The sequence below is a fragment of the Giraffa tippelskirchi genome, chromosome 1 (genome assembly GCF_054371585.1).
Source record: "Giraffa tippelskirchi isolate mGirTip1 chromosome 1, T2T-mGirTip1v1.2.pri, whole genome shotgun sequence".
In the NCBI taxonomy this organism is placed as follows: domain Eukaryota; kingdom Metazoa; phylum Chordata; class Mammalia; order Artiodactyla; family Giraffidae; genus Giraffa; species Giraffa tippelskirchi.
The window spans coordinates 105272750-105344838 of record NC_137275.1 but is presented as its reverse complement, the minus strand read 5'-3'; the positions used below and the strand labels follow the sequence as shown (position 1 = coordinate 105344838).

Sequence of the window (72089 nt, the reverse complement as noted above, 5' to 3'; positions counted from 1 at the left end):
GTCAGTGATGCCGTCCAACCATCTCATCCTCTGTCGTTCCCTTCTCCTCCTGCCCCCAATCCTTCCCAGCATTAGGGCCTTTTCCAATGAGTCAACTCTTCGCATGTGTTTGCCAAAGTCTTGCAGTTTCAGCTTCAACATCAATCCTTCCAATGAACACCAAGGACTGATCTCCTTTAGCATGGATTGATTGGATCTCTTTGCAGTCCAAGGGACTGTCAAGAGTCTTCTCCAACACCACAGTACAAAAGCATCAAATCTGCGGCGCTCAGCTTTCTTCACCGTCCAACTCTCACATCCATACATGACCACTGGAAAAACCATAGCCTTGACTAGATGGACCTTTGTTGGCAAAGTAATGTCTCTGCTTTTAAATATGCTATCTAGGTTGGCCATAACCTTCCTTCTAAGGAGTAAGCGTCTTTTAATTTCAGGGCTGCAATCACCATCAGCAGTGATTTTGGAGCCCAGAAAAATAAAGTCTGACACTGTTTCCACTGTTTCCCCATCTATTTCCCATGAAGTGATGGGACCAGATGCCATGATCTTAGTTTTCTGAACGTTGAGCTTTAAGCCTACTTTTTCACTCTCCTCTTTCACTTTCATCAAGAGGCTCTTTAGTTCTTCTTCACATTCTGTCATAAGGGTGGTGTCATCTGCATATCTGAGGTTACTGATATTTCTCCCAGCAATCTTGATTCCAGCTTGTGTTTCTTCCAGCCCAGCGTTTCTCATGATGTACTCTGCATATAAGTTAAATAAGCAGGGTGACAATATACAGCCTTGACGGACTCCTTTTCCTATTTGGAACCAGTCTGTTGTTTCATGTCCAGTTCTAACTATTGCTTCCTGACCCGCATACAGGTTTCTCAAGAGACAGGTCAGATGGTCTGCTATTCCCATCTCTTTCAGAATTTTCCACAGTTTATTGTGATCCACACAGTCAAAGGCTTTGGCATAGTCAATAAAGCAGAAATAGATGTTTTTCTGGAACTCTCTTGCTTTTTCAAAGATCCAGCGGACATTGGCAATTTGATCTCTGGTTCCTCTGCCTTTTCTAAAACCAGCTTGAACATCTGGAAATTCATGGTTTACGTACTGCTGAAGCCTGACTTGGAGAATTTTGAGCATTACTTTACTAGCATGTGAGATGAGTGCAATTGTGCGGTAGTTTGAGCATTCTTTGGCATTGCCTTTCTTTGGGATTGGGATGAAAACTGACCTTTTCCAGTCCTGTGGCCACTGCTGAGTTTTTCAAATTTGCTGGCATATTGAGTGCAGAACTTTCACAGCATCATCTTTTACGATTTGAAATAGCTCAACTGGAATTCCATCACCTCCACTAGCTTTGTCCGTAGTGATGCCCCCTAAGGCCCACTTGACTTCCCATTCCAGGATGTGTGGCTCTAGGTGAGTGATCACACCATCGTGATTATCTGGGTCATGAAGATCTTTTTTGTACAGTTCTTCTGTGTATTCTTGCCACCTCTTCTTAATATCTTCTGCTTCTGTTAGGTCCATACCATTTCTGTCCTTTATCAAGCCCATCTTTGCATGAAATGTTCCCTTGGTATCTCTAATTTTCTTGAAAAGATCTCTAGTCTTTCCCAATCTGTTGTTTTCCTCTATTTCTTTGCATTGATCGCTGAGGAAGGCTTTCTTATCTCTCCTTGCTATTCTTTGGAACTCTGCATTCAGATGGGAATATCTTTCCCTTTCTCTTTTGCTTTTCGCTTCTCTTCTCTTCCCAGCTATCTGTAAGCCCTCCTCAGACAGCCATTTTGTTTTTTGCATTTCTTTTCCATGGAGATGGTCTTGATCCCTGTCTCCTGTACAATATCACGAACCTCTGTCCATAGTTCATCAGGTACTCTATCTATCAGGTCTAGTCCCTTAAATCTATTTGTCACTTCCACTGTGTAATCATAATGGATTTGATTTAGGTCATACCTGAATGGTCTAGTGGTTTTCCCTACTTTCTTCAATTTAAGTTTGAATTTGGCAATAAGGAGTTCATGATCAGAGCCACAGTCTGCTCCTGGTCTTGTTTTTGCTGACTGTATAGAGCTTCTCCATCTTTGGCTGCAAAGAATATAATCAATCTAATTTCAATGTTGACCATCCAGTGATGTCCATGTGTAGAACCTTCTCTTGTGTTGTTGGAAGAGGGTGTTTGCTATGACCAGTTCCTTGTCTTGGCAAAAATCTATTAGCCTTTGCCCTGCTTCATTCTGTACTCCAAGGCCAAATTTCCCTGTTAGCCAGGTGTTTCCTGACTTCCTACTTTTGCATTCCAGTCCCCTATAATGAAAAGGACATCTCTTTTGGGTGTTAGTTCTAAATGGTCTTGTAGGTCTTCATAGAACTGTTCAAGTTCAGCTTCTTCAGCGTTACTGGTCGGGGCATAGATTTGGATTACCGTGACATTGAATGGTTTGCCTTGGAAACGAACAGAGATCATTCTGTTGTTTTTGAGATTGCATCCAAGTACTGCATTTTGGACTCTTTTGTTGATCATGATGGTTACTCCATTTCTTCTAAGGGATTCCTGCCCACAGTAGTAGATATAATGGTCATCTGAGTTAAATTCACCCATTCCAATCCATCTTAGTTCGCTGATTCCTAGAATGTCGACATTCACTCTTGTCATCTCCTGTTTGACCACTTCCAATCTGCCTTGATTCATGGACCTAACATTCCAGGTTCCTATGCAATATTGCTTTTAACAGCATCGGACTTTGCTTCTATCACCAGTCACATCCACAGCTGGGTATAGTTTTTCCTTTGGCTCCATCACATCATTCTTTCTGGAGTTATTTCTCCACTGATCTCCAGTAGCATATTGGGCACCTTCCAACCTGGGGAGTTCATCATTCAGTGTCCTGTATTTTTGCCTTTTCATACTGTTCATGGGGTTCTCAAGGCAAGAATACTGAAGTGGTTTGCCATGCCCTTCTCCAGTGGTCTGTCAGACCTCTCCACCATGACCCATCTGTCTTGGGTGGTCCCACACGGCATGGCTTAGTTTCATTGAGATAGACAAGGCTGTGGTCCATGTGATCAGATTAGCTAGTGTTCTGTAGTTATAGTTTCAGTGTGCCTGCCCTCTGATGCCCTCTCACAACACCTACCATTTTACTTGGGTTTCTCTTACCTCGGACGTGGGGTATCTATTCACGGCTTCTCCAGCAAAGTGCAGCCCATTCCTCCTTACCTTGGACAAGGGGTATCTACTCACAACGGCCCCTCCTGACCTTGGATGTGGAGTAAATCCTCTCGGCCCTCCTGTTCCCACGCAGCCACCGCTCCTTGGACCTGGGTAACTGCTCATGGCCGCCGGCCCTAGCCTCGAGCGTGGGACAGCTCCTGTCGGCCGTCGGCCCGGGCCTATGGCCCCAACAACAACCCCAACTCTAACCATAACTCTATAGCTAACTCAGCACTAAACCCAACACTAACCCTAAACTTAACCATAGCCCTAACTCTAACTCAACCCCAACCCTAACCCTAACCCCAGCCCCAAAACTAACCCTAACCCTAACCTTAAAACAAACACTAACCCTAACGCCCATGCTAACCCCAACCCCAACCCTAACCCTAACTCAACCCTAACCCGAACTCCAACACTAACCCTAACCCTACCCTAACCCGAACCCTATCTCAAACCTAACACCAACCCTAACCCTAACCCTAACCCTAACCCAGACCACAACCCCTTCCCTAGACCTAACACTAACCCTGACCCTAACTCAACTCAAATCTCAAACCCAAACCCAACCCTGAACCTAACCCTAACCCTAACTCAAACGTAATCCTAAACGTAACCCTAACCCTAACCCTAAAACTAACCCTAAATTTAACACTAAACCTAACCTCTAGCCTTAACCCTAATCCTGACTCTAACAATAACCTTAACCGTAACCCCAACACTAACCCTAACCCTCACCCTAACCTAAAACTAACACTAAATCTAACACTAACCCTAACCCCTAACCCTAACCCTAACCCAACCCTAACCCTAACACTAACCCTAAAACTAACCCTAACCCTAACCCTGACCCTAACCATAACCATAACCTTAACCTTAACCCTAACCTAAAACTAACCCTAATCCTAAGCCTAACCCTAAATCTACCCTTACCCCAACCTTAAACCTAAACCTTACTCTAAACCTAAATCTAAACCTAACCCTAAGCTTAACCTTAACCCTGACCCCAAGCTCATCCCCAAACCTAACACTAACCCTGACGCTAACACAACTCTAATCCCAATCCCAACCCAAACCCCAACCCTAACCCTAACTCTGACTCAACCCTAACCCTAACGCTAACCTTAACCCCAAATCCAAACCCATACCTAAACCTAAACCTAACCCTAACCCTAACTCAAACCTAACCCTAAAAGTAACCCTAACCCTAATCCTAAAACTAACCCTAAGTTTAACACTAACCATAATCCCTAACTCTAAAAATAATCTTAACCCTAACCCTAACCTAAAACTAATTCTTACCCTAACCCTAATCCTAATCCTAACACTAAAACTAACCCTAAACCTAACATTAACTGTAAACCCTAAACCTAACCCTAAGCCTAAATCTAACCCCAACTTCAATCCCAACACTAACTCTAACCGTAACCTAGCCCTAACCCTAACCTAACTCTAACCCTAATCCTACACCTAACCCTACCTCTAACACTAACCCTAACCCTTATCCTAATGTCAAACATAGCACTAACCCTAACCCCAAGCCCAAACCCATCACCAACCAGAAACCTAAAACTAACCCTAAACCTAACTCTAACACCTAACACTAATCCTAACCATAAACCTAACCCTAAAACTAACCCTTATCCTAACTGTATACCATAAACCTAACCCTGAACCTGACTCTATCCCCAACACTAACCATAGCCCTAACCTTATCACTAACCCAAACACTAAATTTAACCCTAACCTTAATCCAATCCTAAAACTAACAATTACTCTAAACCTAACCAAACCCTAAACCTAACCCTAACAATAACCCAACCTGAACCCAACCCGAACCATAACCCAACGCTAAACCAACCTAACCCTAACCCTAACCCAACCCTAACCCAAACCTAAGCCTAATCCTAACTCCTTACCCTAACACTAACTATGAACCCGAACCCCTAACCCTAATCCTAACCCCTTACACTAACCCAAACCCTAACCCTAACCCCTAACCCCAACCCTAACCCTAATATTAACCCTAACCGCTAACTCTAACCATAACCCTATCCATAATCCCTAAACCTAACTTTAAACGTTACACTAACCCCAACACTAGCTATAGCACTACCCCTAACACTAACCCCAACAATAACCACAACCGTAACACTATCCCAAACATAAAACTTACTCTTACTCTGAAACTAACCAAACCCTAAAGGTAAACCTAACCCTAACCCAAACCAAATCCAACCATAAACATAACACAACAATAATCTAAACTAATCCTAACCAAAACCCTGACACTAACCCTAACCCTAACCCTAACCCGACACCAGACACCCTAACCCTAACCCTAACATGACACCCAAACACTAAACCTTACGCTAAACCTATCCCTAACCCTAACTTGACACTCTAACCCTAAACCTAACCCTAAACCAAAACCTATCGCTATCACTAACCCTAACCCTAACTCGACACCATAACCCTAAACAGACACCCTAAACCTAACTCTACCCCTAATGCAACACCCTAACCCTAAACCTAACCCTCAAACTAAGCCTTACACGAAACCCTAAGCCTAACCCGACACCAGACACCCTAACCCTAACCCTAACATGACACCCAAACACTAAACCTTACGCTAAACCTATCCCTAACCCTAACTTGACACTCTAACCCTAAACCTAACCCTAAACCAAAACCTATCGCTATCACTAACCCTAACCCTAACTCGACACCATAACCCTAAACAGACACCCTAAACCTAACTCTACCCCTAATGCAACACCCTAACCCTAAACCTAACCCTCAAACTAAGCCTTACACGAAACCCTAAGCCTAACCCGACACGCTAACCCGACACCCGAACCCAACAACCTAACCCAACACCCTAACCCTAGTCCTAACCCTAAACCTAACACGAAACCCTAACCCTAACCCTATCTCGACACCCTAACCTTAACCCAACACTCTCACCCTAACCCTAACCTGACACACTAACCCTAACTCTAACCCGACACCATACACACTAACCCTAACCCTAACAAGACACCCAAACCCTAACCCTAACCCTAACACGACACCCTAACACGACACCCTAACTTTAAACCTAACCCGACACCCTAAGCCTAACCCTAACCCTAACACGACACCCTAACCCTAACTCAAGCCCTAACCTGACACCAGAACCCAACACCCTAACCCGAACCCTGACCCTTACCAGACACTGTAACATGACACCCTAACTCTAAACCTATCCGTAACTCTAACCCTATCCATAACCCTAACCCTAACCCTAATCCCTAACCCTAACCCTAACCCGATCCCTATTCGTAACCCTAACCCTATCCCTAACCCTAACAGTAACCCTAACCCTAACCCTAACCCTATCCCTATTTGTAACCCTAACTCTAACACTAACCCTAACACTAACCGGACACCCTAACTAACCCTGACCCTAATCCGACACCCTAATCTGACACCCTAACCTTAACCCGACACCCTAAGCCTAACCGTAACCCGACACCCTAATCTGACACCCTAACACCAATCCGAGACACTAACCTGACACCCTAACCCTATTCCAAGCCCTAACCCGCCACCCTAACCCTAACCCGAACCCTAACCCTAATCTAACACTAACTGAACACTCTAACCCTAACCCCTACACGACATGAGACACTCTAACCCTAACATGACACCCAAACCCTAACCCTATCCCTATTTGTAACCCTAACCGTAAACTTAACCCCAACCCTAACCCTAACCCTAACCCTAACACTAACCGGACACCCTAACCCTAACCCTGACCCTAATCCGACACCCTAACGCTAACCCGACACCCTAACCAGACACACTAAGCCTAACCGTAACCCAACACCCTAACCCCAATCTGACACCCTAACCCGTCACCTTAATGAAAATCCAAGCCCTAACCCGCCACCCTAACCCCAACCCGAACCCTAACCCTAACCTAACAATAATCGGACACCCTAATCCTAACCCCAACACGACACGAGACACCCTAGCCCTCACACGACACCCAAACCCTAACCCTATACCTAACCTGAACCCTAACCCTAAACCTAACCCTATCCCTAATCCTAACCCTAACCCTCTCCCTATACCTAACCCTAACCCGAACACTACACCATAACCCTAACCCTAACCCAACACCAGACACCCCAATCCTAGCCCTAACCCGACACCCAAACCCTAACCCAAACCCTAACTCTTACCCTAACCCTAACCCAACACCAGACACCCTAACCCTAACCTGACACCCAAAACCTAACCTTAACCCTAACCCTATCCCTAAACCTAACTTGACACCCTAACCCTATACCCACACCCTAACCCTAACATGACACCTAACCTAACCCTAACATGACACCAGACACCCTAACCCGACACCCAAATCCTAACCTTAACCCTCTCCCTAAGCCTTACACGACACCCTAACCTGACAACCTAACCCGACACCCTAACCCTAACCCAAGCCCTAACACGCTACCCTAACCCTAACTCGAAACCTAACCCTAACCCTAACCCGAAACCAGACACCCTAACCCTAACCCGACACCCAAACCCGACAAACTGACCCGACACCCTATCCCTAACCCAAGCCCTAAACCGACACCCTAACCCTAAAACGAACCCTAACCCTAACCCTAACCGAAACCCCAAAACTAACCGTAACCCTATCTCTATCCGGAACACTAACCCTAACCCTTACCCTAACCCTAACGTGACACACTAACCCTAACCCTATCCAGACACCAGACACCGTAAACCTAACCCTAACCCTAACCCTATCCCAATTTGTAACACTAACCCTAAACTTAACCCTAACCCTAACACTAACCTTAACACTAACCGGACACCCTACCCCTAACCCTGGCCCTAATCCGACACCCTAATCTGACACCCTAACCCTAACCCCAACACGACATGAGACACCCTAACCCTAAAATGACACCTAAACCCTAACCCTATACCTAACCTTAACCCTAACCCTAAACCTAACCCTAACACTAACCCTATCCCTATCCCTAACCCTAACCCTATCCCGAACCCTAACTCGACACCCTAACCCTATACCGACACCCTAACCCTAACGCGAGACCTAACATTAACAATAACATGGCACCAGACACCCTAACCCTAACCCGAACCCTGACACCCTAAACCTAACCCTAACCCTAACATGACAACCTAACCCTAACCCAAGCCCTAACCTGACACCCTATCCCTAACCGTAACCCTAACCCTAAAACGACATCCTAACACTAACCCAAAACCAGACACCCTAACCTTAACCCTAACCCTAACTCTAACTCTAACCCGATATCCTAACCTTAACCCTAACCCTAACCATAAGCCTAACCCAAACCCTATCCCTAACGTGATACCCTAACCCTAACACGACACCCTAACGCTAACCCAAGCCCTAACCCGACACCTTAACCCGACAGCCTAAACCTAACCCTGACCCTTACCTGACACCCTGACCTGACACCCAAACCCTAACCTTAACCCTAACCCTAACCCAACCGTAACCCAAACCCTAGACGTAACCGTAACTTGACACCCTAACACTCATGCGACACCCTACCCCTAACCCGACACCATAACCTGACACCCTAAACCTAACCCAAACCCGACACCAGTCAACCTAACCCTAATCCTTACTCGACACCCAAATCCTAACCCAGCCCTCACCCTAAGCCTTACCTGTCACCCTAACCTTAACACGACACGCTATCCCGACACCCTAACCCGAATCCCTAAGGCTGACAAAAGCCCTATCCCACCACCCTAACCCTAACCCTAACTGTAACACTCACCCTAGCCCTAAAACCAACCCTAACCCTATCCCTAACACTAACCCTTCCCTAACCCTAACCCTAACCCTAAACCTAACCCTAACCTAACCGTAACCCTTACCCTAACCCTATCCCGAACCCTAACCCTAACCCTAACCCTATCCCGAACCCTAACCCTAACTCGACACCCTAACCCTAACGCGAGACCTAACATTAACAATAACATGGCACCAGACACCCTAACCCTAACCCGAACCCTAACCCTAACTCTAACCGTAACCCTAACACTAACCCTAACCCTATCTCTATCCGTAACACTAACCCTAACCGTAACCCTAAACCTAACACGACACCCTAACCCTAATGCGACACCCACCAGGCTCCGCTGTCCCTGGGATTTTCCAGGCAAGAGTACTGGAGTGGGTTGCCATTGCATTCTCCAAAGTTTTATCTTATTTATACTTAATATATTATCTTATTTTAATAATTTTAAAATAGAAATATATGGGCTTAGGCAAAATTCTGAGAAAGAATACTAATAAGGGACTGCTAGACTCTTCACAACTACTGCACAATTGCACTCATCTCACATGCTAGTAAAGTAATGCTCAAAATTCTCCAAGCCAGGCTTCAGCAATACTTGAACTGTGAACTGCCAGATATTCAAGCTGGTTTTACAAAGGCAGAGGAACCAGAGATCAAATTGCCAACATCTGCTGGGTCATCAAAAAAGCAAGAGAGTTCCAGAAAAATATCTATTTCTGCTTTATTGACTATGCCAAAGCCTTTGACTACGTGGATCACAATAAACTGGAAAATTCTGAAAGAGATGAGAATACCAGACCATCTGACCTGTCTCTTGAGAAACCTGTATGCAGGTCAGGAAGCAACAGTTAGAACTGGACATGGAACAACAGACTCGTTCCAAATAGGAAAAGGAGTATGTCAAGGCTGTATATTGTCGCCCTACTTATTTAACGTATATACATCATGAGAAACACTGGGCTGGAAGAAGCACAAGCTGGAATCAAGATTGCCAGGAGAAATATCAATAACCTCAGAAATGCAGATGATACCACCCTTATGGCAGAAAGTGAAGAAGAACTAAAGAATCTCTTGATGAAAGTGAAAGAGGAGAGTGAAAAAGTTGGCTTAAAGCTCAACATTCAGAAAACTAAGATCATGGCATCTGGTCCCATCACTTCCTAGGAAATAGATGGGGAAACAGTGGAAACAATGTCAGACTTTATTTTTCTGGGCTCCAAAATCACTGCAGATGGTGATTCCAGCCACGAAATTATAAGACACTTACTCCTTGGAAGGAAAGTTATGACCAAACTAGATAGCATATTAAAAAGCAGAGACATTACTTTGCCAACAAAGGTCCATCTAGTCCAGGCTATGGTTTTTCCAGTAGTCATGTATGGATATGAGAGTTGGACTGTGAAGAAAGCTGAGCACTGAAGAATTGATGCTTTTGAACTGTGATGTTGTAGAAGTCTTGGACTGCAAGGAGATCCAACCAGTCTATCCTAAACTGATGTTGAAGCTGAAACTCCAATACTTTGGCCACCTCCTGTGAAAAGTTGACTCATTGGAAGAGACCCCTGATGCTGGGAAGGATTGGGGGCAGGAGGAGAGGGGGACGACAGAGGATGAGATGGCTGGATGGCATCACTGACTCAATGGACATGAGTTTGGATAAACTCCTGGTGTTAGTAATGGACAGGGATGACTGGCGTGCTGCGATTCATGGGGTCGCAGAGTCAGACATGACTGAGCGCCTGAACTGAACTGAGACTCTTCACATGTCAAAATATCTTAGATATCATACCAATTATGTGTCAATGCACACATGAATAAAGAGATCAGTGAAAAAGATTAGAGTTTTGAATTAGACCCAAGTACATTTGGAGGTAAAAATACAATAGTCAGAATTTCAAATCATTGGCAAAAAGATAAATAAGTGAATATTTTTAAAAAATTCTAAAATTTACAAAACAAATAAAATCAACCCCTCTTGAAAATCCTAAATAATTCAAAATGAATCAAATGCTTTAATATAAGATGTAATATATGCTTTAAGGATGTAAAAAATGCTTTAAAATTAAATGCAAAAAAAAATGAAGTTTTGGCACAAGTGAAATGAGAAAATTCTTCCTAAGCAGGATACGTTTTTGTTTTTTAATTTAATATAAAATACAAAAAAAAAATACATGCAGAAATAATTCTACATGGGATAAAAAATTTAAAATATATATCCAGAAATTATTAACCATATATACAATGTAAAAGATATCATTTCTTTTGTTTCAAATTCTCTCTTAAAAATCAAAAATTGAATGAATCATATTAAAGACATATATATAAAATCCATAAACAAATACAAATCAAATCATACATATGGGAAGATGTTCAAACTTAATTATATCAAAAGGGTTTCAGTTAATGTAAAAAATAACTTTAATTAGATGTGATAAATATTTATCAGATACTGGTCGTTGAGAATGTGGACAAAAAATTCAAATGGACTATGAACAGGACAGAAACTGTTATTAGGGCTTCCTTGATGGCTCAGCAAGTAAAGGAGACACAGGAGATGCAGGTTCGATTCCTGAGTCAGAAAGAGCCCCCGAGGGAGGAAATGGCAATCCATTCCAGTATTTTTGCCTGAGAAATCCCAAGAACAGAGAAGCCTGGCAGGTTACAGTCCATGGGGTCACAAAGAGTGAGACACAACTGAGCAGCTAAGCACAGACATAGTAGCTGTTAGTACAACCTCAAGGGCAATAGTTTGGAGTGAAGTAAGTCAGAAAGAGAAAAACAAATATAGTATATTAACTATCTATATGGAATCTAGAAAAATGAACCTATTTGCAGGAAAGAAATGGAGATGTAGATATAGAGACAGGACTCGTGGACGCAGTAGGGGAAGGAAAGTGTGGGACAAACAGAGAAAGTAGCATCGACATATATACACTATCTTGTATAAAACAGATAACTGTGAGAAGTTGCTATATAACACAGGGAGCCCAGCTTGGCACTCTGTGGTGACCTACAGGGGTGGAGTCGGGGAAGCAGAGGGAGGCTCAAGATGGAGTGGTGCTGGTTTAGTCACTAAGTCGTGTTCGACTCTTGTGACCCACGGACTGTAGCCTGTCAGGCTCCTCTATCCATGGGACTCTCCAGGCAAGAATCCTGAAGTGGGTTGTCATTTCCTGCTCCAGGGGATCTTATCGACCCAGGAATCAAACTCGGGTCTCCTGCATTCCAGGCAAATTCTTTACCCACTGAGCTAGGAGGTAAGGTGACAGGTGCATAATTATGACTGATTTGGGCTGTTGTATGGCAGAAACCAACACGACATTGTAAAGCAATTTTTGCCAAATTGAGAAATAAATTAAAAAAAAAAAGAGAATGATATTTTGGCAATAAATATCAGTATCAGCATTTTAAATGCATGTAGTACTTGACCATTAAACCAAATGTAATATCAACAATTCTACACCTAGAAACTTATATGTGCACATATTCAAAAACATATATTTACTGGAAATATAACTGTCATAGAAAAGGCTGGGAATCTCATGAAAGGAATGGATATTAATTTAGATATAAATTTATAAAGAGTGTTGTGCAAAATGAGAAAATTTAAGAAATATATATGGACTGGTATGGAAATATCTTTAAGATACTGCATAGCAAAAGCAAGTGATACATATTTAGAAAGAAACAAATATATAGAGAGAGAATATACTTGCATCTGCAAAGATTATTACTAGATGAAAATTAAGAAACAAATTTAGGTTCAACCTCTGAGAATGAGGACTAGAAGAAGCTGAGAGAAAAACAGAAAATTCATTTTAAATTTCACCTCATACTATTTGGATCTCCTTGTGGATCATACAGTAAAGAAACTGCCTGCAATGCGGGACACCCAGGTTCCATCCCTGGGTTGGGAAGATCTCCTGGAAAAGGGAATGGCAATCCACTCAAGTATTCTTGCCTATAGAATTCTGTGCAGAGAGGAGCCTGGTGTACTACAGTCCATTGGGTTGCAGAGTCGCACTCTACTGAGAGAATACAGTTTCCTAGCATTCAGTTTTTGCTTATGCTATTTATTATTATCTATTTTACTTCAGTTTCATTGTAAACACTGAAAGTATAAAAGTAAAAATGTTGTCTATAATGTGAATGAAATACAGTAAAGGCAAGTCATACAGAATTATGTATTTTAAACTGTATAAGTAAAAATGTTAATTTAAATGACAAGATGCTAAGTAAAGATTACACTGCCTCTGAAAAAGAATAAAAAATATAAATGCATAAGTTGATGAAAAATCAGAATAACTGTATAATAATTTACTCGTTAATTCATTACATATTAATCTCTTGCTATATAGGCATTACACCATTCTAGGTACACTGATAAGTTAATTATAGACTTCATATTCTAGTACGTAGGTAAACTGTTATTATACCCTGGTTGTATAATTATAATTACCATAAACTCTTTGAAGAAAAAGAAATCAGAATCAAATTTTAAAATGACTTCTGCATTCTAAGGATATGCAACCTGATGTCAAATTACTCCCTTCATGGTGGATGATGCACTTATTTAATATGAGATATGATGTTTCTTCTCCAGGGCATCTTCATAGCATAAATTAGCTCAGAACTTCTTAAACTGTAGATTAATGGGTTCAGAATGAGGGTTATGACTGTGAAAAACACGCTCAATAATTTGTCAAGGGGAAACGTCTTAGCAGGTCTTACATACGTGAAAATACAGGGAACAAAAAAGCAGACAACCACAGTGATGTGGAAACCACAGGTGTGGAGGGCATTCTGCCTCCCTTTCTGAGTCAGATTCTTCAGAGATTGCAGGATGACTCCATAGGAGATGAGTAAGAGCAGAAACACAATAGTGCAGATCAGTCCTCCATTGGCCATAACAAAGATTCCAATGAGATAGGTGTCAGTAGAGACGAATTTCAATAAGGGGTACATGTCACACATAAAGTGATCGATGACATTGGGGCCACAGAATGGGACCCCATAAATAGTGCTAAGTTGAATTACTGAGTGCAGAAAACCTCCAAACCAGGACACCGCCAGAACCACAACACATATCCTCTGCCTAATGATCACCAAATAATGCAAGAGCTTACAGATGGCCACATAGCGGTCATAGGCCATCACCAGCAGAATGAAGACCTCTGATCCAGCAAAAAAGTGTTCTGTAAGCAGCTGGGTCATACAAGATTCAAAGGATATGTGTTTTTCCTCGAATAACAACTCTGAAATCAATCTGGGGGTGATAGAATTGGAGTAAGTGACATCCATACATGATAAGCTAGCAAGAAAAAAGTACATTGGTGAGTACAGGTTCTTACTGACAGCTATAGTCACTATAATAAAAAGGTTGCCTACCAGAGTCAAAAGGTAGATGAACAGGAACAAAAGACAAAGGACTTTCTGCTCCTTTGGATTCTGTGTGAGACCCAGAAGGACAAAGTAGGTTACATCATTTCTTGATTCCATCTAATCTGAACAGGAGCTGACTTCACATATTAAAGCAGTTTACCTAAAAAAAAGGGGGGGGTATAACACTTAAAGGGGAAAAACGCTAAAAATTTATAGAAATAACGTTTTATTTATCCATTCATTGGAAGAATGTCAGTAGAACATGCAATTGTGTCTAATGTGTCATAGACATTTTGATTACCAATTTGAATAGGCATAGCTTGTGTTTTTGTTTTTGTTTTTTTAACCTCAGTGATATGACACAGAACAAAGGAAACAAGCAATTCCAGACACATGTATGAAGTTCCATTAAATCCACACAGCACTGAGGAGTCAGAATATAAGAGTATATCAAGTAAGTATCACAGAAGACCTTCAAGAGGAAGTAATGCTTCAGCTGAGTGTAAAAAATAATTCAAAGTATAAAGAAATAGAAAGAGAAAGTCATGAAAAGGTGCAGCATTTATAAAGACACAAAGTATAATACATGAAACACACTCAAGGTAATACACATAGTCAGTGGGTAGATGAATGTATGAACACAAGTTCCTTGTCTTGAATTGTCTCAAAGCTCCCTGACACTTTTTCAGTCTTTAGGTAGATATTTCCCTTTTCTGACCAATAAACTATACTGCAACAGTCTAATTTTGTATTTCTAATCCTTATCTTTCCCCTAAATTTCAAATGTTTATTTACAACATATCTAATTTTGAAATCCAATTGAATAGCAATTTACTATTGTAAAACATAACTTCTAAATTTTCCACAATAAACATGAGCATTTTCTAAGCAAAATTTAAAGAGGCATTCCTTATTTGTCTCATTAAATACTATAATTTTCATGTTAATATTCAGAAACAAAATTTCAGTACTCTTAACTCATTTTTTACTCTCATGAGAATTAATAAATCCTACTAACTCTATTTTCAAAATGCATCACAAATGTGATCATCCCCTACTTAATTTCCTCCTGGTCCACTCTAATAGCCTCCTACTAAGTCTCTCCACATTTATATTGGCCTCAAAAGTCAATTCTCCTTAAGCAGATCAAATTGTACTTTTTAATCTTATTCTGATAACATCACTCTACTTCTCCAAACTCCTACAGTATATTCCAATCACACACTCATAGTTTAATGTAACACATTTAATATTTACAGTAGCAAGAACTGTAATCCTTATTTCATAAGTGAAAAAATTAAGGCTCAGAATATCTAATTCATTTTCTCATGTACACATTTTTAAGTGATATACCTAGAATTGAATCTGTTTGATTGATTTCAAAGAAATTAACTTTCTTATATAATAAAGAAAGTCACATCTGTGAGTCTGGTTCCCACTATTTAATGTTAGTATTACCTTCTGGAGGCTTGTTCAGAACCTGAAAAATAACTTGAAGTTATTCATAAACACTTGGAATTGTTTTTCATCCAGTTTGACAACAGAGGAAAAAAGGCTGCCTTATTACTTGAGTGTATAGTTTATTTGACTTTCTGTCCATTTACGTCATGGAACCTTCTAATTACTCAGGTCATTTTTATGCGAAGTGTAAATTATTTGAAAGTAATTCCATGGTACACACACTGAAAAACAAGTTCATTACATTAGGAAATATATCAAAATGACCAGTAAATCCTACATATACATAGAAGAAATCAGCTAGCTATTTGGCAGGGAAATTATTCACAAGTAAGTTATTTCCTACTAACTTCAAAAAGAAAAATAGCATTTGACTGGTCAGTTATTTTCACTCTGTCATATAAACATGACCAGATTAGTTGACTGAGATTTTGAAAGACATTCCCATGATTCTTTTTAAGTCATGTTATAAGTCTAAGAAAGGACCTCCTGAATGTTTTATGCCAGTTACTAAGCAAATAGCATCTTCTTCCTATTAGAGGTGAAGATCGTGGGATATTTCATCCCTTCCAGCTTCAATTATCACTGAGTCTTGGAATGTATTCAAGGCTGATTCTTGTTTAATTAATTCACTGGGATTTTCCACAGAGGTTTTAAAGAACATCTATAGGGGCTTTCCTGGTGGCTCAGTAATGAAGAATTCACTTGCCAATGCATAAGATGCAGGTTTGTCCCCTGGTTTTAGGAAGATCCTCTGGAGAAGGAAATACCAACCCATTTCAGTATCCTTGCCTGGAAAATCTCATGGATAGAGGAGCCTGGAAGGCTACAGTCTGTAGGGTGGCAAAAGAATCAGGCATGACCTAGGTACTAAATAACAACAAAAAATATGTGAAGATATTACTAGAGCAAAGCATGTAATTAATGTCAGAAAGGTACAACATGCAAAAAAAAAAAAAAGTAGCTTTAGAATCACTATGAGGCTGCTGCCAATAAGGATAAAATATAGACCCACTCATTTTGATCTAGTGGAATTATTAATATATTCTCCCCTGCCATGGAAAGAATATCTTTCCTTTTATTTAATACTAGATTCAATCACCTTAAAATTTGGTTAAATAAATAACAGTTATACTAAAAATAAAATTAAATGTTTTAAGGTTTTAGATGTAATAACTAATAATTTATCCAATTATTAGTTGTTTATAAAAGTCAGGGCACGCCTCTTATGCCATCATCTGTGCTATGAGTTAGGACACAGTACTTAATAAAAGCAGCGGAAAAATCACGTAAAAAATATTTTCCTGCATGGATATTATAATAGTCAGACAATAAAAAAGGAGACATTTAATAAAGTAGCTATAGTCTTATTCAGGGCTCATAATGTAAGAAATAGAATAACGTGACAGAAAAGAAGAGATAGAATTCTACCATGGATAATATAATCAGAGGAGACCCTTCTTAAAAGGTTATGTTTAAGCTGTGATTGAAAGGTAGAAAGCTGCTGTCATTAGAAGTGTTACAGAGAATAATACTAAATAAAAATTAATAAAATTATCTCCTGTCATCAGAGATGACAGGATCTATACTCAGAAAAATATAAACTTTTCACAGGAATTTTTATGGCAGTACTATGTTATAAAAGGACTTGTGAGAGTGTGCCCTCTTGTCTTATTCTAGATTTTAATGAGGAAGATTTCAACCTTTCTATATTGAGGATGATGTTAGCTGTATATCTGTAATATATGGAGTTTCTTATGTCAAGGTACATCTTTTGCTAATTACTTGAGAGTTTTTTCTTTTATGAAATGATGTTTCATTTCTATGTGATAATGAGCAACTCAAGGAAAAATTAAGAAAATAATTCCACGTATAAAAGTATCAAAAAATAAAATATTTAAGTAAACTTAATCAAAGAGACAAGTCCTGTAAACTGAAAACTACAAAAGGTTACTGAGAAATATTATGGAACACACACAAATATGAAAAGACATTTATGATCTGGGACATTTAAAAGTATTAAGTTGTTAATACTACCTCAAGTAATATACAGATCAAAATAGCAATATTGATTTTGCAGAAACAGAAAAATCCATGCTAAAATTCATATGGAATCTCAAGGACTCCAAATTGCCGAAACAATTTTGAAAAGAAGAAAGCTGGGGGTCTCATATTTCCTGACTCTAAAAGATATTATACAAAGCAATGGTAATCATAGCACCAGTATTCGAATGAAGATGGATGGTGGACTAATGGAATAAAATAGAAAGTCCAGAAATAAACCTGTGCTGCAATTCATGGGGTCACAAAGAGTCGGACACGACTGAGCGACTGAACTGAACTGATATGCCTTTAGATAATTTTCAACAAGGGTCCCAAGAGTATTTAAAGGGGAAAAGATATTATAAAAAGTTATAAGAAGGCAATCACATAAAAGCAATTATCATATAATTTGACTTACATGAAGAACTTAGACAATCAAACTCATAAACAGATAGTAGAATGGTGGTTGCCTGGGGCTTCATGAGCTTAAATGTAGAGTTTTGTTTAATGACTGAAATTTCAGTTTGGGAAGTTGGAAAAGTTTAAGAGTTGGATAGTGGTAATGTTTCTATAACAAGTCTGTGTCACTTTAAAATGATTAAAATTGTAAATTTTGTTATGTATGTTGTTGTTCGGTCGCTAAGTTATGTCCAACTCTTTGTTGACATCATGGACTGTAACACGCCAGGCTTCCCTGTCCTTTTTTAATCTCCTGGAGTCTGCTCAAAGTCATGCTTATTGATTTTGTGATCCTATCTAACTATCATCCTCTGTCATCCCCTTCTCCTGCCTTCAACCTTTCCCAGAATCAGGGTCTTTTCTATTGAGTTTGCTCTTTGTATCAGGTGGCCAAAATATTGGAGCTTCAGCTTTAGCATCAGTCCTTCCAAAAAATGTACAGGATTGGTTTCCTTTAGATTTGGCTGCTTTGATCTCTTTTCTGTCCAAGGATCACTCAAGAGTCTCCTCCAGCAACACAATTCTAAAGCATCAATTCTTTGACACTCAACCTTCCCTATGTATATAGGAGCACAATTTTCAAAATAAATGTAAGAACTAATGGACTTCTCTAGTGGTGCAGTGGATGGGAATCAGCCTGCCAGTGGAGGGGACATAGGTTCAATCCCTGGTCTGGGAAGATTCCACATGCTGCAGAGCAATTAAACTCATGCACCACAACCACTGAGCACATGCTCTAGAGCCTGAGAGGCATGACTAGACAGCCTGCATGCCACAACTACTGAGGTCTGAATACACCAGGGTCCTGTAGCCACAACTAATTAGCTCCAGTGCTGCAATTACTGAAGCCCAGGCACCCTAAGGACAGTAAGTCACAACTACTGAGCCCTCAGGCTGCAAGAATTGAAGCCCATGCACCTAGAGCCTGTGCTCCTCAACAAGAGAAGCCACAGAAATGAGAAGCCCATGAACCACAACTAGAGAGTAGCTCCCACTCTCTGAAAATATAGAAATCCCACATGCAGCAAGGAAGACTCAGTGCAAGCAATAAATAAATAAAACAGTATATGTGTTAGTTGCTCAGTCATGTCCAACTCTTTGCAACCCCATGGACTGTAGCCCACCAGGCTCCTCTGTCCATGGGATTCCCCAGGCAAGAATACTGGAGTGGGTTCTGTTCCATGTCAAAAAAAAAAAAAAAAAAAATGAAGTCAGTTTCGTAAAAGAAAAAAAAAAAAAACTAAGGTGACTTCATTAATTGGTTTATGATGGAAACATAAAATATAGCTTGATAACATAAAGCATATGCAAATATCATGGCTTCAGATAAACTTGAGTAACTTGTTTAAGAGTTAAATATGTCAATCTAATGGCAAAACCATTGAATAAAATCCTCTATTTTTTTTAAATTTTTATTATATATTATAGTACAGTTGACCAACAATATGTTAGTGTCAGGTCTAAATCAAAGGGACTGAGTTATACATGTATATATATCTATTTTATAAAATTCTTTTTTCAATTTAGGTTATTACAAAATATTGAGTAGAGTTCTCTGTGTTATAGAGTAGGCCCTTGTTGATTATCTATTTTAAATATACTGTTTATATGTCCGGAAAAGGCAATGGCAACCCACTCCAGTATTCTTGCCTGGAAAATCCCATGGAAGGAGGATCCTGGTAGGCTGCAGTCCGCGGGGTCGCTAAGAGTCAGACACAACTGAGCGACTTCACTTTCACTTTTCACTTTCATGCATTGGAGAAGGAAATGGCAACCCACTCCAGTGTTCTTGCCTGGAGAACCCCAGGGACGGCGGAGCCTAGTGGGCTGCCGTCTATGAGGTCGCACAGAGTCGGACACAACTGAAGTGACTTAGCAACAGCAGCAGCAGCAGCAGCAGCAGTGTGTATGTCAATATCCAAGTATTATGTAATCAACTTGAGCAGCCTGCCAGGCTCCTCTGTCCATGGAAGTTTTCAGGCAAGAATACTGGAGTGGGTTGCCACTGTCTGCTCCAGGGAATCTTCCCAATCCAGGGAGCAAACCCAAGTCTCTGGCATCTCTTGCATTGGCAGGTGGATTCCTTACCACTAGTGCCACCTGGGGTTGTAATAAGTCATAATAAAAGAAACATGTTAGCATTTCAGAAAAAAAATCTCTAAAACTGTATCCTAACACATTTTTTGTTTTAGGTTTTTCTTTCTTTTGTGTGTGTGTGTGTGTGTGTGTGTGTGTGTGTGTGTGACTATATTTTTCTGGCAAAGTCCATGGACAGAGAATCCTGGCAGGCCACGGTCCATACAGTTGCAAAGAGTCATACAGGACTGAATCAACTTATCACAGTACATGGCAAGAAGATCTCAGCAGCACAAGATGCTTAGCAGTGATTTACGTCCTGAATTTCTTTGAAAGAGATGATTTTTTTTCCTAAAGCAAGTGTCACGTAGCATTTTAGACGTCATAGCTAAAGAACAACAGCTATCTGCAAGGGATTAGAAACACGGGCAGGAACTACAAGTTCCACCCAATGTTACAATAGGTGACTTGTTAACCGAAGACACCAATTCTTATCTAGATAACAGGTTTTTTTTTTAATATATATACTCTAAACGTATAAACTCTTCTTAATGTGAATCTTAATGAAAATAATAGTTTTGAATATATTTTAAATTTATTTTAACAATTTTAAGCTAATTTTATTTTAAACATTTTTATCTTATTTATACTTAATTTATTATTTAATTTTTACTAATTTTGAAATAGAAATATACAGGCTTAGGCAAAATTCTGTAAAAGACACATGATACAGGGTGCTCAGGGCTGGTGCACTGGGATGACCCGGAGGGATGGGATGGGGAGGGAGGTGGGAGGCGGGTTCTGGAAAGGGAACACATGTACACCCATGGTGGATTCATGTCAGTGTATGGCACAACAAATACAATATTGTAAAGTTAAAAAAAAAAGATAAATAAACTAATTTAAAATAACAAAAACAACAATAACAAAATGCTAATAAGGGACTTCTCGGAGAAGGCAATGGCACCCCACTCCAGTACTCTTGCCTGGAAAATCCCATGGACGGAGGAGCCTGGTAGGCTACAGTCCATGGGGTCGCTAAGAGTCGGACACGACTGAGCGACTTGACTTTCACTTTTCCCTTTCATGCACTGGAGAAGGAAATGGCAACCCACTCCAGTATTCTTGCCTGGAGAATCCCAGGGATGGCGGAGCCTGGTGGGCTGCCGTCTATGGGGTCGCACAGAGTCGGACACGACTGAAGCGACTTAGCAGTAGCAGCAGTAGCAGTAATAAGGGACTTCTAGATTCTTCACATGTCAAAATATCTTAGATATCATAGCAATTATGTGCCAAGGTGCACATGAATAAAGAGATCAGTTAAAAAGATTAAAGTTTTGAATTGGACCCAGATACATTGGGAGTTCAAAATACAATAGTCAGAATTTCAAATCAATGGCAAAATGATAAATAGGTGAATATTTTTAAAACATTCTAAAATTTACAGAACAAATAAATCAAACCCTATTCAAACTCCTAAATAAATTCAAGATGAATCAAATGTTATAAGATGTAAGATATGAAAAATGCTTGAAAAATTAAATGCAAAAGAAAAAAATAATTGAAGAACTTTTGGCACAACTGAAATGAGAAAATTCTTCCTAAGCAAGATAGATTTTTTTTAAATTTAATATAAACTACAAAAAATTTTACATGAAAAAATAACTCTACATAGGATAAAAAGTTTAAAACATTTAACCAGAAAATATTAACTATATATACAATGTAAAATAGACAATTTATTTGGCTTAAAATTCTCTCATAAAAATCAAAAATTGAATGAATAAGATTAAAGACATATATATAAAATCCAAAAACAAATACAAATCAAATTAAACATGTGGGAAGATGCTCAAACTCAATTATATCAAAAAGTTTGCAGTTAAAGTAAAAAATAACTTTAATCACATGTGATAAATATATTTATCAGATACTGGTTCTTGAGAATGTGGTCAAAAAAATTCACATGGACTATGGACAGGACAGTAGCTGTTAGTGGGGCTTCCTCAATGGCTCAGTGAGTAAAGGAGACACAGGAGACACAGATTTGATTCCTAAGTCAGGAAGATCCCCTGGAGGAAAAAATGCAACCCATCCCAGTATTCTTGCCTGAAAAATCCCAAGAACAGAGAAGAGTAGGACACAGTTGAATAACTAGCTGTTAGTAAAACCTCAAGAACAACAGTTTGGAGTGAAGTAAGTCAGAAATGCAGTACTTGAATGCAATCTCAAAAATGACAGAATGATCTCTGTTCCTTTCCAAGGCAAACCATTCAATATCACAGTAATCCAAGTCTATGCCCCAACCAGTAATGCTGAAGATGCTGAAGTTAAACGGTTCTATGAAGACCTACAGGACCTTTTAGAACTAACACCCAAAAAAGATGTCCTTTTCATTATAGGGGACTGGAATGCAAAAGTAGGACTTCAGGAAAAACCTGGAGTAACAGGCAAATTTGACATTGGAGTACAGAATGAAGCAGGACAAAGGCTAATAGAGTTTTGCCAAGAGAACGCACTGGTCAGAGCAAACACCCTCTTCCAACAACACAAGAGAAGACTCTACACATGGACATCAACAGATGGTCAACACTGAAATCAGATTGATTATATTCTTTGCAGCCAAGGATGGAGAAGCTCTATACAGTCAGCAAAAACAAGACCAGGAGTGGACTGTGGCTCAGATCATGAACACCTTATTGACAAATTCAGACTTAAATTGAAGAAACTAGGGAAAACCACTAGACCATTCAGGTATGACCTAAATCAAATCCCTTAGGATTATACAGTGGAAGTGACAAATAGATTTAAGAGACTAGATCTGATAGACAGAGTGCCTCATGAACTATGAATGGAGGTTCGTGACATTGTGTAGGAGACAGGGATCAAGACCATCCCCATGGAAAAGAAATGTAAAAAAGCAAAATGAATGTCTGAGGAGGCCTTATAAATAGCTTTGAAAGAAAAGAAGTGAAAAGCAAAGGAGAAAAGGAAAGATATTCCCATCTGAATGTAGAGTTCCAAAGAATAGCAAGGAGAGATAAGAAAGCCTTCCTCAGTGATCAATGCAAAGAATTAGAGGAAAACAACAGAATGGGAAAAACTAGAGATCTCTTCAAGAAAATTAGAGATACCAAGGGAACATTTCATGCAAAGATGGGCTCGATAAAGGACAGAAATGGTAAGGAACTAAGAGAAGCAGAAGATATTAAGAAGAAGTGGCAAGAATACACAGACCAACTGTACAAAAAAGATCTTCAAGACCCAGATGATCACGATGGTGTGATCACTGACACTCACCTAGAGCCAGACATCCTGGAATGTGATGTCAAGTGGGCCTAGGAAGCATCATTATGAACAAAGCTAGTGGAGGTGATAGAATTCCAGTTGAGATATTTCAAATCCTAAAAGATGATGCTGTGAAAGTGCTGCACTCGATATGCCAGCAAATTTGGAAAACTCAGCAGTGGCCACAGGACTGGAAAAGGTCAGTTTTCATTCCAATCCCAAAGAAAGGCAATGCCAAAGAATGCTCAAACTACTGCACAATTGCACTCATCTCACACGCTAATAAAGTAATGTTCAAAATTCTCCAAGCCAGTCTTCAGCAGTAACTGAACCGTGAACTTCCAGATGTTCAAGCTGGTTTTAGAAAAGGCAGAGGAACCAGAGATCAAATTATCCAACATCCTCTGGATCATCAAAAAAGCAAGAGAGTTCCAGAAAAAAACATCATTTTCTGCTTTATTGACTATGCCAAAGCCTTTGACTGTGTGGATCACAATAAACTGTGGAAAATTCTTAAAGAGATGGGAATACCAGACCATCTGACCTGCCTCTTGAGAAACCTGTATGCAGGTCAGGAAGCAACAGTTAGAACTGGACATGGAACAACAGACTGGTTTGAAATAGAAAAAAGGAGTACGTCAAGGCTGTACATTGTCACCCTGCCTATTTAACTTATATGCAGAGTACAGCATGAGAAACGCTGAGCTGGAAGAAACACAAGCTGGAATCAAGATTGCTGGGAGAAATATGAATAACCTCAGATATGCAGATGACAACCCCCTTATGGCAGAAAGTGAAGAAGAACTAAAGAGCCTCTTGATGAAATTGAAAGAGGAGAGTGAAAAAGTTGTCTTAAAGCTCAACATTCAGAAAGCTAAGATCATGGCATCTGGTCCTATCACTTCATGGCGGATAGATGGGGAAACAGTGGAAACAGTGGGTGACTATTTTTTGGGGCTCCAAAATCACTGCTGATGGTGATTGCAGCCATGAAATTAAAAGACACTTACTCCTTGGAAGGAAAGTTATGACCAACCCAGATAGCATATTTAAAAGCGGAGACATTATTTTGCCAACAAAGGTCTGTCTAGTCAAAGCTATGGTTTTCCCAGTAGTCATGTATGGATGTGAGAGTTGGACGATGAAGAAAGCTGAGTGCTGAAGAATTGATGCTTTTGAACTGTGGTGTTGGAGAAGACTCTTGAGAGTCCCTTGGACTGCAAGAAGATCCAACCAGTTCATCCTAGGGGAGATCAGTCCTGGGTGTTCATTGGAAGGACTGATGTTGAAGCTGAAACTCCAATACTTCGGCCACCTCATGCGAAGAATTGACTCATTGGAAAAGAGCCTAATGCTGGAAGTACTGGGGGCAGTAGGAGAAGGGGATGACAGAGGATGAAATGGCTCGATGCCATCTCTGACTCGATGGACATGGGTTTGGGTAGACTCCTGGAGTTGGTGATGGACAGGGAGGCCTGGCGTGCTGCAATTCATGGGGTCACAAAGAGTCGGACACAACTGAGCGACTGAAATGAACAGAACTGAAGTCAGAAAGATAAAAAAACAAATATAAAATTTATCGTATCTGTATGGAATCTAGAGAAATGGTTTTGATGAACTTATTTGCAGGAAAGAAATGAAGACGCAGATATAAAGATGGAACTCGTGGATGCAGTAGGGGAAGGAAAGAGTGGGACAAACAGAAAAAGTAGCATTGACATATATACACTACCTTGTATAAAACAGATAATGGTGAGAAGTTGTTATATAACACAGGGAGCCCAGGTTGGCGCTCTGTGGTGACCTACAGGGGTGGAGTCCGGGGAGAAGAGGGAGGTTCAAGATGGAGATGGTGCTGGTTTAGTCACTAAGTCGTGTCCGACTCTTGCGACCCCATGGTCTGGAGCCCGTCAGGCTCCTCTATTCATGAGACTCTCCAGGCAAGAATCCTGGAGTGGGTTGCCATTTCCTTTTCCAGGGGATCTTCTCGACCCAGGAGTCTCCTGCATTGCAGGCAGATTCTTTATCAACTGAGGTATGAGGCAAGGTGACATTATGTATGATTATGACTGATTTGGGCTGTCGTATGGCGGAAACCAACACAATATTGCAAAGCAATTTTCCTTCAATTAAAAAAATAGATTTTAAAAAAAGGGAATGATATTTTGGCAATAAATAACAGTATCAACATTTTAAATGTATATACTACCTGAACATTGAATCAAATGTAATATCAACAATTCTACATCTAGGAACTCATATATACACATAATAATAAAAACAACAAAACATACATTTATTGGAAATATAACTGTCACAGAAAAGCTTGGGAATCTCATAAAAGGAATGGACATATTAATTTTGATATAAATTTATAAAGAGTGTTTTGAGAAAATTTAAGAAATATATATGGACTGGTATGGAAATGTCTTTAAGATATTGCATAGCAAAAGCAAGTGATAGATATATAGAAATAAACAAATACATATACATATAGAGAATACCCTTGCATCTACAGAGATTATTACTAGATGAAAATTAAGAAACAAATTTAGGGTCAACCTCTGAGAATGAGGACTGGAAGAAACTGATAGAAAAATAGAAAATCCATTTCATATTTCATCTTGTATTGTTTGGATTTCCTTGTGGCTCAGATGGTAAAGACAATGCCGGCAATGCGGGAGACCCAGGTTCCATCCCTGGGTTGGAAAGATCCCCTGAAAAAGGGAATGGCAATCCACTCCAGTATTCTTGCCTAGAGAATTCCATGGAGAGAGGAGTTTGGTGGACTACAGTCCATGGGGTCGCAAACAGTCAGACTCCACTGAGCGACTACAGTTTCCTAGCATTCAGGTTTCACTTATGCTATTTATTACTATCTATTTCACTTCAGTTTCATGGTAAACACTAAAAGTATAAAAGTAACAATGCTGTGCATAATGCGAATGAAATACAGTATAGGTAAGCCATACAAAATTATGTATTTTAAGCTATATAAGTAAAAATGCTAACTTAAATGACAAGATGCTAAATAAAAATTACACTGTCTTTGAAAAAGAATAAAAAATATAAATGTGTAAGTTGGTGAAAAATCAGTATAACTATATAACAATTTACTCGCTAATTCATTGCATATTAATTCCTTGCTATATAGGCATTACACCATTCTGCTGCTGCTAAGTCGCTTTAGTCGTGCCCGACTCTGTGCGACCCCATAGACGGCAGCCCACCAGGCTCCTCTGTCCCCAGGATTCTCCAGGCAAGAACACTGGAGTGGGTTGCCATTTCCTTCTCCAGTGCATGAAAGGGAAAAGTGAAAGTCAAGTCGCTCAGTCGTGTCCGACTCTTAGCGACCCCATGGACTGCAGCCTACCAGGCTCCTCCGTCACTGGAGTGGGGTGCCATTGCCTTCTCCGGACCAACTTACAGGTCTTCATTTTTTAATCAATTTAACAATCTCCGTGGCCAAAAGCTGGGCCACACCATTCCATTCCGCTGGCGTTCACTGTATGACAACTAATGAGCCAGCCCAGGGAGACAAGGAAGAGAGATAAAAGGTCACAGGCTCACACCCTCCTTCATTTATGAACATGCAGCATCACACCATGATGGTGTTTTGGCAAATCACACTGTCCGCAACCCCACAGGTGACGGGAAGCACAGTTCCACAGGCAGCAGAAAGATGCGCAGCCCCTCCCACATTTGCTGGGGCTGACACCCCCGTCCCGACAGCTGTCCCTGAGTGGCCAGATAGCTGGTGACCAAGTTGGACTCCACCCCGTGCCAGAAATGAACCTCACATGGAGGCAGGCCCTAAACCTACTCAGTCCCTCCTTCTGGAGCCCCCATGTGACAGCAGAGCCACAGTGCAGACACCTATGGGGACAGCTCTTCTGTTCATGTTGCCTCACCACCCAACCTCCTCACGTCCACCTGAGGTCTACTACACAAGATCAGGGATCACCTCCTTGCTCAGGGAGGCTGCCATGCCTTTTGCCACTGATGCTTTAGGAAACACTCCATATGAACACACGCTACACACACAACTGTCAACATACACATTTAATGCCGTCCAAGCTGGGTTCCTATTGCAAAAGGAGACTCATGCAGCAGCATGACCTTTGCAGGAGTCACATGGGGTTAGAGTAGCTGGAGCCGCTTCCCAGCCATCCATTAATAGCCACTGAGATAGCAGACAGGCACTTGGAGCAAGATGCCAACCTCACCAAGTTCTCCCAACCCCTGTGCTCACTGCCACCTAAAGACAGCCTGCCCTGAACCATCTACACAGAACAGAGGACTGTGTAAATGCTGCACTGAAACGCCTAGTGACAAGGTGGAAAGAGAAGAGAAGAGGAGATGGACACAGAGAAAGGAGGCTTGTTATCTATGTGTGGGTTATCATCACTACTCCAGTTTGGGGGTACGAGTTAGGTCACAGGAATTTCACCCACATTTCAGTTTTCTTTAGATGTAGATAGAGCTATTGCCACACAAAAAAGAAAGTCCTGTAATAAAATCCTATTGGAAAATTACTGTACTGAACTCATTCCATTGCTTTTAGAAGCTACTGCGTCACAGCCCAAAGGCCATAACGTGATTCTCACTCAGTCCCTCACTCACGCATCTGTCCACCAGTCTGTTCAGAACACAGAGATGAAACTGCAGGCTCTGGAGTCATCTATGTGAGACCGCACCCCAGCCCCATCCCTTCCTCAGCAGTACAGGTTTTCTCTGCCCTACCTCCCTCGCTTGTGAAACGGGAGTATCAGTAAGGCGTCCATCCTATTGTTGCAAAGGTTAAAGGAGACAAGATACATAAAATCCTTAGAACCCAAAGTATGTGCTCCCTCTGGGTGTCTATATTCATGTAACAAACATTTCAATCCAGCTCGCTACAAACCACAAGGGCAGAAAATCTGTCTTCAAGGAATTATTCCAGTAAGAAGACAAGCTGTTAAGGAACTTCAGCAGCAAGACAACCACGACTGTTGTCAGACAGGAAATACAGACCAGGTGCGTGGAGAGAAGACTCCCTCCAGCTAAGCAGGTCACAGAGGATTCTGAAGAGATTTCCCATGAGAAGGGCCATCAAAGATGAACAGGGTCTGGACAACTGGTACTGCGCATCTGTGGTGAAACACTCCAGTTTACAGATAAACCATGAGGGCGTCCAGTAAAATCCATCAAGCAGATGAGCAGAAGCACTTGGGGCTGGGTTCTGGAAGACCTCGGAAGCCTGACCAAGGAGCTGTGCCTTTGGCTGTTTGCAAAAGAAAGCCATCAGAGGCTCAGCAGGATCAGAATTATCCTCTTTATTTACCTAAGTTATGTTTCTGATAGATACGTCATTCAGGCAGAACTTGGAACTACTCCCTAGGACATCAACTATTGTAACTAAAGAAAACTGCATGTGACTTAAAAACTGTCAGACCAGAAGGCTTCATCTGACAACAGAGTTTAGAGTATATTTAACTTGTTCAGTCTTGGAAGCAAAACTGTTGCCTAATTATCACTTTGAGAGGCAACCAAAGCTTTAATGGGCCATCTTGAGAATAGAATGGAAAAGGAAAACAAATGCGAAGAAAATTAAGAAATCTTCCCCCACTCAAACCCCAGAGCCCCAAATGAGGTCTCCTTAAGACTTCCACCTTATTGATTTACTACCAAAACATCACAGTGTGATTGCTATGTCAGTGAAAAGCATCTTTTCCTCGTCTAACCTAATTCACAGCGATCAAATTCTCACGTGTATGAGACACTGTCCACACAAAGTTGTAGCTGCACTAAGAGAAGAGACAGTGTCCAAAAAGGTGGATGGATGGACATGGGTGCTGAGAAGAAGGAAAATGGGCAAAGATAACATCCAAGAATAAAGAAAAATCAACCCAAAAAAACTTCAGGTTAAAGTGTTCAGTCATTTTTAAGCTTTGCAGAGGCATACACCATTAAGGAATAGATAAAAACTAGGAAGTTATTCTTGTTGCTTTTAAAACTCAGATTAAATATCTGTTAAAAGTACTGATTCTGTAATTCTGATGAGTACCACCCAGGCAGCTCTGCATTATGACATAAATAATAGCCTTTGCTCAGAACAAACATGGCAGAAGTATCACTCACATGGTCTGTTGTCAACGCAGCACACAGGTGAAAATGGTCACAGGAAATGTCATGATTGCTCACTGAACATATGTACTTGTCTAAGTCATCGTATCTCTCTTCATACAGCGCTGGAAGTGAAGAGCAAGAATTTCCCAATGAATGGACACACAAGGATGGGATAACTTGAAAGGAAGACACAAAATTCCTATGAATGTGTCAAACCTACCAAGTCTCACTTTATATGACTGCTTCATCAGCAAGTAGTTCTTGTGGGAACTGGCACGGGAGTTGGCATTTCTTTTAGAAGCAATACTTCATTCAATCATACTGTCTGCTTGTTTCCAGTACCGTTTTACAGATTGTAGCCACCTTAAAAATTTTAATTATGTATTACTTATGCAGAACATGGAACCACTTCCTGAAATGTCAAGTACTTCAAAATACAGAAAATGTTATGTGCCTTAAAACTTGTACATAAATGAATAGGCCCTGGAGCCAGATGACCTAAGGTTGAATTCCAGCCTCCTTAACCTGGGCTGAGACTCTTGGTTGAATCACAAAATCTCTCTGTGCCTCGTTTTTCATATTTAAAAGGAAATAATAATAGCAGTCAGAAAATCTATCTAACAGCAGCAATTAAAATAATAAATCATAAGCGTTGTTGGCCATCTAAGACACATCAACATATGCAAAGTACTTAGAAAGGCACTTGGCAAATCAGAGTCTTTGCTATAATTGTTGTTAGTGGGCAAAGATCTAGCACAATGGAAAAATGATACGGGGCTTTCAACTAATAAGGCTCCCCTATCTTTCCAAACATCTGTAAACTGGGACAACATAAGAAGTCTCAAGGTCCATGGCAGACTGTGTCATTATGTGTGTGTGTTAGTTGCTCAATCAAAGTGTCTGACTCTTTGCGACCCCACAGACTGTAGTGCCGGAAGCCAGCTCACGAGATCCCACCCATGACAGAGTCATGAGGAGAAGACCTGATGAGCAGAGTAACTCAGGCCTCAGGGATTCTCGCAAGGAAGGCTGTCTCAGCGCTCACCTTAAAGATGATATCTCTCTCTCTGATGCTTGCTATAATAAACCTCTTCTTATTTTCTGTGACTTAGGGAAAAGGCCTTTCCTGATCTCTTCCTAAATAGATCAATCTGGAACCCTGATCCATACGGCCCCCGAACGGTGGCGCCCTGTTAGATTATCTAGGATATAGAGTATTTTAATCTAAACTTCCCTTGCTAGCATTTTAGTCTGTTTAACAAGAGTGCCTGTGCCTTTGGAACTAATGTGCATGACTGCTCCTTAACAATAAAACAGCATTGAGAGCCTCTGCACAGAAAGCCCCAATGGGCACAGAACCCTTCGTAGGAAAGAAGGCTTATTAGGAAATATAAGAAATATTGCTTTATGAAACTGTTACTTAATCTATATTTACTCACTATGTTTTTGCTCTTAACATATTTAGCCTATATAATGAAAGCATAATAGTTAAGAGATAAAAGTTTAGCTTTAATACAAATAATAAGACAATTGTTAATTTAGCTGGTGATTTTTGCTAAGAACTGACCTTTGCGCTACATTGTTTCAACTTGCTGTACCATGACCTTATGGGACCACATTCTTTTCCCTCGGGCTCGGGCGTGGGATGGATTACTGAAGACAGGTTTTGCCTTGAGGCTTTCTGTTGATGAATTCTTTCCTGCTGTGCCGGATGCAGGAGTGTTCTGGCTGGTCGACCCCTGTCAATGGAGAGTCACGGGGTGTTGGCAGGCACCCGGGCCAGAAGATGATGTAAACATAATGAAACTTTTTGTAACTAAGAGATGCAAACGGTTTCAATAATGGTCAAAACTGCCGACCCATTAAGCTGATTTGGTATGACTCTATACTTTACATTTGTTTCTATGTATCACTAAAAATATAAAAGCTGTCTTGAAAACAATAAAGTCGGGAGACACTTGGAGACGCTAAGATTCGCTGTGTCTTCTCATTTCGCATCACCGACGCCATCCTTCCTGAAGGAACCCCTGGACCCACTGGAGCTGGACTCCGGCACTCTAGCCCACCAGGTTCCTCTCCATGGGATTCTCCAGGCAAGAATACTGGAGTGGGTAGCCTATCCTTTCTCCAGGGAATCTTCCTGACCCAGGGATGGAAACTGGGTCTCCTGCATTGCAGACAGATTCTTTACTGTCTGAGCCACCAGGGAGCCATGATACTATTTTAATTCTATTTCTTTGCAGAAGGACAAAGAAAAAGAAAAATAAATCAATCACTTCTGGTGAGCCTTTCTTGAGATACGGGGGAAATTTCCTACTCAACTGCAGATCCAGCTGGGGGAACCCTTGGTTTTTTTCCTTTACAGAGTGTGGCCTTGCTCAGCACCTGCCAGGAGGAGTGAGTGTATTCCCTGAATATTCAGAGATAAGGTAAGAGATTCATCAGGTGGTTATGGAACTTTCCAGAACACATATAGAAAAGATGACATTCAAACATTCAAAACAGATAAGTATTCTATCTAGACTGAAGCTCAGGCCTACTCAGTCAGATGCTCCGGGTTGCTGATGGTAGCGGAAAGAGCCAGGAAGGGGCAGTGGATAATGATGAGATGCTCCCAGATTTCTGCTCCAGTTTCCCCACCAAGACAGTGGACCTATTAAAGACAAAAATGCTCCATTAAAACTGAGCAGGAGGTCTGAAAGATGTCTTTCCAAAGCAAACAAACAGATGGCCAATAGTTACTTGAAAAGATGCTCAACTTTACCCATCATTGAGAAATGAAAATCAAAACCACATGAGGTATCACTCACACCTGTCAGAACAGCCACCACCAAAAAGAACACACATAAAATGTGTTGGCTGGAGGCTTCCCTGATGGCTCAGTGGTAAAGATTCTACCTGCCAATCCAGAAGACACAGGTTCAATCCCTGATCCAGGAAGATCCCACAAGCCAAGGTACAACTAAGCCTGCACACCGCAACAATTAAGCCTGTGCTCTAGAGACCAGGAGCTGCAACTACTGAGCCCATGTGCCACAAATGAAGCCCTCATGCCCCAGAGCCCATGCTCCACATCAAGAGAAGCCACTGCATTGAGAAGCCAGTGCACCACAACTAGAGAGAAACCTCCACTCGCCTCAGCTAGAGACGAGCCCATGCAGCAGTGAAGACCCAGCACAGCCAAAAAATAAAAATATAAAATAAACAAAAATATTTTAAAAAGCAATCTGAATGTCCATTGCTCAGAGACTAAGTAAACACATTTAAAAAAATATTGTTGGCGAGGGTATGGAGAAACAGGAACTCTTGTACACTTTTAGAGGGAATGTGAGATGGTTACAGCCATTCAGAATAGTACCAGAGGCTCCTCAATAAACTAAAAATAGAACTGCCATATTCTGCAATTATATTCAGCAATTCCACTTCTGGGTGTCTATCCAAAGAAAACAAAAGGATATATGCATCCCCCATGTTTATTGCAGCACTATGTATAACAGCCAAGATAGGAAGCCACCTAAGTGTTCACTGAAGGATGGATGTATGGATAAAGAAACTGTAGTATGTATACATAGAATGGAATATTATTTAACTACAAAAAAGAATGACATCTTCCCATCTGTGATCATGGAAGGACGTCAAGGGCATTATGCTAAGTGAAATAAATCAATAAGTCAGACATAAAAATGATTTCACATGTGAAATCTTAAAACACACACACACAAACAAGCTCAAATATATAGAGAACACGCATGTAGTTACAAGAAGTGGGTGTGGGAGAAATTGGTGAATGGCTTTTATTTGTTGTTTTAGTTTAAACAAATTAAATAGCTTTCCAGTTGATTTAAAAATAGCAGATGCAAATAAGACCTGGAAGCTTGACTCATCATCATACATCGTTTCATATTGGCCAACCATGCCAAGTTTACATAAACACTGACAAATTCAGCCAACACAAAATCCTGACACACACTTTCTTTTAATTCCCATAACCAATCCATCAATAATTCCTCTGTATCTTACTTTCCAAAATATCTTTCAAATCTAAGCATTTTCTCCACGTTCATGGCCCCCAGGTCATCTACAATATCCTCCTGGCTGACCTCCCAGCTCCCCTGGGCCCACCCCTGCACTCTTCACATCATAGCCAATAGACACGTCTCGAGGATGAACTCAATCAGGCCACGTCCCCAATTACATTTTCTCAATATCTTCCCACTACATGTGGAACAAAATACAGACTCCCGAACAGGGCGAACATTGTGTTGGGGGTTCCCACCCTCACCAGCCACTCTCCAGCCGCATTCCAGCCTCTCTCCCTTCGTGCACTCACTTCTCTCCAGACACACCGGACTTCGCTTTGTCACCTGAACACAAATTTCCTACCCCAGAGCTTCCACATACACTGTTCCCTCTGCTTAGAATGCTCTTACCCCCTTTTGGACTTGTAGAGTTCGGTTTAGTGTCACCCACTGGAAGACTCTTCCCACCAGCACTGCAGAGCTGTCCTCAGGCTGCACCTATCCCCCAGCTGGCCATCATCACAGTCAGACAGGCTGCCCCTTCTCATCACCATATGCAGGGAAGTGGGCTGCCACAGTCACACGTATGCTCAGCTGTCTGATCCCTTTTGCCCAGTGATTCTGTGGCTCACACCTGGGCATTCCCACACCCACAGTGCCTGGCATTGTGGAGACACTGCTTCTATGCCGAATGCATGAACGTCCTTTGACCCGATAAAGCAAATGGAACTAGATTTAGGGAAGATTCTCAAAAGTGGTGTCAACTTATAAAATATAAGTTTTCCTCTAATTTTGCCCTCCAAATGTGAATTTCTGATCCCCGAGAGTGCCCAGGAACAGCAATACCTGCTATCTGGCAGCCATGGAGCTGCCACCACTCCCTATGGTGAGCAAGGAAATAAGGATGTGAATAATCACATCACAGGACACGGTTTTAGTTAAAAACTAAACATGGTGAGAGTTATGTTTCATTTGGTGGGAATTTTTAGGGCATCAAGCCCGGGAGACAGCCTCTCAAGTGACCCTGAGAGAACTGCTCTGAGGAGACAGGGAGAGGAGGGGAGGGTGGGAAGTCAGGTAATGTAGAAGCTTGCAACAAGGGGCAGGTAGTCTGAAAATCAAAAGATTATTGCTAATCAGGGAACACGTGCTGTAGTCCATGCGGTTGCAAAGAGTCAGACATGACTGAATGACTGAACCGAACTGAACTGAGGGAAGACGAGATATCTCATTAAGGAATTGCACTTTTCTGTGTATGGGAAGATGCAAGAGTCTGGGCTCACTGAAATCATCCCTTTCATATGCATCTCAGCTATCTGGGGCCACTGCCCTGTGATGTGATTATTCACATCCTTAGTTCCTTGTTCACCATAGGGAGTGGTGGCAGCTCCATGGCTGCCAGATAGCACGCATTGTTCTTCCTGGCCACCCTCGGGGCTCAGAAATTCACATTTGGAGGGCCAAAACAGCTGAAGGCTGTGACATCCTTGTCTATGATATGGCAGGAAATACTTCATCTCACACTGGTTTCCTTTAAACAGATTACACTGACACTTGGCAATCAACTGGAAATGACTCACTATCACAGTTATTAGATAATTTTTTACAATTCCCTTGCCCATTTGGTTTGGTGGCTCAGATGGTAAAGAACCTGCCTACAGTGTAGGAGGCACAAGAGACCTGAGTTCGATCCCAGAGTCAGGAAGATCCCCTGGAAAAGGGAATGGCTACTGACTCCAGTTTTCTTGCCTAGAGAATTCTATTTATTATTGATTTCCCAGGTGGCGCAGTGGTGAAGAATCCACCTGCCAATACAGGAGGCACAAGAGACAGGGGTTTGATCCCTGGACTGGGAAGATCCCCTGGAGGAGGGCGTGGCAACCCACTCCAGTATTCTTGCCTGGGAAATCACATGGGCAGAGGAACCTGGCGGGCTACAGTCTATGGAGTTGCAAACAGTCGGACATGACTGAGGGACTGACCACACACAGTCAGATAACACAGCTGAATGGTGGCCTTACAGTCTGTGCACATGGCACTCTTCCCTGACTCTGCCAGAAGAACCATCAGTCTCCAAAGACCTCCAGCTTTACCCTTACAGAAGCTGGGGAAGCTGAGGTCCCCCATGTCACTCCATTTCAGAGCTTGGAGACAAGAGTACAGTTCAAGGCCCTGGAGTGCAAAGACAAAGCTGTTGGATGTTTTCCAAATGTGAATATTCAAGGCCTTCAAGATGCAGTGTATACAGATTGAGCAGAAATAAACACAAGAAGTCAGCTTCAAACAAATCAAAAATACAGCCTGCTTGGTGGCTCCTAGTTCACACAGGAAAAGTTAAGCGAAACACAGGCTTATCATCATTTCCCCTTCAAGCTGAAAGCCCCTTAGAGCGGAAGAATTCTTCTATAATGCTGTAAGCCTCTCTGAATAAATACTCTCACTCTGCTGTAAAAACGTTCTCAGTACCCTTCATTTGCCCTATAAATGTCTATTTTCCAACCTGCTCTCTCTGCCCTGGGAAACTGAGCCACAGAGGCTACTTCAAAAGGGTTCTGGGGTTCTCTGGGTCCATCGGATTTGGCTGAATGAGAGCCTGGGCAAGAGACCTGAGGGGAATGAGGATGAGGTCTTAGTGCCACCAGCTCCCTTCCTGGAGGGTTGCCCTGAGCCAACTGTGCCCCCCTGCCTGCCTCCCCCCGCCCCCGCCACCCTCACTAAGGCAGCTGCCCTCCCCAAGCGGCCAGCACGCATAGAACCTCCCTGTGGGCCTCAAGGACTGCATCTTTGCCTTGTCCCCTTAGGCCAAGGGGTGGGCTCCTTGCCTGGCATTACTGCACTAACCCCTCAGTGCCCCCTCCCGACTATACACACACCTTTGGAAAATGCTCTTCTTGAATTGTTCTGAGTATGTCATTGGTTTCCTGCTGGGACCACAAGTGAAAAGATAACTTATGTAACTGACATCCTTGTTAGAGGCCCAATTCTCTGCTTTAGGGATCAAAGATTGTATTTTGGAATCTCTGCCCAGGAAAACCTATGTCCTGGTGGTTAGTTCGGCTCCCCTGAAACTGGGGTCACCACAGACAGCTCCTCTGCCATCCAGAGGCCCGCAGACACAGATACCCGGTCCTGAGCCAGATCAGGAAAACGGAGCCTAAAGACAGACTGGTGTGGTTCACGGAGAAGCCGGTGTCCCCTGCCACCCAACAGAAACTCCACACAGACGACGAAGCCCTGAAGCAGCAAACATCTTCAGTGTAGCGCTGATGCAACCAGGAAATCAGCCCAGAGAAACAACCTCAAGCCTACCTCATCAATATGACGTATCTGATCCTTTTCACCCACACCTGGTGGTACAGAGCCAGCAGCAGAATTTCAAAGCAGGCAGGCACTGTGATGAGCACCCACAAACAAGAACACTTTGAGCGCTTGCCACATACCGATGTGTTTCTAAGAATATAAAAGTGAAAGTGAAAGTGAAATTGAAGTCACTCAGTCGTGTCTGACTCTTAGCTACCCCATGGGCTATAGCCTACCAGGCTCCTCCGTCCATGGGTTTTCCAGGCAAGAATACTGGAGTGGGGTGCCATTGCCTTCTCCAAAGAATATAAAAGAGAGAGTTAAAACTCCTAAATGGAGCTGCTAATAGCTAGAATACGATACTGCTTCAGAGAACATTTCACTACAGCTGCAATGTATTTTTCTGAATACTGTGAAACTGCAATTTTTGTAGGTCTAAATGGTAAAATATCAGCTTTGAAGTTTAAATTCTTATTTATGAGCAATCAAGGTACTAACAATAGAAGGAGTCAATTGTCACAAATTTACTTCTTCAAAATCTGACCCTGAGGTTCAGTTTAGGTTGAAAAACATTTATTAAAACTTAACAATGATGGGGTAACTTCTCTGGTGGTCTAGTGGTTAAGACTTCACCTTCCAACGCAGGGGATGTGAGTTCGATCCCTGGTGGGGGAGCTAAGATCCCACACGCCTCACGGCCAAAAAACCAAAACATAAAACAGAAGCAATATTGTAACAAATTCAATAAAGACTTTAAAAATGGTCTACATCAAAAAAAAAAAATCTAAAAAAAGAAATTAACAATGATGGAAGTTGGGACAGGATGTTTGTTTAGCTTTAACCGTTTTCTGTGAGTTCAGTAAAAAGGAAAACTGTTAAGTCCATCCATAAAGTTAACATTTGAAACCATGACGAGCATCCTTCTCATCGAGAAAGATAAAGAAACAGTTACTCTGAATGGAAATCGGAGCTTTTACTTTTTATAACATGGGGTTTTTCAGATCATTTTCAATCCACTTATAAACCAGATGATGCTTTTTGTAAACTCAAGAATATTACTTGTACAAGACGCTGGGGAGGTACCGCACTTCTACTGAGAGAGACTCTTGAGTGCTACCGTGTACGCTGGCAACCAATGCATTAGTTAGCATGCATCCTACCTGAGAGTTCAGGGCATCGTGGCAATAGTCCCAGGTGAAAACACCACACAGACTTTCCCCATTTGGCACATTTTTGTTAAAACGATTTCCAATGGTCGCTGCCACTTAATTGACAAGGGCCTGATTGTCAAGGAAAGAGATCCACTTATCACGTGGCAGATTTGAAGAATTGTTGTTTTTGAACTGTGGTGTTGGAGAAGACTCTTGAGACTCCCTTGGACTGCAAGGAGATCAAACCAGTCAATCCTAAAGGAAGTCAACCCTGAATATTCATTGGAAGGACTGATGCTGAAGCTGAAACTCCAATCCTTTGACCATCTGATGGGAAGAACTGACTCATGGGAAAAGACCCCGATGCTGGGAAAGATTGAAGACAGGAGGAGAAGGGGACAACAGAGAATGAAATGGTTGGATATCACCGACTGAATGGACATGAGTTTGAGCAAGCTCCAGGAGTTGGTGATGGACAGGGAAGCCTGACGTGCTGTAGTCCATGAGGTCGCAAAGAGTCGGACACGACTGAGAGACTGAACTGAATCATGTGACAGAGCACTGGTAAAACCTCAGAGAACAACAGGCCCTGTCTGGAAACACGTGCTGCTGGGGGCGGGGGCAGGGGGTTCATCACCTCCTTCTCCTCCCATCTGCCCTCATACACTGACCCACAGGCTGTCTACCAGCTGGGTGACTATGCCTAAACCTTGGTCATAGCCTCCACCTAAAGTAAAATGGGAAAAACAGCTTCATCAGAGGGAAACACAGGAAGAGTTGCCACACGAGAAACAAACAGCTGATCCCTGGGCGATCAAGGCTTAGAGAGAAGCCATGAGTCTGTGTAGGAGAATGGCCGAGGTGGGCAGTGGGGTGGACATGTGGTCCTCATATTTAGAGGTGGCCTCCAGAACTCTATCTGTGAGGGTACAGGTGATCCTCACCCCAGACCAGGCAGGTGGCGGCCAGCTGAGTATGTGCAAACCCACACACATCTCTCTACTTCATACTTTGTGCCCCTAGAAAGTTTCACCTAGATTAAAATATAAACTTGAAAACATTAGCATAAAGATACTAGAAAGTGAACAATTTCACATATTTTCATATATGTGAGCACACACATGGCAAAGCTAAATGGAAATACTGATAAATCTGACTACACAAATATTAACAAAATACCATTAATATAAGCACAATATAGTAAAAAGACAAAATGACAAAGGTACATTGGTTATAATTTGGAGAAAAAAAGAAATATACTTATTAAATACAGTTCTGGCCAATCAATAAAAAAGGGAATTCCCCTTCACTAAAAGGAAAAGAAAATGGCCAGATTTCATGAACAAGTAGCTCACGAAGAAAGAAATATTCTGCCCAGAAATCATATGGGAAGACTTTCCAGTCAGTAATCACAGAAATACAGATTTAATATGAGATGGAAATTTTTTATCAGCATGGAAATAAAATTTTTTAATGATAGGAATGTTGTTAAAAAATAAGAGAATATATACTTCCATACACTGCCAGAGGGAATAAAAATAGATTTAAACTTTTAGAAGAGTCATTTGGCTTCTAAACTTTTGGGTTCTAAAACTTCTAGAAAAGGAATATGTACTGTGTTGAACTGCCAATTCCACTTCCAGTAAGCTTAATTTTTCTTGATGTATTTTTTATTCATTTCTTACTATGAACACTTACTGCTTTCACAAGTGTGAAAAATGGAAAAGCTATGATAAAAACTAAAGTGCTAATTTCATTTAAACATGTTGATCAATCTGGTTCTGAGTCTGACCCTAAGTCACTCAACGCTACATTTTCCTAAAAACATCAATAAAATGGAGTGAGATCTCATTTTAATCTGTAGAATCAAAGTTATGTCAACTAAATCTGCCTTTCTTAAGAATAATCACATTGAAAACAAGGGGTTGTAAATGAGGATATGCAAACTTATACTTCGTGGAAATCAAACTTTCGTCTAAATACCAAAGATCATACTTTGTCATTAAGTTTGACTTTAGGTGGTTCTAGCCATAAAACAAATATGGCAAAACCACTGGGTGTGAGGAACAGGCCAGGAACTGGCGCCCGAAAGCAGACTGGATATGCCCCATGGAGGGCAGAGGTGATGTGGGGTCCTTAGTGACTCCACACTGCCCAGCAAAATGGAAGTGCCTCGCTCAGTTACAGCAAAAAGCTGAACGACAAGGCTGCAAGTCCAGACTCTTCCTCACAACCCTCCAAGGAAAGTGTTACTTTAGGCTTTCAAACTGGAAGGAGAAAACACAGAAGATAAAGTAACACTCATGGAACAGAACACACTGTTGGTTGGTGGGGATGGTGGTGGGGGCGGGGGAAATGTGGGAAGGGGTCAAAAGGTACAAAGTTTCAGTTGTAAGTCAGTCCTGGGATGTAACAGTGACTATTGTTAACAACACTGTGTACCTGAACAACATTGTGTACCTGAAAGCTGCCAAGACTGTAGTCCAAAGTTCTCGTCACAAGGGGAAAAAGGTATAACTGTATGAGGTGATTCATGGTAACTAGAATTACTGTGGTGATCACGTCACAATATACTCCATTACTGACCATTATGGTGTACACCCGAAACGAACATGTTACATGTCAATTTTACCTCAATAAAAACTGAAAAAATAAACTGGAAAAAAAAAAAATAAAGTGAGCTAATCTACCACATGACCATGGGCTTATTTCAAAAGAGGAGGTGCAGGAGTAAATGAGAAAATTCAGTTGATTGTTACCTTGATGGGGGCCACGTCCACGAGCACCCGCTCGTCACCCGGGGACGACCCCCAGCCCTGGGATGTACCTTGATGGAGGCCACATACACGACCACCCCCTTGTCACCCTGGGATGACCTCCAGCCCCAGGACATACCTTGGTGGGGGTCACATACACAACCACCCCCTCATTGCCCTCATGCAGCACCCTCTCCATGCAGTAGTAGGAGGCGTAGTCTTCCCTGAGGACTTGGGGGCCACGATGACCACAGACTCGTTCTTGTCCAGGAGCTCTTGCTGCAGATTCAGAGCACTGTCACGTCAGCACCAGGTGCAGTATGACAGCAAAACCAATAGTGAAGACACCTCCCTCATAATTCCCTTCTATTGGCAGCAGGGCAGACGTGAGCTCTAGCAGCCTGCTCTCTCAGGGGTCAGTGCCACAGTGGGACCCTCCCCCAAGCAAGCGACCATTAAGAGCAACTGTCAACCAGCCACCTGAGTGGTCCTTCTTGGTGATTGGTTGTGGGCCTCTCTTGCGTATAAAAGGAGTCTGAACTGGGACTGAGGGAGATGGTTTTCTGAGACACTAGTCTGCCATCTTCTGGGTCTGCTGGCTTTCTCATTAAAATTCTTATCCTTTGTTCCAACAACTCGCCTCCCGACTTATTGACTTGCCGCAAGCAGAGAGAGCTTGGGCCGGGTAACGCTGAGCCGCAAAGCAGTGGTTGGGAACTGAAAACACGCCAAGAGAGCCTAGAGAACTTGTGAGGAGCTCACTGCCTCTCCCAGAAGAGAGAACTGCAGTGCTTTTGAGCATACAGAAGTGGGCTTTGTGTGAAAAATCAAGACTGAGTCAGAACAAATTATCTTGTTTTGGGGCACATTTGCTTTCTGATGACTTGTCATTAAGTGCTCTTTGGCTTAGAGAAATGAAGATCTAAGAATATGTATTTTTGTGAGGGTGAAAAAGTAGCTGAATAGAAAAAAAAATCAATAATTAGCCATTTTACTACTTATCTTCTCCTTTGTAAAGAGAAGAATTGCCCTACTTTAGAGGGCCTGTGGGTCCTTCATTAAAACAGATTCTCATCCCTCAGCCTATGCTTTCATTCATCAAAATGATGACTCGTCAAAGGATCGAGAGCCCGTGTGATGGGCAGAAGACAGAACAGCCCGCCAAAGCCCCACCCTGCTCACTATCTAAATCCAAGTCCACTCTGGGCTGCATTTCAGAGCGAAGGCAGCATCAGTAGTGTCGTGTGTGTAGGATTCCTGGAAGCCCTCGGCTGCCCCAGGTCAGCCCTCGGGCAGGAAGGACCTGGGCCCTGCCCCTGAGCAGCAACAGAGACCCTGTGGGCGACCAGCACCACCAGCACCAACACAAGGAGGATGAAGTCAGATGCTGATGAGACAGCCTATGAGAGTGAACCTCTGAAATGGCTCTCTTGTAGGTAAGCATGTTTAATTCATAAGGTTGGACCAATGCAGAAATGCACCCTTTTATTCCTAATTTAGGCTGCAGTCCATGGGTTCGCTAAGGGTCGGACACGACTGAGCGACTTCACTTTCACTTTTCACTTTCATACATTGGAGAAGGAAATGGCAACCCACTCCAGTGTTCTTGCCTGGAGAATCCCAGGGACGGGGGAGCCTGGTGGGCTGCCGTCTGTGGGGTCGCACAGAGTCAGACATGACTGAAGTGACTTAGCAGCAGCATTCCTAATTTTATATCCATCAATGTTATTCTTACACATATTTATAGAAAAGCAGTTACTGTGGTCCCAGATATGGGCTATAAATACCTAAATGACTGTCTATACTGTTTAACCTCCCTGAATCTCTGTGCGCTTTTCTGTATTTACACAGGAACCCTACTGACGCAGGGGAACCTTGGAGGCTGCTCCGTATGATACAGTCGGAACTTCAAGTACACACATGTGAATCCACCAGAACACCTCCAAGAAGATGGTCCACTTACAAAAAGTGGATGATGTGGAAAAGTCACTTTCTTTAAATGGGAAAAAGTCCACATTTGACATTTCCTGTGGCAGTTTTAAATGACATGATTCAATATTAAGAATTTCATGCCAACATGATATGAGGAAACACAATCATGAGTAGCTTCTGAGATCAGATTTAATAATACAATAGAAAATTCAGGCATTACCTGCTAGGTGTCAGGACTAAAGTCCTGAACTCTGGGGTCTGGATCTTTCCTCTCATCGTGTACCAGATAGTGGCCCATGTACTGCAGCTGAAACCGGGCTGGCCCAACACTCACTGTGAGTATTGTCATTTTTCTTCTCCTTTACGCCCTTTCCTGTGACCTGTATTCATTTAAAAGTCCAACTTGAAAGTGATTTTAAATTATAACATCATTTAAATGATCACAATTATTTATTTTTTAAAATAAAATGACTGAAAACTAATTTTTATCAGAAAAGCATTTTACCATCTTTGAAATTTTGCAATATTTATTGAAGAAATCTTTTACCATCTGAATCATTATCTTAACTAAGAGTAAAAAGCACACATCAAGATTTTCAAATACCCATCACAGTACTTGAACTACAATCTGATACAAAGACAATTAAACAATCACAATACAGCTTTTAATGTTCTCCTAGAATTAAACACAGGACTAGTTTTAAGGGTCTGCAGAGACTATCTAGCATTCAATTTGCTTTGTCCAGACAAGCATTTGTAAAATGTTCCAGTTCTAGGTTACTTGGAGAAGGAAATGGCAACCCACTCCAGTATTCTTGCCTGGAAAATCCCATGGATGGAGGAGCCTGGTGGGCTACAGTCCATGGGGTCGCAAAGAGTCGGACATGACTGAGTGACTTCCCTTTCACTTTCACTTTTCAGGTTGGGGCATCTGGATCACTAATAATGATTAAGAACGTGAAGCAAATATTTTCAATAGAAAAAGTCTGACAGGAGGTGACTGTGGGTACAAGATGCTTTCTGTACACCTAACAGCTGCTCTATTAAAATGGAGCTATTCTGAAAACATTATGCACTGGATGCCAAGAACTCACCAGCTCCTTGAACCCTAAACACTGCAGGCAACTGGCTATGAGCTGCCGGTCTGCCTCCTGCAGAAGCTCTGGGTATTTTTCCATCACAGAGCAGATCCTTTTCACCATCTGCACAGCTATACCGAAGTCTTCCGTGGTTTCACCTTGGTAAAGAATATACAACAAAACTGTTTAAAACGGCCATCAAAAATAACAAATGTTCGATTATCCAAGATTAGTCACTCGGCCTGTCAACCTGTCCCAATTAAATTCACTATTTACTCAGCATTAATGAAGGTTTTGGAGTACAGAAAACTCAATAAAATTAAAATGCAGCTATATACACTCCATCACCTCTATGGATAATTGAGAGGTAGCCATGTAAGTAAGTGATGGAGAAAAAGAAAAATCTTGTAGTTCATGACAAAAATAAGGTCATTAAAACCCAAGTTGGTCTAAGTTCGGAGGAGCACAAATCTTTCTCCAGCTAGTATTTCCATGCCTTCTCTACTATATTCAAAGAAAAATACTGAGATAACTTTAACAATCTGGCTAAAACTTGGCAAGATGTATTGAATCCTAACAGTGACCAGACATAAATATGTGGTGTAAACATTAGAGCCTTTAATTCAAACGGTCCGTTAACCCCACCGGATCCAGATTTGGCTAATTCCTCTCCTGTTCTTAGGTCACAGACATCCTCTCTCTTCCTCCTCACTGCTGGCCTTTCCATACTTCACACTTAGGGCTGTTTTGATCCCCTCTTTCTTCCAATCAACCTACACTTTATTTACAAACATTACCAAACACTTACCAATGCTATAAAGGCTACAGAAGAGATTTAACATGGATCCTCACTGCAGCCCCCGCTGCCCCAGCAGGGTAAGCCACTGCTAATCCTGCTCTCTCTTGCAGCCGCCAAATGCAAATCCTGACACGGTCTCTTAATTAGAGCGACTCCAGAGACCAAGCCTTGTGCTTTTGCTGTGGCAAGGTTCTCAGGAATGACTGACTTTGCCGGTAGGATGGAAGTTAGTATAGAATGGCGGCGGGGGTGGGGGTGGGGGTGGGCAGCAGGGAACCTGGTGACCATGTGCTCGGTGGATTCACGTGTGGAGACCATCCAAACAGATCAGTGAGATTCACTCAGAACAGTCAGTTGGAGGTGTACTGGCCCCTGGTCATGTCATCTGCCACCAACTTGCGTATATCTACCCAGCTGTGTCTCTCCTTCATCTGCTCTTTCCACCTCTCCTTTTCGTTTCTCCTATCCACTGTGGCAGTTGTAAAATAGCACATAGAAACCACAGCAACTTTTGGAAGAACTCAGCATGCCAGGCAAACGCGGCCGGAGTTTTGCCCAGAGAGAAACGCTTGCTTTTCAGACCTCAGAGACGGATGACAGGCTCTTCTTGGGAGTCCAGCTGCCCCGTGGGTCCCCTTAACCATGCCCACGATTCTCTGAATAGCTGTCTGTCAACTGTGACTGGGAATCAATTTTAATTTTTTATTGAAATGTGGTAGGCTGCAGTCCATGGGGTTGCTAAGAGTCAAACATGACTGAAGTAAGTGAGCTTCAGTCATGTCTAACTGAAGCTTCTTTCTCAATAATAAAGTATCTAAGCCTTTAATAAGAGATGAATAGATAATTTACAAAAGAAATACAAATATTGATAAAAGTGTCCAACCTCTTTAGGAATAAAGATGATGAGATAGCATATTTTTACTTTCAAATTAGCAAAGTATATTTTAAGGTTAGTAGCACTGGAAATCACAGGATAAGTCCTTTCTCTTCCATTTTGCCGATGAGTATAAATAGGTACAGAGTGACTGCAGAGCCATTTGGCAGTACATATGATTTCCATTAAGCATGTTGATACTTTTGGATTGACTGTTCAAGTTCCAGGTATGTAGGTTAGTGAGCTATACAAAATGTGTACAAAGATTTATGCTCCAAGACATTCACTACAGAGTTATTTGTTAAAGCCAGTTTTCAAACAATTTAAATATTCAGCATTAGAGAGCTATTACACATCCAATAAAAATAAACTTTGTGAAGAATTTTTTGATAATCAGCAAAAGTGGTCTATTAAAGTCTGTTATTAATATATTTGTTAGTTAATATTATTGTGTGTGTGTGTGTGCTCAGTCATTTCCAACTCTTTGCATCCCTATGGACTCTAGCCACCAGGCTGCTCTGTCCATGCGATTTCCCAGGCAAGAATACTGGAGTGGGTTGCCAGTTCCTCCTCCAGGGGATCTTCTCCACCCAGGGATAGAACCCATGTCCCTTGTGTCTCCTGCATTGGCAGGTGCATTCTTTACCATTATAGTGATATTAGTTTCCTGGTTTGACAAAGGTGCCTTCATTATATTAGATGTTAATATGAGGGAAAGCTGAGTAAGAAGTATACGGAAACTCTACAATTATTGCATATTTCTTAATAATTAAATGATTCATTCAAATAAAAAGCTTTTTTAAAAGCTTCAATACTTCTTCCAACATAGTTTTCCATTTTAAATTTCCAAAAAGACGTCCTAACAGTAAAGCTTGGCATTCCTCCAGTTCCTCCATCAGCGCCTTATAAGCATTCTCAATGTTCTTCTTATTCTGCGAAAGGAAGGCAAGTCACATAAATAGAACATTCCATTACTCTCCAATTATAGAAAATCATATATTGAAGATAATATTGTTACAATATATTTCTAAGTAAAAAAAATACACTAATGTAATTCAGTTCAGTCACTCAGTTGTGTCTGACTCTTCGCGACCCCATGGACTGCAGCACACCAGGCTTCCCTGTCCATCACCAACTTACGGAGCTTGCTCAAACTCGTGTCCACCGAGTTGGTGATGCCATCCAATCATGTCATCCTCTGTCGTCCTGTTCTTCTCCTGCCGTCAATCTTTCCCAGCATCAGGGTCTTTTCCAAGGAGTCGGTTCTTCGAATCAGGTGGCCAAAGTATTGGAGTTTCAGCTTCAGCATCAGTTCTTCCAATGAATATTCAGGGCTGATTTCCTTTAGGATGGACTGGTTTGATCTCCCTGCTGTCCAAGGAATTCTCAAGAGTCTTCTCCAACACTACATTTCAAAAGCATCAATTCTTCGGTGCTCAGCTTTCTTTATAGACCAACTCTCACATCCATACATGACTACTGGAAAAACCATAACTTTGACTAGATGGACATTTGTCAACAAAGTAATGTCTCTGCTTTTTTAATATGCTGTCTAGGTTGGTCATAGATTTTCTTCCAAGGAGCAAGCATCTTTTAATTTCATGGTTGCAGTGCTTTTGGAGCCCAAGAAAATAAATCTCTCACTGTTTCCATTGTTTCCTCATCTATTTGCCCTGAAATGAAAGGAGTGGATGCCTTGATCTTCGTTTTCTGAATGTTGAGCTTTAAGCCACCTTTTTCACTCTCCTCTTTCACTTTCATCAAGAAGGTCTTTAGTTCTTCCCTTTCCGCCATAAGGTTGGTGTCATCTCTTTATCTGAGGTTACTGATATTTCTCCTGGCAATCTTGATTTCAGCTTGTGCTTCATCCAGCCTGGCATTTCACATGATGTACTCTGCATATAAGTTAAATAAGCAGGGTGACAATATACAGCCTTGACATATTCCTTTCCTGATTTGGAACCAGTCTGTTGTTCCATATCCAGTTCTAACTGTTGCTTCTTGACCTGCATACAGATTTCTCAGGAGGCAGGTAAGGTGGTCTGGTATTCCCGTTTCTTTCAGGATTTTCCACAGTTTATTGTGATCCACACAGTCAAAGGCTTTGGCCTAGTCAATAAAGCAGAAATAGATGATTTTCTGGAACTCTCTCGCTTTTTTGATGATCCAGCAGATGTTGGCAATTCTAAATCCAGTTTGAACATCTGGAAGTTCACGGTTCACATACTGTTGAAGCCTGGCTTGGAGAATTTTGAGCATTACTTCGCTAGCGTGTGAGATGAGTACAATTGGGTGGTAATTTGAACGTTCTTTGGCATTGCCTTTCTTTGGGATTGGAATGAAAACTGACCTTTTCCAGTCCTGTGGCCACTGCTGAATTTTCCAAATTTGCTGACATATTGAGTGCAGCACTTAACAGAATCTTTTAATATTTGAAAGAGCTCAACTGGAATTCCATCACCTCCACTAGCTTAGTTCTTAGTGATGCTGCCTAAGGCCTAAATGTAATTATAGAGCATCAACAATGCTTTTAAAACCTGCCAAACAGCACTAGTTTGTTTTTGCCAAATTAATTTTTGTCTGGACCCATTTCATTTTTTAACAACGTTATGATGGTGTAATTAACATGACATAAAATCCACTCACTCTAAGGGTATAACTCAATGGCTTTGATAAATTTACAAAACTGTGTACAACCACCATCACAGTCTAATTTTAGAACATCTTCAACATCTCAAAAAGAAACTATTTACCCATTTAATGCAATATATTATATTAGAAAAGTTTCAAACATAAGCAGAGAGAACAGCATAACCCCCACCCCAGTAATAAACATCCAGTAACAGCGATTAACATAGCATTTTATGTGCATTTCACATAGTCCCCAAATTGATCAATGAAATAACCTCTGTAAGGTGAGTGTTCATATAAATTATTTTACCAAAAATAAGTCCTCCCTTAAAAAATACTGTTCTTATGGAAAGTTCAGTAAGGAAGTTTTGTAAGGACTCTTCAAACTCAGACTCAGAAATTGCACTAACAGAATAAAATGAGATATACTGATTATAGGACAACTTATCATTATAAAAAAAATTTAATTAAGAAAGGAACCCAAGGCTGTTCCTGCTCACTGCAGGCAACTAGAGCTGGAAGTAGTTTCATGCTGCTGCTGCTAAGTCACTTCAGTTGTGTCCGACCCTCTGCGACCCCATAGTCGGCAGCCCACCAGGCTCCCCTGTCCCTGGGATTCTCCAGGCAAGAACACTGGAGTGGGTTGCCATTTCCTCCTCCAATGTATGAAAGTGAAAAGTGAAAGTGAAGTCGCTCAGTTGTGTCCGACTCTTAGTGACCCCATGGACTGCAGCCTACCAGGCTCCTCCGTCCATGGGATTTTCCAGGCAAGAGTACTGGAGTGGGTTGCCATGGTCTTCTCTGATAGTTTAATGACTGAAGTTCTAATGGAAGCAGAGTAAACTATCTTATGATGGATGTCTCCAATGCCCGGAGGGGTATGACACTAAACTCAAAAAAAGTGAAAAACGTTAATTAACTCAAAAATCGTTTTGATGATATGTAGAATTATCTTCATATTCTAAATTCCCTATAAGTAGTGAAAATTAGACAGGAACCAGGTTTCTAAAATTGGTGAGCATTTTTTGAACTCTCAAAAGTATATTACAATCATTACCAATTTTACCAATACAGCAAAATAATAAGATCACAGGATTAAAATTCTAAATAATTTGAAAATTATACTAATGATTTTCTGTTAGGAAATAATTTTATGTCAGGAACTTCCTCAGCAGTCCATTTACTGCTAAGGTCTCTGCACTTCCAATGAAGGGGGCATGGGTTTGATCCTTAGTCTGGGAACTAAGGTCCCACATGCCACGCAACATGGCCAATAATTTTTTTAATTTTCCTTTTAAAATAATATGCATTTATTTGGCTACATCAGGTATTAGTTGTGGCACATGGGATCCTTCACTGCGGCACACAGACTCTCTAGTTGTAGCACATGGACTTAGTTGCTCTGCAGCATGTGGGATCCTAGTTCCCTGACCTGGGATCAAATCCACATCCCCTGCATTATAAGGCAGATTCTTAACAACTGGACCAATTTTTTTGAAAAATTGTATTTAATTTATTTGCCTTCTTCATCAAATTTCTCTGTTGTTGTCTCATTAAGAGCTGCCATAGTCACCACCCTTTCACTGGTGCATGGATGTGTGTCTGGCCTTCCTAAGTGGAGGCGGAAGGACACGCCACATTTAAGGACAGAAGCACTGGGGTCAGGCTGCCTCTTTTCAAGTCCAGGCTCTATTACTCATCTGGGGTTGACAATGGGCAGATGGGGCTTCCCTGGTGGCTCAGACAGTAAAGAATCTGCCTGCAGTGCAGGAGACCCAGTTCAGTCCCTGGGTTGGGAAGATCCCCTGGAGAAGGAAATGGCAACCGACTCTAGTATTCTTGCCTGGAGAATCACATGGACAGAGGAGCCTGGCAGACTACCGTCCATGGGGTTGCAGAATCAGACATGATTGAGCAACTCACACACACACACACACACAATGGGCAGATTATTTATTCAAGTATCTCTTTCATGATCTGCAAAACACAGATGACACTAACACCTCCCTCACGGCGTCACTGTGAAGGTTAAACAAAGTGATCCACAGAAAGTGCCAAGCACTACTGTTATGACAATAACTGCCCAGTAAATGAAAGCATTTTTATTTTATTATTATCATTTCTATACCTCTCTGTTAAACCTATGATAATTTCCATAAAACAGGTAAAAATAAAACCGAGTCATGTAATTTAGAAAACTTTGTGAACTTCTAAAAGTTTGTCTTTCAGGTGAAAATTACCTTACAGAAAAACATCTTGTTTTTGTACTTGCTCTGCATAAGGTCGAAGGATATCAGATGACTGGCCAGAGAATAGCATAGCATTTACCTTCATTGACCAAGACTGAAGGATTAAAAAGTTGAAAAGGTGTATCTGTAGATGGCTCAGGCCATCATCAGCAACAATCAGAAAATACGGACAACTGTCTTCCAGGAAAGTGATCCACTCTTGTGACAAGCACCCAGAAAAGGTTGTTTGAACATCAATGTTGGTATTATGCTGACGAGGGAGGATTAATGCCATTCTCAGAGCAAGAAGTTCCGGAAGTTGAAACATGCATGCTCAGCATCCTGGGAGGATGGATAGATAATTGTGAAATCATCATTTTGTTCTCTACTAGTTTCACTGGTTAACATATACCATGGAAGTCTTTAAAGGAACGAGTTCCAACACAGTTATGTTCTGATTCACAGTCAGGAAATAGACCCTTGACTGTCATTTCGCAAATACATCCACAAACCCCAATTTCGGTTTGAATACATGTGTCTCCTTTAACTCAAGAATTTACCACACTTTCCCTTCCCACTCTAATTGTTTTCCTCTCCAATCACACTTCATAAAGAAAAAGGAAATAAAAATACTAAAACCAAATGGTGGCTACAAATCATCCACAAGGAAAGATAGGGTGGGTGGATCGCTCTGTAGGGATGGTCTCAGGTCATCCGGAAGTAGCACTGGTTTTGATCAAAGACCACAGCTTGTGCACTGCTTGCAAGCAGTCAGCAATGTTCAAACACTTAAAATAATGTAGATCACAAAACAACTGGACAGGCACGCACCGAAACCTTTAGGGGTAGAATGAGGAGGAGGTGGTATTATACACATATGCTAAAATTTCACTAGCCAAGTATCTTCCCTTGGAAGTATTTACTGCAGAGCAAATAAGAACAGAGCAACGCTAGTGAGTTTGGCCTTCCTCTGGGCTCAAACTGCTGAGTTTTGAAGACAGAGATGGATTTACTTGGAGCTGGGAGGCTAGACTGGAGACCAGCTTGGCTGCCCTCCCCCAGGGTCCTGTATGTCCTCACAGGAAAGCTCCAGTAGGTCAGAAAGAGAGAAACAAATATCAAATAATATCGCTTACACATAACATCTAGAAAAATGATAGAGATGATCTTATTTGCAAAGCAGAAATTGAGACACAGACATAGAGAACCAATGTATGCACACCAAGAGGTGAAGAGGGAGTGGGAGGAGCTGGGAGATTAGGACTGACATTTATACCCTCTTGATACCAAGTATAAAATAGATGACTAATGAGAACCTATTGCATAGCTCAGGGAACTCTACTCAGTGCCCTGTGGTGACCTAAATGGGAAGGAAATCCTAAAAAGAGAGCATATATGTGTATGTGTGGCTGATTCACTTTGCTGCACAGCAAAAACTAACAATATTGTAAAGCAACTATACCCCAATAAAAATGGATAATAATAAATACATAAATATGAATGTTCTATATCCTCAATTAAAATAGAGAGAGTGTCATCATAGATAAAAGTGCAAAACCAAAAACAAAATACAAAAAACCCCTTAGTCATTTCTGAATCCTGGGATTATGGGTAATAACTTTTTCTGCTATCCCCTCTAAATTTTCTAAATTTTCATTGATCTATTTCTCTTTGAACAAAGAAAAAATAGACTACTTACAAAACAATGTCACCGTAGGTTTTAGTTCTCAAATCACGGAAAAGAACCCCACTGTTGCATGTTACCTTGAAGAAAATGATGGCAAACTGTCCTCCTTAACTAATTAGTCTCATGAGGTAGCATTCAGTCAGGTAGAAGAAGCACAGGTCTTGTCCAAACCACCATGAGGGCATGACTATCTCTGAGCCCCCCATGTGTCTACACAGGTACTCTTTTTCCTCCTAACAGACACTTTACTAGTTTCACTACTTTCCATCTCCATGAGGAAATTCACCTCTACACAGCCGACAGGCCACACCTGGTCCCTGGTCCCTGGTGGTGTAATGGCTTGGATTCAGCACTCTCCCTGCATTGACTGACCACAGGCTCTGCTGGGGGACCGAAACCCTGCTCTGAGCCACTGCGGGCCGAGGCCCATTGAGATCAGCAGCCTGGGGGGCCCATGCTGCTGGCCGTCAGGAGGGGGACAGGCCACAGTTTAAGGAGTCTGGTGTCTCTACAAGCTGGCGAAGCAAGGAAATGGATCCTCCTGGAGAGCCTCTGGGGACCAGCACTCCTGCACCTTGACTGTAGCCCTGTGGGACTGACCTGCAGAATTGTAAGGAAATGCATGGGTGCTGTTTCAAACCACTAAGTCTGTTGTACTTTATCCCAATATTGTAAACTAATATGGTCAGAAAGTGATAACGTATTTGTCAGCAGCAGAAATATGGACTTTGTGTTATAATAAGAGGTAGCATTAGCCAAAGCCACTGTGTGTTCAAAATATGCTGACCTCTTTACATTTATTACCACAGTAACCTTCATAACAATGCCATGAGATATGCATTATTATTTTTATCATTTCATAAATGAGAGAAATAAAACTTAGAGGGGTAACACAGCAGTAAATGGCACCAAGATCCAACACCAAGATGCCAACACCAAGATGCCGACACCAATGGCACCAAGATCCAAGGGTGAGCTCCAGGATCAGGCCTACAGGTCTGCCCACAGTTTTCTCTGTGACCTGATCCACCCTTCAAGCTCCACAACTGAGAGCCTTTCACTGATGGACAACTGATTGCATTCTGGTTTCTCCTTCGGTTCACTTGTTGAGATGGGAAGTGTTTGGGTATGTGTGGTATTTTGTGGCTGTTCAGGGTTTTTAATGAGTTGAGGATGTGAAACCTCAGCAACCCCTGACCCAGTCCTCCCCCTCTTCCACCCAGCATATTTCAACAGCACCGGAAGCTCTAGTCTCGCTCTCCACTTCAACAACCTACTCCCGTGACCACACCTGGACCCTGTCCAGCATGTCAACAATCACAAACCCCTCTCTGTGTGTCAGCCCCTCCCTCCAGCTGCCTCCCCTGGGGACCTCCCAGAAGTGTGTCCTGTTGGGTGAGCTCCGAGGCAGCACCTCTCCAGTCCGCTGCTGGCTCCCCTCCATACCTTGCCTGCAGCTGACGATCTGGATCCACTTTCCCCAGTGTTCTGTCTGGACACAGGGCAAGTTTACCCTGCTCGTGTCCCATCAAACTGTGACATAGCTGATGCCTTTCCCACAAGACTTCTGCATGTTCTACAATGATGGTAGAACTGATGGTACAACTCCACAGCCCTTGACATTCTTCTGCAGTCCTTTCTGATGAGAGGACATCTCTGTTTTCAGTTCTCTCTCAACTTTGTGATGAACGCTCACCCTCTCGGTCTTAGAGTCTGAGAAGACACCAGGCACCACCAGACCCAACACTAGCCCCCTACGATGGGACCAGGTACCACCTCAAACTTCCCAGTTCCTTCTTCCTCAGCCAGTTGTACTCCCCCTTGACCCTGTCAACTGGAAGGCGCTGCTGTTCATTCCACTAGCAGACTCAGGTCACTTCCATTGAAAACACCACCAAGGTTCATCTCCTGCGGCACTCTCTCCCTCCTCTTTTTGGCACGGCTCCCCCTTGTGGTCTACACACACTGTCTGCACCTCCTCCCCTTCCTCTGAGTCCTTGGGACCAACCCTTTAGTCCTTGGCACTGCTCTTCAAACACCAGTGATGCTTCAGTGATAGAGAAATCCAGACGATGCTCCCCTGGCCCACAGTGCGCTGGCTTCTCTCTGAAACACGTGAAAGATTTCTGCCAGGGTCTCCTTTCCTAAGAGCTTCTGCTCCCTGGGTTTCAGTTACAGTATTCTTCCTTAGATCTATTTCTCTTCCTCTCTTCTCTCGGGATTAGTGTAATCACTGCTCAAATTAGAAGTGTGAAGATCGTTGAGCATCTTCACTCAAATCCCAGTGAACCTGAGCTCCTAGCACCAAGAGAATCTGGCACCTCTTGCTCCCGTTTTCCACAGACTGGCGCGAGCATCACCATGCTCACCTGGATGGCTGAAACAAGTGCTTCCCTGCCAGACTGCTGGCGGCCTCTCCACCCCATTGCCTCCTGCTACCTGGGCCACCAGTGAGTGTGTAAGGTGGAGGCTGACTGACCCTGCTGAACACACTCCAATGCTTTCTCTTGCTTCTGAGTTAAATCAACCTCATTAGTGCTTCCTTTCTGGGACCTGCCAACCATTTGATAAGCCTCCTTCCACTGATGAATCTAAAAAAGAGTGAATATATGTGTATGTAAAACACACACTGATTCACTTTGCTGTACATCTGAAACACACAACCACACAACATTGTAAATCAACTCTATTCCAATAAAAAATTTTTTTTTAATTTTCTGCTCAGTTCTTTGGGACTTCATTCTATTTTGAAAGGTCCCAAGTATGTGTCAAATATCAGTAAGATGTGTATGCTTTCCTCCTGCTCACCCATCTTATGTCAGTTTAATGCTTAGACTCAGCCACACACCCTAAGAGACCAGAGGACGTCTGTCCTCCTCTATAGCTTCCCAGGTGGCTCAGTGGTAAAGAACCTGCCTGCCAATGCAGGAGACACAAGAGATGCAGGTTCAGTCTCTGGGTTGGGAAGATCCTCTGGAGGAGGGCATGATAACCCACTTCAATATTCTTGTCTGGAGAATTCCATGGACAGAGGAGCCTGGCAGGCTACAGTCCACGGGATCGCAAAGAGTCAGACACGACTGAGCACACACAGGGTACACATGGGATTTTAGGTCTTACAATACTTTGACATCCTTTTAAACCTTGGTGATGACTCATATCTTTAGGGAGGAGGACAAATGCTCCTCAGGAAGCAAAGTAGGCCCCTGACCAGGCGGGACAGGGTCAGGTGGGGAGGTGGCCACTGGAAACGAGAACCTCAGAGGTTCCCATCCTCATGGCCACTATAAGTGGTTGGGGTGTCTGAGTGGTGGGGGTGGGAATGTTGGGGGAAGTGAAGTCCCCAGGGACAGAAAGTTCGCTTGATTGGTGTCTGTAGTAATGGTGACACTCACAGGAGGTGGAAAGGTGGCATGTGGTACTGTTTAACTTCTATCAGAGCTCTGGAAGAGTCCCTTGGCTTCCAAACTGAACCAATTAGATCGGCTGCCGGGGGTGTATGTGGAAGGCGGGTGCGCCGAGCACTCCCTTCATGCCTAGCAATGTCTTCTGAGATGGGACAGGAGTCCTTGCTGTGGGTGACATCTGGATGACATCTAGGACTCCCAGGGGGATGAGGCATGTCCCAGGAGGGCTGTCTGGGGGTTAGCAGATGTAGACAAGTCTGCTACTGGCTCTCTGTTTGGGTACCTGTAAAGCAAAGATCTCTGGAGTCCTTCAACCCAAAGGGAGAGGCTTCCAGGCCAGGGGCAGGCACACGTGGAGATTCCCAGACAGGGCCCCTGGTCGGCCAGCCTTGGGGCTGAGACCGCTGCCTGAAGGGCAGCCAGCTGTTCAGCCTTGGCCCCCTTCCTCTGCCAGGACACTTGGTTTGAGAGATGGGAGAGTAGCCCCAAATCCCTGAGTTCCTGCACACACACTGGTGGTAACTCCATCTATAGAATCTGCCAACTCCCGTTTCTGTTCACTCAGGTGATCTCTGGGTGTCCCCAGGCAGCTGAATGGTCTGGGATCGGGGTACCTCCTCCAACTCCCCAGCATCTGGCCTGGACTGAGGGCAGGGGGCAGAGAGGACAAGTCCCGCTCGAGGGTGGGACCTGCCAGGGCCCCAGGTTCAGCCCCACACCCCTGCCCTCCACAAGAGGCCTGGTCCCAGTTCCACACTGTGGGGTGCTATCACCAACCGAATCGGGGAGGGCAGAGTCCAGAGGGTCACAGGCTCAGGGTCATGGGCACCTGTTTTCCGGGATCCTGAGTGCAGGGCTGAGGAAGGCAGCACTTGAGGTCACAAGCCCGGGGGTGCCCGTGGCCACCGCAGGTAGTCAGGTACTGAGGAGTCACAAAAGGAGGCCTCTTCAGCGGAGGAGTGGGGGAGGGCACCTATGGAATGCGCACAGAGCTCAGTGGGGGCAAGTTTTACAGCGTGTGGTGCAGGGGCCCCCATGAGACAGTGACTTGCAAGTCCCACCATCAGTCAGGTGAAATGAGTGGATGCAGATCGTGTTGTCCCCAGAACCCAAACAGGACTAAAAGCTGTCAGCGTTGTGTCCACACGTTGGATGGGGCCCGGTCACCAGGTCTCTGCACTCCTAGTCGGCAGTGGGGCCCTCAGCTTACCAATCAGATCCTGAGCCCCACTCTAGGGTGGCGGGCCGGCACCGTCTGTCTGTGCGGCATCCAACCCCAACACGCATTGGGCTCTTTGTCAACATCCGTGGGTCCAAGATGAGCACTTCAGTGAAAGAAGGGGTCTCCTCAGATGATACCATCAGTGCTGTCACACCTGTGCCCCTGGAGAAAGGTGACACGGCTAAGACGTCACCTACAAAGCATGTGCACATCCCAGGCGGCTGCCCCCCTCCCCAGGGAGCCAGGCAGACACACGTCCTGGCCCTTCAGAGATGGGACACTGCAGACTTCAGAGGGGCCATGGAAACAGGCACAGAACAGAACAGCTGTGCATTTCTGTGACAGTCATGCACCAGCTGCCGTTGGATGGAGTGACGGGGGGTGGGGGCTTCCTGGAGCCATGAAGGGAGTGGATCCACTGTGGGGGCAGGGGGCACTCTCAGGCTGAGAACACACCAAGGTGGGCTGGTGCCTGGAGAGCCAGTGAGGGCTACCACCCCTTCATTCATTAGGTCAATGATGGTGCAGCGGTAAAGAATGCACCTGCCAAGCAGGAGATGTAGGTTCGATCCCTGGATCGGGAAGATCCCCTGGAGAAGGAAATGCCAACCCACTCCAGTATTCTTCCCTGGAGAATCCCATGGACAGAGGAGCCTGGCGGGCTACAGTCCGTGGGGTCGCAAAGAGTCCGACACAACTGAGCACACACACACACACGGACGTGACTCAGTTCATGAAAATTATTTGTCAAGAGTGCAGCAGTTGAATATATGCTGTTTCACTTTTTACTTTTTTTTCTGATTATGCTGTGATTATTATTTTAGGAGTTTACCTAACATGTGGCTTTCTAAGGAATCCAAGACTTACTTTTTCAGATGTAATTGAATTTTTTTGATCTTGCCAGGAAGCATGTGGCATTTTAGTTTCCTGAATAGGGACTGAACCTGTACCTGTTGCAGCAGAAGCTCAGAGTCTTAACCACTGGACTCACAGGGAGTCCCACGATGAATTTTTTTTTTTAACACCAAGATAGTCTCATGCTTTCTTAAGATCATAAAGTCAACACTTTTTATTACCAACAGAGTTCTTCTCTACTGAATCTGTTTTGGTTTGAATTGTGTAATAATAACCTCAGTATTAAATATACAAATCATAAATAAACGATGGGCTTAATCAATTTTTCTGTATCCCTATGGAAAAGTGTCAGCAATAATATACTGACCTCTTCATCATGAAGAAACACATAAAACATTTACACACAATCACAGGCTCTAGTAGAAAGTGAAGATGAGCCCCTGGGTGTGTGACATTTCTGATACAGGCATCTCCAACACCTGCTTGTCGGTCCATCAGAGGAAACCTTGGGGCTAGAGACCTGCCAGCTCCCTGCAGATTCCTTCCCAGAATAGCAGGCGCTGAGCAAAGAGTGTGTCCAGCCGCAGCAAGCCAGGGCAGACCCGGGGTTTCTGTGGCACAGCAACTGGCCTCCACGCTGGCCTTTTTTCAGCGTCTAAATCGTTCTCTGCTCCGACAGCCGCTTTCCCCCTTTGACACATTCTTCCTTCCTGTTTGCTTTCCCAGGGGAGTCCCGGCCGCATGGTCCAGGGCAGGCTCCGTGGGGAGCTGCCCCTGAAGCTGTGGGCAGCTGTCCCCATATCCCCGCTTGTTGCAGCAAATGCTCCCCAGGCAAGTCTGATGCTCCCCACCCTATGTCTCCACCCCATATCTCTCCAAGGCAGAGAAAACAAGAACTCTAGGAGAAGCAGAGGCTGTCAGCTGGGATGAGGTTGTGAAGTCTCAAAGCCACTATTAGACATCAAATTATCCTGGCAGATCTGCCTTCCCCTCTAATGGAGAAAAAAGCCAAATTATCTCTTCCCATCAAGGCTTTACTTCCTTTTATATCAACTCAACTTAAAACAGTGCAGTCTGCCACCATAAAAAAAAAAAAAAAAAAAAGATGCTGTGGGCCTCCCTGTTGATGCAGTGGATAAGAATCTGCCTGCCAATGCAGGGGACACAGGTTCCACCCTTGATCCAGGAAGATTCCACATACCGCGGAACAACTAAGCCTGTGCTGCACAACTCTTGAGCCTGTGCTCGAGAGCCCGGGAGCCGCAGCAACTGAAGCCCCAGTGCGCTGGAGCCTGTGCTCACAGCGAGGGAACCACCATACTGAGAAGCCGCGCACAGCTAGAGAGGAGCCCCGGCTCACTACCAACTGAAGAAAAGCCTGCACAGCAATGAAGATCTGGCATGGTAAAAAATAAATAGATAAATTTTAAAAGATGCTGCATTTTAAATAATGCATTCATAGTGTAAACACAGATGATTATTATTTCTTTTCATTATCATTCTACAGAGAGTTTTTCCTATGCAATTAGAAACATTTCATTCACATCACTTTCTATGACCACTTTAAATTCCATGAATTAACTTGGCCAGTCCATACCCTGGAGATCTAGGCTGTTACTGACTGTTTGCTACTATAAATACTGTTGTACAGACCATGACATCACACATGTCCTCAAAGAAGAGCAGGAGAGAATGAGTGGGTCAAAGTATGCTGTCAAGTGTGAGCATTTAAAGTGTGCAGATGCTAATCCACTTACAAATGGACTAAAGATCTGCCAGTTCACAGATGAGAGCTGGCCCTGAGTAGAGGACACTTCAACTTCCCTGGTGGCTCAGATGATAAAGCGTCTGTTTACAATGCGGGAGACCCAGGTTCGATCACTGGGTCGGGAAGATCCCACGGAGAAGGAAATGGCAATCCATTCCAGTACTATTGCCTAGAAAATCCCATGGATGGAGGAGCCTGGTAGGCTACAGTCCATGGGGTCACAAAGAGTTGGACACAACTGAGCGACTTCACTTTCTTTTATTTAAAGTCAGTGAGGGTCATTTAATGTTCTGGATAAAAACACATGAGGTTTGAGGCTGTTGCTCTAAGCCTCTAAATTTGAGAGTAGTTTCTTATACAGCAATACATACTGATACATATTTTGATCTGGGATTTTGGAAGTGGAGGACATAAGTGTTGCTGGACAAGCAAGGGGTAGACAATGAACAGAGGTGAAAAGCAACAGGTGTAAGAAGATAAAATCACAGATAGGAAGCAAGACTCCAGGGTGTGGAATTGACAGACAAGTGGGTGCTGGTGTCATCCAGGATTATGGCAGGACTCGGGGTGAAGAAGAAAGCCAAGAGCCCAGATAGTTCAAGGTCTTGATTCAACAAGGTGGGTGGAGGACAGTCAACTCCAATGACCAGCGCATGAAAGAGCAGGGCTTTTTATGAAGAAGCAATTGCATCGAGGCTGAACTGGGGACCCAGGACAGGCCACTGACTCCTTCCTCATCTCCCAGCCTCAGATGCACGTAGAATGGGCTGCGGTGGTAAATGGGAAGTGCGTGGGACTCCCTTTCACAACGTCCGCTCAGTTAGGCACGGCAAGGCCAGAAGCAGACTGAGAGGAGAGACCAGAAAGAGTCCAGCAGCTCTGTCACTTGAGTTCCAGGGGGAGAGCAGACCATGCAGGGCCACTCAGAAGAAGCACTGGGGTCAGGCAGGGGGCAGAGGAGAGGGGAACAGCGGGTGGTGCCTGGTCTGTGGTTTCCATGCAAAGGAGCTGGTGAGGCAGGGTGAGCAACCTAGTACAGGCTCCAAATAAATCCCACCAGGGGGGTGATAAGGGCAGGTGCATGGTGGCCTGGAGCTCTATATGGGAGGTGGCTGGGGTGTGGGCTTGAGGCACTGGACAAGAAAGGGAAACTAGCAGCTCCTAGTAAGGGCCTCAGAACTGGCCAAATTAATGTGTTACAAACTGTACTACACTCCCCATGGCCACGGCTGCTGTGGCGGGCCACGCAGTCACTCCGGGGCCAGCCCCCCCGCCTGCACAGCCTTGTCACAACAGGAGGACACGCAGCCCCTGGGCTCTCGTGGCCAGGCGGGGCTGTGCCTCTGAGCCCACAGGCAACCTATTATGCTGTCTACTTCTTCAAGACCGGAAGAGAGAGCTGATTCATCTAATACACAGAAACAGAGAACTAGGCAACATAAGGATATGTGTTCCAATCAAAAGAACAAGACAAAAAAACCTCAGAAAAATAATTAAATGAAACAAATATAAGCAATCTAACTGACAAAGAGTTCAAAGCCATAGTCCTGAAAGTGCTTGCTGAATTCAGGGCAAGGATGATGAACAAACACAGTGAGAACTTCAACAAAGAGATAGAAAAAACCAAACAGTTGTGTTTCTGAACTGAAAAACACACCAGAGAGACTCAACAGCGGGTAGGAGGGAATCAACAAACTGGAAGACAAACCAGAGGAACTCACCCAGACAGAGCAGCGAAGTGAAAAACAAAGTTTTAAGAAAAAAACAAAGCTACCTTAAGGGGACCTAGGGACAACATCAAGCAGAATAACGTTTGCATTATAGGGGTCCCAAAAGAATAAGAGAAAGAGCAAGAGAGGAAAATTATTAGAAGAAATAGTGTCTGAAAACATCTCTAATCTGAGGAAGGAAACACATCTAGGTCCAGGAAACCCAGAGAGTTCTGAATAAGATTAACCCTAAGAGACCACCCCAAGGCACATGAACACTAAAGTGGTAAAAATTGAGGATGCAATTGTTGTTATTGTTTAGTCTCTCACTCATGTCCAACTCTTTGTGACCCCATGGACTGTAGCCCACCAGGCTCCTCTGTCCATGGGTTTTCCCGGGCAAGAATACTGGAGCAGGTTGCCATTTCCTTCTCCAGGGGATCTTCCCAACCCAGGGATCGAACCCTCGCCTCCTGCATTGGCAGGTGGATTCTTTACCACTGAGCCACGTGCGAAGCCCTTAAGGATAAAGAAAGCATCCTAAATGCAGCAAGAATAAAATGACTTGTTACATACAAGAGAACCCCCATGAGGCTACCAGCAGATTTTTCAGCAGAAAACTTACACAAAACTTTTTTAAAATGGAAAAAATAAACACAAAAAATCAAACAACACTGCTGAATAATCAACTGGTCATCAAGTAAACCAAAGGAGAAATTTAAAAATATATAGAAACAAATGCGAACAGAAATACAACTTATGGAAATCTATTGGGGGAAGTCTGTGACAGAAAGAACCAAAGGCCTGGGCTTCGTTTGGGGGAGGAAGCAGCTGCTTTGGGCTTCAGGGGACAGGTTGGGGAGATAGGACTAGGGGTGGGGGCAAAAGGAGAAGAAAGCCTACAGAGGAGACCAGATTTTGGGAGACCACCCTGGGGAGCAGCGAAGGGACAGTGCCTGTGGTTCCCAGGGGTGGACAGCACTCCAAGCCAGGCTGCCCACTGGAGAAGGGGAGCCTGACCTCTGGGAGGGCCCCACTTTCCTGTGGGCTGAGTGGCCCCTAGAGCTCCAGTTTGTGTGGAAGGAGGAAGGCAGAGAGATCAGCAGGAGCAGGAAGCCAAGGGTCTCACCACCCCGCCCGCGGGTGGGGAAGGGAGGGAAATTGGCCGATGCCCGGAAGGGGAGCAGGAGGAACAGCCAAGGGGCTAGGGCTCCAGGAGCACTGGCTCCCTCGTGTGCTGGCTGCCCACACATGAGTTACTAACTGCCTTCCATGAGAATTTAACAAGAGGCACCATGATCCTCACATTTTCAGCAGCTTTTTGGCCAATAATCCCACTTTCCATTTCAGAAAATCTAAGAATTTCATTCCAAACTGGAAGGAAATCTTTAAACACATAACTCTTGAGACCAACAGCATTTATGATATAAAACCTGAAAATTATCCTAATGCTCTGTAATAATGGAGCAATTATATAAACTATAGTAGGTCACTCGAACACTATTTAACAGTCATAAAAATTATTTTTTCACAGTGCTGTGAAGAAAATGGAAATACCTTTAAGGTAAAATAATGCACAGTATATATAGTATGACTGCAACCATATAAGAAACAACCACATGGACTTCCCTGGTGGTCCAGTGGATAAGACTCCATGCTCCCAACACAGGGGACCCAGGTTTGATCCCTAGGTCAGGGAACTAGACCCTACATGTTGCAATGACAACCCGGCTCAGTAAAATATTTTAAAAAGTGAAAAACAAAGAGAGAGAAAAACAGCCACAACAAAATCTATGCCCTAAAATAAAACAGTAGTAGAAATTAAGTCAAAATACTAATAGTTATCAGCATCAATTTGAGAGGTAGGCTAGGAGTACATATTATCTATTTTTCTTCAGTTTTCCAATTTTTCTCATAATTTTATAATAAACAGAAAAAATAAATGCATAAATGGGTTTTCTAATTCTAAGAACAGAACACAGTGTTAACCAAGTTTCGTGGTTGGTGACACAGAAACATGCTCTCATCAGAGGGAGGAAGGAAAGAGAGGAATGCTCTCACGCTTCAAACAAACAGATATATTGTGGAAATAAAGCAATGTGTTGAAAATGGGACCTGATTGATTCATCAACTAATTAGATCTGGCATTATTCCAAGATGAATCTATATATTTTTTTCATTTGGGATGTAATTGCTTTACAATGTTGTGTTAGTTTCTGCTGTACAGCATAGATCAGCTGTTGCTGTTGTTCAGTCTCCAAGTTGTGTCTGACTCTTGGTGACCCCATGGACTGCATATACCAAGTATACCAGGCCTCTCTGTCCCTCATAATTCCCCAGAGTTTGCCCAAACTCATATCCATTGAATCCATGATGCCATCCAACCATCTCAACCTCTGTCTCCTCCTTCTCTTCCTGCCCTCAATCTTCCCCAGCATCAGCGTCTTTTCCGATAGTCAGCTCTTCATATCTGATGCTTTAGCATCAGTCCGTCCAATGAGTATTCAGGGTTGATTTCCTTTAGGGTTGACTGGTTTGATCTCCTTGCTGTCCAAGGAACTCTCAGGAGTCTTCTCTAACACCACAGTTTGAAAGCATCAGTTCTTCAGCACTCTGACTTCTTTATGGTCCAACTCTCACATCTGTACATGACTACCGGAAAGACCATAGCTTTGACTATATGAACCTTTGTCAGCAAAGTGATGTCTCTGCTTTTTAATACACTGTCGAGGTTTGTCATAGCTTTCCTTCCAAGAAGCAAACATTTTCTAATTTCATGGCTTCAGTCACCATTCACAGTGATTTTAGAGCCCAAGAAGAGGAAATCTGTCACTGCTTCCACCTTTTCCCCTTCTATTTGCCATGAAGTGATGGGACCGGATGCCATGATCTTAGTTTTCTCGAACATTGAATTTTAAGCTGTCTTTTTCACTCTCCTCTTTCACCTTCATCAATAGGTTCTTTAGTTCCTCTTTGCTTTCTGCCATAAGGGTGGTGGCATCTGCATATCTGAGGTTACTGATATTTCTCCCAGCAATCTTGATTCCAGCTTGTGCTTCATCCAGCCTGGCATTCCATATGATGTGCTCTGCATATAAGTTAAATAAGCAGGATGACAATATACAGCGTTGATGTACTCCTTTCTGAATTTTGAACCAGTCAGTTGTTCCATATAAGGTTCTAACTGTTGCTTCTTGATCTGCATACAGGTTTTTCAGGAGACAGGCAAATTTGTCTGGTATTCCCATCACTTTAAGAGTTTCCCACAGTTGGTTATGACCCACACAGTCAAAGGCTTTAGTGTAGTCAATGAAACAGAAGTGTATGTTTTCCTGGAATTCCCTTGCATTCTCTATGATCCAGCAAATGTTGGCAATTTGATCTCTGGTTCCTCTGTCTTTTCTAAACCCAGTTTGTAAATCTGGAAGTTCTCAATTCAAGTACTCCTGAAGCCTAGCTTGAAGGATTTGGGGCATTACCTTGCTAGCATGTGAAATTAGTGCAATTGTGCAATAGTTTGAACATTCTTTAGTAACTGCCTTTCTTGGGAACTGGAATGAATATTGACCTTTTCCAGTCCTATGGCCACCGCTGACCTCTCCAAACTTGCTGACATATTGCATGCAACACTTTAATAGCATCATCTTTTAGGATTTTTAAACAGCTCAACTCAAATTCCATCACTTCCACTAGCTTTATTAGCAGCAGCACTTCCTTAAGCCCCTTAACATCACACTCCAGAATGTCTGGCTCTGGGTGAGTGACCACACCTTCTTGGTTATCCGGGTCACTAAGATCTTTTTTGTACAGTTCTTTTGTATATTCTTGCCATCTCTTCTTGATCTCTTCTGCTTCTATTACATCTTTATCATTTCTGTCCTTTATTGTGTCTGTCTTTGTATGAAATGTTCCTTTGATATCTCCAATTTTTTTGAAGAGATCCCTAGTCTTTCCCCTTTTGTTGCTTTCCTCTATGTCTGTGCACTGTTCGTTGAAGAAGGCCTTCTTGTCTCTCCTTGCTAGTCTCTGGAACTCTGCATTTAGTTTGGTGTACCTTTCCCTTTCTCCCTTGCTTTTGGCTTCTCTTCTTTTCTAAGCTATTTGTAAGGCCTCTTCAGACAACCACTTTGACTTCTTACATTTCTTTTTCTTTCAGATGCTTTTGGTCAGTACCTCCTGTACAATATTATGAACCTCTGTCCATAGTTCTTCAGGCACTGTTTACCAGATCTAATCCCTTGAATCTATTTGTCACCTCCATTTTATAATCATAAGGGATTTGATTTAGGTTGTACCTGAATGGCCTAATGGTTTTCTCCACTTGCTTTAGTTTAAGCTTGAATTTTGCTATGAGGAGGTGATGATCTGAAGCACAGTCAGCTCCAGGTCTTGTTTGTGCTAACTGTATAGAGTTTCTCCATCTTTGGCTGCGAAGAATATAACCAATCTGATTTTGCTATTGACCATCTGGTGATGTCCATGTGTACAGTCATCTCTGGTGTTGGTGTAAAAGGGTGTTTGCCATGACCAGTGCGTTCTCTTGGCAGAATTCTGTCAGCCTTTGCCCTGCTTCATTTTGGACTTTAAGGCCAAACTTGACTGTTACTCCAGGTATCTCTTGACTCCCTATTTTTGCATTCCAATCCCCTAAGATGAATAGGACATCTTTTTTTGGTGTTAGTTTTAGGAGGTCTTGTAGGTCTCCATAGAACTACTCAACTTCAGCTTCTTCAGCATCAGTGGTTAGGGCATAGGCTTAGATTACTGTTATGTTGAATGGTTTGCCTTGGAAACAAAGAGAGATCATTCTGTCATTTTTGAGGTTGCACCCAAGTACTGCATTTTGGACTCTTGTGTTGATTATGAGGGCTACTCCATTTCTTCTAAGGGATTCTTGTCCATAGTGGTAGGTATAATGGTCATCTGAATTAAATTCCCTCATTCATGTCCATTTTAGTTCACTGATTCCTAAGATGTCAATGTTCACTCTTGCCATCTCCTACTTGACCACATCCAATTTACCTTGATTCATGGACCTAACATTCCAGGTACCTATGTAATACTGTTCTTTACAGCATCAGATTTTACTTTCATCACCAGACACATTCACAACAGCTATATGCATATCCCCTCCCTCTTGAGTCTCCCTCCCACCCATGTAGCCTCCCTCCTACTATCTTACCTTTCTAGGTTATCACAGAGCACTGATCTGAGCTCCCTGCACTCTATGGCAGTTTCCCACAACATGAATCTATTTTAAAGGTGATCATGCTCTTTATCTCTCATCTTGAAACAAAAGATAAGCTAGTGTGAACTACAGTTACCATTTTTAAGAACACACAGACACACCCAATCCTAGAAGAACAGGCTCTCCAAGCCAGGGCAGCAGAGCAGCGAAGCCGCACAGAGAGAACCACGGCCACACAAACCTCCCCCTGCGAGGCTAGGCCTTCCCACTACCTGCTCGAAGCACAGAAGGTGCTCAAGAGCAGCAGGTGACCGTCACAGCATATAGGAAGGACAGATGGAGAAAGTGACGACCATGTTCACCTGGGGAGCAGTCATGATTTTTTATCTGGGACAGATGTATATTTCACTGAAGGTGTTGTATATGACTTTCTCTATTTTTTAGAGTAAGATGATGATTCAGATGGCATAGCAAAGCTTCATGCAACCCACAGGAGAAAGGAAGATGTTAGCATGAGCCCCTGACTTTGGATGTTTAACATGGAAAGAGACTATGGAAGAGGTACTGAAAGGCTCGGTTTTGAAATACAAGTTTGATGGACTTTGATCAATAAGAAACTGTTCTGAGGAGTTCAGTGCCTCAGACCAGACTAAAGGCTGCCTTCTGTGACCTTACCAACCAGAGACAAACTGCCCGCATCTCAGCATACCATGCTCTTAATGGGACCTGCATTGATCAGATGGCAGATGAGACTTAATGTTCATTCCTGGGAACCACATTAGCATAGACTCTGGCAGATTAGAAACTTGTAGCAGTTAATGCAAGAGCAATCTAGTTTTTAGTGCATGTTTTCCTAATTAAGGAGGTCAGTAAAATTATCATTCGTCACCTAAAAAGTCAAAATGAGAAATTAATTGTACCTTCAACCTGGTTTCCTCAAACCAAGCTTTACACCACTGTCGATTGTGATGAACTGCTAGGCAAGAGAACCCCTTTCTTCCTTTTTCTGATCGTCAAATGGAAAAAGGTGATTTGCTTGAGAAACTCTGGAAAATAAAGTAAAACATGAAGGGATAGTCATCATTCCACTACTGGAGTTCTGTGTAGTCAGATGTAAACAATTTTTTCTATCTGTTTTCTTTCAGTTAAGAATATTGCTGAGTAAAAAAGAATCTTTCTGAATTATTTGACATTCGAAAAGTGTTCTTTTCTGACAGGCTTCTCTGCTTCCCACGGATGAGAAGCTTGGGGCTCCGGGTGTGATGTCTGTCTGACTTGGTGTTAGCCTCTGAGAACGTGCTGTCCCTTCTCGGGGAAGGACAGGATGCAGCCTCCGGGCGGGAGACAGTCACTCAACAGCAGGTGTGGCTGGCGTCGCTGCAGCGGCCCCCCCCCCCGGGGGTCTCCACTCTGGAAACACTCTTGGCTCTGACCACCGTGTCCTTCCTTTGGAACTTACCCCCGCCCTCTTGCTAATTTATATGTACTAAATATCAAAACAGGGAGAGAGGCTTCCCAGGTGGCTCAGTGATAAATAATCCACCTGCCAATGCAAGAGACACAGGACAGGTTCAATCCCTGACTTGGGAAAATTCTACAGGTATTAAGGCAACTAAGCCTGTGTGCCACAGCTACTGAATCTGTGCTGTAGAGCCTGGGAGCCCGTGTGTCCTACGGCCCAGGCTCCACAGCAAGAGAAGCCACCACAATGAGAAGCCCACACACCACAACTAGAGAGCAGCCTCTGCTCGCCACAATGAGAGGAAAACACCGCAGCAATGAAGACCCAGCACAGCCAAAGAGAAAATAAATAAAAACTGGGGAAATCAGAGTGCTTATGAGAAAATATTGTTATTTAACTAATTTGTTTTTAGAAAACAATGCAGAGAGAGTATTATCTGAAGCTCCACTTAGAACTTACTTTTCTAATTTTTGTAATCACCAGAGAAAGTGAGTAAGAAGGGGAAAAGAAATGACTCTGGGGAGGCGGCTTCTCAGGGTAAGTGTTATGATGCTCTCCATTCACGTGATGGAGACCAAGACTTTGTTATGGTAACTAACGCTACCTGGATTCTACCAGGAGGACTGGCATCAAAGCTTGCAATATGCGCATGGATACGTGCTAAGCTGCTTCAGTCTTATCTGACTCTTTGCAATCCCATGGACTGTAGTCCACCAGGCTCCTCTGTTGATGGGATTTCCAGACACGAACACTTGAGCGGGGTGCCATTTCCTTCTCCAGGGGATCCTCCCAACCCAAGGATCAAACCTGCATCTCTTTCCTCTCCTGCATTGGCAGGCAGATTCTTTACCACTAGCACCTCATTGGAAACACCAAAGCTTGTGATGGTTCCACTTTACTAAACTGCCTTTTATAAAAGAACATTTCTGTTCTTTTATGCATGTTACGCACGCTGGAGAAATTCTGAATTTTAAAAATACTTTTTGGCTTAGAGGACCCTTTAAGAATCTGTTCATGAACATGAATTTTCTAATAAAAAATGCCTCCCTCCTTGAATGTGACCCTAGGCACGTGCACACACTCACACTCAGAGGAAACCTTGTATGTAGTCTCAGTCTGGATACTGGTATATTCCAGGCTAAAAAAAATCCAGTTCATAAAAAGTGACTGCACAGGTTTCAAAGAACTACTGCTCTAGGGAAGGAGTCGTCAATATTTAAAACCCATCAATGTGTTTTCTCGAGACGTTTCCTTGTTCTTGGTGACACGATATGCAGTCTGGGGACAGAGAAGGAACACACAGTGTATCCAGTTGACAGCACACCCCTTGGGACGCAGTGTTCCTGGTCTCTGAAGGTACTAGGACTCCAGACACATATCCGATTGCCTACCGACATTTCCACTTGGATGTGTAGTGAATGGACATCTCAAATTTAAGATGCCTGCAACCAATGCCTCAAACTTGGGGCTTCCCCACTTTCCCCAGTCCCAGTAAAGATGGCAACATCTTGCTAACCACGTGAGGTAGCAGGTGAGGACACAGACACGTACAAAACCTGGGCCCCGGGGACAGGGGGAGAGAAGAACACTGAGCTCCCTGCTTCTTCCTTCTTGATTCTCTCCTTTGTTTACATTCAAGTGAACTGTGATTTCATTGCTTTGTTGATTGAAAAATAAGTATTTATTCATCAAATCAGCTAATGGTTCTTGAATGTCTAGCATGTGCTAACAAACTGCTTTCAGTACACAGGATGGGGATATTATGAAGAAATAGCAAATAACAGATCACAATGATCAAGGGCTTATGGTATGTTTGCAGTGTCTAGCTACACTACAGCTATGGCCACGTTTAGTTTTTACTAGAACCCTATGAGGAAGCACACTGCTATTATCCTGATTTTACACATACGAGAAATAACTCTTCAAATGTGTTGGCTGGAGTGGTACAGTGACAAAGGGAAACCCTAGATGTGCAGCTAGTCCCATTTCTAGAGCTCGGATTCCGAATTATTATGCAATAGGCTTTTTGAACAAGGAGACAGAGCACCACAATATTTTTAATTAGTGTATAATACAGTAGGTCATAGCTGTGTAGTTTTCTCTAAAATTATGGCTTTAGTTTTCCAACTATGAAAAAATAAGATATATAAATTCTGTATGTGTTACAATGTACACTAAGTAAAATCACCTGTATGTGTCTTTGGGGCAATTTTGTTTAAGCTCTAATTTGCTTAAACTCTTTGCCAAATTAAATTTTATTAAAAAATACAATGGGTTGTTTGGATTATGAAGTTTTCAAAAGTACAGAAAATAGTATGACCTCCATCTTTATACCACCCTCAATAATCAACATATAACACGACTGTAATGCTCATTCATAGACTGAGTCCAAATGGTGATGAATAAAATAACTACTATTAGGGAAGTGGCTATAGTCAATGGAGTAGGAAACAATTTTGCAGAAAATAAAATCCTCAATTAAAAAAAAAAAAGGTTATTATTAAGGAGAGACCGAACAGAGTACTTATGCTGCATTTTTAACATTCTGAGTCTGGCATCTGTCAGACAAAATAAAGATCTACTGATGGCTGTACCTTCTCTCACTATGAAAATATAATTTAAAGTTCTTTTAAAAACCTGAGAAATTTTTAATGACAGAGACAACACAAAATCAAACAGTAAACCAAAACGCAGTACTTTATGAATGTTTCATTGTCATGAAGGATGTCTCTCAAAACAGCAAATTTTCACTGATTTTTGTTACCATTTGTACATTTAGAAGCTGGTTTTCAAACTCAGAGACAAACAGCATGGGGCTGGGAATGTAAATTGGTGCAGCTACTAGGGAAAATAGAACATGAAAGTGAAGTTGCTCGCTCAGTCATGTCTGACTCTGCAACCCCATGGAGTGTAGCCCGCCAGGCTCTTCTGTCCATGGCATTCTCCAGGCAAGAATACTGCAGTGGGTTGCCATTCCCTTCTCCAGAGATCTTCCCAACACAGAGATAGAACCCAGGTCTCCTGAATTGTAGGTGGATTGTTTACCATATGAGCCACCAGGGAATCCAGCAAAACAGGATGACGTTCCTCAAAAAACTAAAAATAGAGCTACCATATAATCCAGCAATCCCACTCCTGGGCTTATACCCAGACAAAACTAAATGGCAAAAAAAATATATGCACCCTAATGTTCACTGCAGCACTATGTGCAATATCCAATACATGGAAACAATCTAAATGTCGGATCAACAGAAGAATGAATAAAGAAGTTGTGGTACATATATACAATGGAATACTACTCAGCCTTAAAAAGAATGAAATAATGCCATTTGCAGTAACATGGATGGACCTAGAGATAATCACACTAAGTGTAGTAAGTCAGACAGAAAAAGACAAATATCATATGATATCACTTATATATGGAATCTAAAAAAAACTGAAAAAAAAAATAAACTTCTTTAAAAAAATAGAAACAGACTCACAGGCTTAGAGAACAAACTGATGGTTACCGAGGAGAAGAGTGGGGGAGGTATAGTTCAGGAGTTTGGGATCCACATGTACACACTGCTGTATTTAACATGGATAACCAATAAGGACCTGCTGTACAGAACAGGGAAGTCTGCTCAATATTACATAACAACCTAAATAGGAAAAGAATTTGAAAAAGAATGATTCACGTATATGCATAACTGAATCACTTTGCTGTATACCTGAAACTAACACAACGTTGTTAATCAACTCTACTCCAATATAAAATAAAAATTAAAAGAAAGAAATCCACTGTCAATCTTTCATTAGATATTTAATGTGAGAAAATTATTTCCATACTCTAAATATGCTTTGACAGGTGATGTGATAATACCACAAACTGCTGCTGCTGCTACTGCTAAGTCGCTTCAGTCGTGTCCGACTCTGTGCGACCCCATAGACGGCAGCCCACCAGGCTCCACCGTCCCTAGGATTCTCCAGGCAAGAATACTGGAGTGGGTAATACCACAAACAGATAGGGATAAATAAATATCCTGTATCTCATAGGATTATTCTGAGAATTAAAAGAGATTATTTAGAAAAGGAACTAGCAAAAACAATTGTTACTATTACTAAATTGATTACCTCTTCTGAGACTATCTCTGATGCTG

General features: G+C 42.5%; 1 protein-coding gene, 1 long non-coding RNA gene and 1 pseudogene across 4 annotated transcripts; all 3 read right to left on the bottom strand.

Moving 5' to 3' along the window:
- Positions 1-13239: 13239 nt before the first annotated feature.
- On the bottom strand, positions 13240-29968 carry LOC145505098 (olfactory receptor 4A47-like). 2 transcript variants are annotated; one of them, XM_081486802.1, is made up of 2 exons: positions 29896-29968; positions 13240-14611 (listed from the first exon to the last, which is right to left on the bottom strand). In XM_081486802.1, exon 2 carries the CDS (start codon positions 14566-14568, stop codon positions 13639-13641), a length of 930 nt encoding a protein of 309 aa, XP_081342928.1. In that variant the 5' UTR covers positions 14569-14611; positions 29896-29968; the 3' UTR covers positions 13240-13638. The 2 variants fall into 2 exon arrangements, with proteins under 2 accessions (XP_081342928.1, XP_081342939.1); XM_081486813.1 differs by lacking the exon at positions 29896-29968 and adding an exon at positions 28789-28842.
- Positions 29969-31450: 1482 nt separating this feature from the next.
- On the bottom strand, positions 31451-69347 carry LOC145515742 (putative ATP-dependent RNA helicase DDX60; annotated as a pseudogene). The gene is made up of 10 exons (XR_014060990.1): positions 69342-69347; positions 57293-57386; positions 56576-56602; positions 44109-44278; positions 43262-43414; positions 41249-41388; positions 38363-38482; positions 37212-37321; positions 32424-32536; positions 31451-31622 (listed from the first exon to the last, which is right to left on the bottom strand). The product of XR_014060990.1 is annotated as a putative ATP-dependent RNA helicase DDX60 (transcript).
- On the bottom strand, positions 45835-50994 carry LOC145505751 (uncharacterized). The gene is made up of 2 exons (XR_014053268.1): positions 50280-50994; positions 45835-46340 (listed from the first exon to the last, which is right to left on the bottom strand). It is a non-coding gene; the product is annotated as an uncharacterized LOC145505751 (long non-coding RNA).
- Positions 69348-72089: the final 2742 nt, after the last annotated feature.

Excerpts from the sequence above, each read along its gene's own strand:
- LOC145505098 (XM_081486802.1), bottom strand. The coding sequence starts at position 14,568 with ATGGAATCAAGAAATGATGTAACCTACTTTGTCCTTCTGGGTCTCACA.